General features: G+C 40.5%; 1 protein-coding gene across 1 annotated transcript; it reads left to right on the top strand.

Moving 5' to 3' along the window:
* The first annotated feature begins 15,186 nt into the window (after positions 1–15,186).
* Positions 15,187–55,067, top strand: mtnr1ba (melatonin receptor type 1Ba). The gene is given in 3 exon segments (NM_001303849.1): positions 15,187–15,415; positions 54,097–54,215; positions 54,312–55,067. Coding segments are annotated over 3 exon segments (1,104 nt in total).
* The last annotated feature ends 12,615 nt before the right edge of the window (positions 55,068–67,682 follow it).

The following is a 67,682-nucleotide window of genomic DNA, read 5'->3' as shown; positions in this document are numbered from 1 at the left end:
ACTGACACCAGAGTAACAGTGTTAAAATGAATGTACAATGTGTAACTCTTAACCCCACTTACTACTATTACAGATTAGTGTTTTAAGTTTAAAATGGTCTGATTTTGATTGTCCTTCATCCAAGTACCTATTAACATTTTCTAAACAAAAACAATTACAGGGGTGCCAATTACAGGGGTATCACACTTCTCAGCCTCCCTGGGAAAGTCTACTCAAAGGTACTGGAAAGGAGGGTTCGGCAGATAGTCGAACCTCAGATTGAAGAGGAACAATGCGGATTCCATCCTGGTCACGGAACAACCGATCTGGAGAAGGCGTATGACCGGGTCCCCCGGGAGATACTGTGGGAGGTGCTGCGGGAGTATGGGGTGAGGAGGTCCCTTTTGAGGGCTATCCAATCCCTGTACGTCCAAAGTGAGAGCTGTGTTTGGGTTCTCGGTAGTAAGTCGGACTCGTTCCAGGTGGGGGTTGGCCTCCGCCAGGGCTGCGCTTTGTTACTTCTCCGTAAAGAGTGTGTGGACTTTTGACTTGACCACCTTCACCGACTTAAAGTTGAAGGGGATCTTATTTTGCTTCCTCGGTTTGATACAGGCAAGTGGCATTAATAATGAATGAGGTAGCCTACCCTATAGGTCTTGTTTTTTGCTAAAATCAGCAGTCCATCCCAATATCAGAAATATTTTCGGTGACATGTTATACAAGATAAACTTTGCATTTTGTAGAATTGAAAATATTGGTGTGCAAATGCATGCCAAAACTATTACCCTGATTGGCCAGGTGATGATGCTACAATTAAAGGCCAAACATTTAACATTTACAAAAGTATCACTCCCAAAATACAGGTGCTGGTCATAAAATTTGAGTATCATCAAAAAGTTGATTTATTTCAGTAATTCCATTCAAAAAGTGAAACTTGTATATTATATTCATTCATTCCACACAGACTGATGTATTTCAAATGTTTATTTATTTTAATTGTGATGATTATAACTGACAACTAATGAAAATCCCAAATTCAGGTGTTATGAGAGCCCAGGTTGCTCTGATAGTGGCCTTCAGTTCTGCATTGTTGGGTCTGGCGTATCGCCAGAACAGGGATACCATGGTCCTTAAACCAGGTACTAGTAGCTTTGGCACTGTGTGCAGGTGCCAAGTCCTGTTGGAAAATGAAATCTGCATCTCCATAAAGTTGGTCAGCAGCAGGAAGCATGAAATGCTCTACAACTTCCTGGTAGACGGCTGCGTTGACCTTGGACCTCAGAAAACACAGTGGACCAACACCAGCAGATTACATGGCACCCCAAACCATCACTGACTGTGGAAACGTTACACTGGACTTCAAGCAACTTGGATTCTGTGCCTCTCCTCTCTTCCTCCAGACTCTGGGACCTTGATTTCCAAAGGAAATGCAAAATTTACTTTCATCAGAGAACATAACTCAACAGCAGTCCAGTAGTTTTTGTCTTTAGCCCAGGCGAGACGCTCCTGACACTGTGTCTTGTTCAGGAGTGGCTTGACACAAGGAATGCAACAGCTGAAACCCATGTCTTGCATATGTCTGTGTGTGGTGGTTCTTGAAGCACTGACTCCAGCTGCAATCCACACAGTCTTCAGACACCACAATGACTGATGTAGATCATCACACACACATACACACTGAGCAAATCATATGCTGATAAAAGCTACAGGGTCTAACAATCCTCAATTTAGTGAGATCAACACGAGTAGGGTGGACAGGGTAGAGTTTAAGTAGATTTTCAAATGCAGCGACATATTTGTACTTAATAAATACATTTAGTTGGCACTTTTATATCTCTTGTTGTTCTTTGAGTTGTCTTTTCATGCCTTCAGATTGTTCTGTCACAACTACCAGACCAAGCGACTTCCCTTTCTGAGAGTATCAGTAACCTGCTTTTAAGTCTTTCTTGGTGCTCCCACGGACAAAATACTGGTTGTAAAAATGTGTCAATTATTTAACATTTTTATTAGTCTGTATTTAGATTGCACAGATTAGTCCAAATACATTGGACTTCACTGCATAGACGCAGAATTTCATAATTATTTTGCATCTGCATTTAGAGGTATTCTGTTTGTTAATTCATTACTTTATATCCTCCAGGATATGATTATAATTACTCTGTGTATTGATAAGACTATGGTGCTGTCCATGGTTCTGAAATAGCAGCCATGTTAGTAATTGCACCTTTTTTTTTATTAGTCCAACCATGCTGTTAGCCTGGAAATCCAGAGTTCTCGCGAGAGCACAATTTGAATTTGCTCAGCGAGTTACTCTGGCATCGGGTAATGCTGCTCATTAATTATGTCATTGTAGCCGTGCTGCACCAATCAGATTGGTGTCTGATATAGGCAGGCCAGAGGCAAGCTAAACAGATGACGACAGTTTAATCTACCAGTTAGCTCCGCTGGTAGATAAGCGTATGGGAATCTGGATACGTCACCCCATGTGTTTTTGTGATTGGTCGTAGTGTTATCCAATTGCGTGCAGTGAGATTTTCAAATGCACTCTTGGTGCAGCCCCTCGAGATGGGCGAATTTCATTACTCGATGCCAGACCTTTAATCCTTTCGGATTTGGGTCTGGATATTCCAGGCCACCCTGCTGTCAGCTACATCGTGTATATATATTTTCTAAACTATATACTATAAACTCCATTCTATACTGTACTGTAGCCTACAAAGTTTATAGAGTAGTGTCACCTTTATTATCAGAGTGGCAAGTAGTTACATTATGTGGCAGAAGAGCAACTTGATAATAGAGTCACACTGCAGCCTGTAGTATTCTGGTAAACTTGTATGGAAAGGATATATGAATTAGGATATCACACATTTTTGAATGACTACATGCATTAAAAAGAAAGGGTTAATTTAATACTTCATGAACTATCAAGAATCAACAATTCAGCATCTCATGCATGACTTAATGCAATAACAATTTGTTGATTAAGGCAAAAAGTGGGTATTCAATCATCATAATGAGTTAATTCTGATATTCATGTCTTCAAGTCTGCAGTTAAAGGAACACCCCCTAAAACCTACCAGTCACAGCATGTTTTCGGTTTAATACCAGGTGTTGTAATCATAATTAACAAAACATTACTTCATGGGTTTGCCTCTTCAAATAAAGTGGTGAGCTGGTCCGTATTTAACACTTATAAATAATGTTATGGTTTACTTATTTCTTGACAAGCAATTTAAGATTAACAAACACTTATGCATTAGTAAAAAAGTAGATTTTATAAACATCCTCCTTTTGGGTATTCATCTTAGGCATTACTAATGATTACTTGCTTTATGAAATAACAAATCTGTTTTTTCACCCTGGAATCCCCTAGAATGAGAAACTCATATACACACTCAGATCTGTGTTGTTTAATAGTTCAAAAAATGAACAGGAAACAGCCTTTACAAAAATACAATATATATATATATATTTATATATGAAAAGGGACATTTTCATTGTTCTTCTCTGGTAACATTCCCTGTCGTGTCAGAAAAAGGAAAACGATTCATATATATATATATATATATATATATATATATATATATATATATATATATATATATATATATATATAATATATAAAATGATGTACTTTCATCACCATAACCTATTGAATTGGCATGTAATACATCCTTTCAAAATACAGTTCTGTATTGTAAAATTGTAAAAACTGTATTTGAACACAATACATTTACTGATAAAACACTTATGTTTATAAAAAAGTGGAACAAATATAAAACATTTAGATATTTATATTAACATGGGCAAAATGTATTTAACATACACACATATATAAATACATATACGTATATATATTCTCTCTCTCTTGAAGTATTGTAGGGCCTCTAGGTTAACATCTCTCTCTTCTTGAATAAATATTTAAACTTTATATTTTTTTTATGAATTAACACATGGCTATCACTGTCCTCTTCCATTTTCAATGCTACAAATAGTAATTTTTGTTATAATCTGTAAAATGTTACATTTAATTACGAAAACACTGGAGACAAGTAGCCTAGAGGCCATATCTTATAGCAATAATTATAGTTTTTTTTCAGTCTTTGAGGGATTATAACTAGGTAGCTATTAATAAGGTTGTTCTCATTCTCTCCATGGTAATTTGTTTTTGTCCCAAACGATTTTACATCCATCTGATGTTCGAAGACAATTTACAAAGGTGGATAAGAAATGTTCATGACCTGATGCTGTCAGACATTTTTAACTTTGCCAGCATGTTCCTTAGAACTCTCCTGTTAGTTACATGCAGTTTTACAATGTTATGTCAAATATTTTGGGATTTATGATCATTTCAAACTATAAGTTGTAGGTAGAGGCCCTATTAATTTTATTAAAACACTTCATCTGTTGTGGGAATTGATTAACTTATTATAGGAAATGAATAGATACAATCCATATACATTACAAACAACTGTAGATTTGTTTATATTATGAAAAATATAATGAAAATAACTAGGAAAAATAACTATTTAGGAAAATAGGGCATCTTGGAGAACCATAACCCTAACGCTGTTTTACAAAATTAACTAAAACTATGTCAAAACTGTTTTCTCTAAATTAGGTTTGATGTTTGGTGTAGAATTTATTATGCACAATGTAAAGTGTGAATTAAAGTTACCTTTTTAGTTTTTTTGTCTGATAATCATCCATTTACATCCCAATAGGGCCTCTTTGAGACCTCTCTAAATTCTAACTCTATTTCACAAAATGTTCTAAAACTATATCTTAACTCTATTTTTCCAGCTGTATATTGACAGATGATTTAGAACGTGCTATGACATAGCATGAGAAGTGTAAATTGAAACAACATCATGTAGACGTGTGCCGCCCCCCCCACCCCCCCCCCCCCCCCGATGTGATATTCGGGGTGCGTCATCGCCGGCCTTCTAGTCACGCCGCTCCTCCTCCCACGGCACTGTCATGTCTTGTTATTGCACACACCTGGTGTCCATTCCCTCATTAGGTTGCCTATATTACTTCCCTTGTTTCTGGACGTCTTTGTGTGGTACTGTTCTATGTTCAATGTTCTGTATTTTCCGTGCACGGTTGTTTTTGCGCTTGTGCATTATTTGAGTATTATGTGCCTTGTTTGTCAGAAGAACGAAATACATTGACTTTGACTGCCTCCCTGCATTTGATTCCTTTTTTTGTAACACACGCCACGAAGACACACTGTTACAGAATACCACACCAGAAGAATGGAGCCAGCAGGGAGAGACCTGCTGCATCAACACGGCAGCATGATCACGTCCCTGGGGGAGGCCATGACCGAGATGGTCCAAGCAATGCGGCGGTTGGAGGCGAGGTTGCCACCCGAGCAGCCACCACCAACACTCAACCCGGCGGGAGTGCCCCTGCCGGAATTTTATGGACAGCGGTTACGCACAGAGACTGCGCATTCCACTGGTATCGTTTTCTAGACCTAGGTCCATTACGGGCTTAGACAGCAAACCACTGGGTATGGGTCTAGTTGAGAAAGTCACAGTACCTCTCACTATGACTATACAGCACGCCCATACAGAACAGATTGAATTTCATGTTATTCAGTCTACTGCTTTCCCTGTGGTGCTGGGTCTTCCATGGTTGTCGGGACACAACCCAACTATTTCATGGTCGCAGAGAGTGTTGACAGGGTGGTCTCAGGGGTGTCAGGAGAGGTGTCTAGGTGTTTCCGTTGGTGCGACCTCGGTGGAAAGTCCAGGCAATGTCTCCGCAGTGCGCATTCCCCCGGAATATGCAGATTTGGCGCTGGTCTTTTCTAAGGCCATGGCTAGTCGTTTGCCACCACATCGGCCAGGGGATTGTGTTATAAACCTAAAGGGAGATGCTGTGCCGCCTTATTGTCATGTGTATCCCCTGTCGCAGGCAGAAACAGCAGCGATGGAGACCTACGTGGCCGAGTCCCTGCGGCAGGGGCAGATCCGCCGTTCCACCTCGCCCGCCTCCTCGAGTTTCTTTTTCGTGAGGAAGAAGGATGGGGGTTTGCGTCCATGCATTGACTACAAGGCATTAAATAAACTGGCGGTCCGGTATTCATATCCCATCCCCCTGATTTCCCAATACATCGAGTCAATGCATGGGGCGCGCTTCTTCACGAAACTGGACCTCAGGAGCGCGTACAATTTGGTGAGAATCCAAGAGGGAGACGAGTGGAAAACTCGTGGTGCTGGAGTGGCTGTTGGAGCATGGCCTGTACGCTAAAGCAGAGAAGTGCACGTTCTTCCAGCGAGCCGTCTCTTTCCTCAGGTTTCGGATTTCCGCCGATGGGGTGGAAATGGAGGTCGATCGCATGTCAGCCGTGTGTAATTGGCCTGTTCCTACCACGGTAAAGGCGGTGCAGCAGTTTATTGGGTTTGCCAATTTCTACTGTAGGTTAATACGGGGCTTCGGCAAGGTAGCAGCTCCTATTACTTCCTTATTGAAGGGTGGGCCGAGCCGGATCACCTGGATGGCCGAGGCAGACGTGACGTTTCGCAGCCTTAATAGAATGTTCACCTCTGCCCCGGTTCTGGCTCACCCCGATCCGTCACTGCCGTTCATAGTGGAGGTGGATGCCTTGGAGGTAGGGATTGGTGCTGTGCTATCCCAACTGTCAGGTACCCCTCCTAAGCGTCACCCCTGCGCTTTTTGCTTGCGGAAGCTCAGTGAGGCAGAGCGCAACTATGGCGTCGGTGATAGGGAGCTGTTGGCTGTGATTAGCGCCTTGACTGTTTGGAAACATTGGCTCGAGGGAGCGAGACACCCGTTTGTAGTCTGGGCCGACCAAATTGTAAGTTGGGTAGATGAGACACCGATGTGCATTCTGACCGGGGCCCTCATTTTACGTCTCGGGTTTGGAAGGCCTTTATGGGCCGGTTGGGGGTCTCGGTCAGCCTCACCGTGAACCAAGACCTGGGGAGGTTCCTGCGGTCTTATTGCCATGACCGGCCAGGGGAGTGGTCGGAGTTCCTGCCCTGGGCGGAGTATGCCCAGAATTTGCTCCGCCACTCCTCCACTTCCTTGACCCCCTTCCAGTGTGTCCTGGGATACCAGCCGGTCTTGGCACCATGGCAGAGCCAGCCCGAGACCGGGGCTCCGGCGGTGGACGACTGGTTCCGGCGCGCCGAGGACACCTGGTTTGTGGCCCATCGACACATCCGGTGTGCCGGGGAATTTCAGAAGTCTGCTGCTGACCGTCGGCGTAGCGACACCCCGGTCTACACTATGGGCGACCGGGTCTGGCTCTCGACCCGGAACCTCCCTTTCCGCCTGTTCTGTAGGAAGCTGGGGCCGTGTGTTGTGGGGCCGTGCAAAGTCCTGGGGAGAGTAAACGAGGTAACTTATAAATTACAACTTCCCCCTGATTACAGGATTAACACCTCATTTTGTAGGTTGGAACCAGATCAGACAATTCTACTGTGAATTCTTTAGTTATTGATCTTTAAAATTAAGCCGCAAAGCATTCAATTCATCCTTATGGAAGTCCACGTCTTCTGAAGAATATTCATCTAGGGGTTTAGCCCTTCTCTCCCAACCTGTTCTCCAGCCCCCTGCAAAAGGCAAAAAACTGACAGCAGCAGAGGCTCTGGATGCTGTCCAAAAGCAATCAAGAAAAAGGTTTAAGACAAAATGCCCTGTTGAAAATTGCGGAACCAGAGTGGTTAACTTTCTCCGTCACTTTCTCTCGGAGGCTCGCCTTTCTTAAAAAAAATTAATCAGGCTTTCTGTAGCCTTAGACATGGTTGTGGTGGTTCCTTCCAGTGCAGCCACTTCTGTTCTGCAGTACTGCCGAATAGCTATCCGGTCTCCAGTCTTGGGGACATATTTCATCAATTGGTCATCTGTCATCCCTTGGACAGCATAGCAGTCATTCTAAAAATGATGAAAATGGTAATGGTACAGATGGGTATGCTGATTTGTCTAAACACATTGTAACATGACTTAAAACTAAGACCTTCCACAACTTTCTCTGTTGCAACAGCGTGTGGAATGATTTCTACTTAAAGGATTTGAGACCTTTTTTTGTGGAAATGTGAGACTTTGAGTAAGGATGAGACGTCCATGCACTCTCCCTAGTACCTTTCCTTTCTTCAGCTCCCCAACAGCAGCCTTTCGCAAACTATAGACTGTGGACCAGCACACCCGCAAATAAATAACTAACTGTTTATTATAGGGTTGGGTACTGAAACATGGTGTTAATATAACACCAGATTGGTGCCTAATCAACTGGTATTTATCTATAGGGCCAAATAGCAACTGGAATTTCTGTGCTTAAAATGTCTGCACTGCTCTCTGGTGCTCTGAAACGGACATAAGAGGCTAAAGAAGCATCGCTGCATGTGAGACTAGTTAACACCACACGGCTACTGTTAGCTAGAACCGTTAGCTGGCTTAAACATGGTTTAAATGCTGACAGCCTTGTGGTGCATACAAAGTTATTATAAAATACCATTTTGACATTTAGTGGTTCTTGTTGTTGTTAAAAAGCCATATAATTGTTATTGTTATACATTTATTTTAATTTGACCATATGGCCTTAACAATAAAAAACCAACGGCTGCTTTATGCTCTTCTTCTGGAAATATCATGTTGGCAAGGGAGTTTATGATATGACATAAGATGGCACGGACAGAATTCTATAAATGTAACTGTATATAATTAATGAAATGTTCTGTACAATAAACAAATAGTCTTTCTTACTAGTTTGAGAAAGGCTGGGCCTACAGTTTCAAGTGTGAAAAACTAGCTAACATTAGCTTATAAATGGAGTCCACTAACGTCAACAAAAGTCCGGCACCCACCACAACACAGATACCAACACAAAGTTAATTTTAAGCAGAACATTCTCAAGTAAAGTCTGTGAACCCCTGCTTTATTGTGCAACTTAAAATAAGCCTATCTGAAAAATGTACATGCATCCATGTTGTTCTGTCAAGATGTCCCAAGATTTTTCCCATTTGCTGGCTGCTGCCTAATTTATATAGTGTAAACACTGACACGCTGCAGTCCTATACCATCTATCTTAATGGATAATAGTAAAATGTCTGACTGCATCGAGTTATAAGTTATGTTATTTGGAAAGCTCTAGTTATGTTTACTGGGGCATTACTTACCTTCTTGTTGATATAGGTGGTGACCACTGTCTCATTTAACCTCCGCTGTTCTCGAAGGAACTTGTGGAAACTCTGGTCCATTCTATCAAAGGGGAATAATGATTTAATGCCAGGCAGACATAATCAAATTATTATGAACGAATACATTTTAAGTTCAATATGAACCATGTCACTAATGATATGCGGCCTAATGGTTAAAACTGAATCGAAACTCTCCGACTTGTGAGAATCAAGTTAAATTTATTAAAGTTATATGTGTTTCAGTTCCATTATTTAGTTTCCTTTAATTACCTTTGCCCTGTCCTCACATCAGGTAATAAAAAATGCAATGGCTGCTACATCAGTAAGACAAAGCCAAGCCTCATGAATGTTATTAGGACATCGTTAGAGACTATGGCAGTCTACTGTAGGTTTCATTCTATCATATTTAGCGCAAGGTCTTTTTTAGCACCTATAGGCTATCTGAGATTCGAATAGACCTACCTGTCCTGACATACATTTTCCCATATAGAAAGTCTGAGGTCTAGTCTAGAATTCATAAATGTCAGTGCTACTGCTTCCCTTATTTAAAGGCTTAAATTAGTATATTGCATTATTTTGTGTGTGGGCAGAATTCAAGTAATTCAAAAACAACGCCATTATGACCCCAAACCTTTGAACGGTAGTGTAACTCATCGTCGGCAACGTCCCATTGCTCCTAACTGTGCCACAGTGTTGCACACAGCTGAACCCCATCAACACTGCTTGCCAATTATTAGTGTTTCTGCAGGTCACTTGTGAAACACTATTGTCTTTGTTATCATTTTAGGGTTTCTGCGTTTCACTGGTTAAACACTTGTTAATGTAACAGGTCATTAGGGTTTCAGCAAGCAAATGAGCTGAAGCCTTATAGTGTTTCTTGGCATTAATTATTAAAAGGGCTTCATCAAGCAAAGGCGCTGAAGCCCTTTTGTGTTACTTAAAACAAAGGCACGATGGGTCCAAAATGTACATTGTAGTAAAAGCCCAAGGGCCATAACCTTTGATAAAAATATCAAGAGTTCTACATGATGTGTTCCATGAGTTGTGATATTTGGCAAGTAAGGACAGGGATGGGCAGTTTTTATGTATTTACATGTATTTAAAATGCGTATTTCAAATAAAAAATAGGATTTTGTTATTTGTATTTGATAGGCTTGATGAAAATGTCTTCATATTTTGTATGAAAATACTTTAGCATAGTTTATATATCTTTTAAATACTAAAATACAGTACTTTTTTATACTTGATGTGGCTGTTGTATTTTATAGTTTATTTTGATACACTTAAAATTAAGATATTTGGTATCTTATTTTAAAATACATTTAGCTGTATCTTTGCCCATCTCTGGGTAAGGTGTACAAAAGTAGCTCATCGTGGGCAATGTGTCCAATCTTTCCTGACTGTGGCACAGTGTTGCACATAACTGAAGACTGTCAACGCTGCTCGCAGTTTTAATTTTAATTTATTTTTGTGCATATGTGGACGTTATCATGGATCAGTCTGAAATAAAAGGTACATTTTCATTTTTTTCCTCACTTTGACTGGGTAATGTCTCTCTGTCCTTGGGAGGTCTCTTGTGTCCCTTTTCTATCAAATGTCTAATGGGTAGGGATGTTAGATCCCTACTCAGTGTTGTCTGTCCCAAGTTTTGTCTGGTTAAGGGCCTCAGACCTATGCTCAGAGCTGTCTGTCAATCCTTTTTCTTTTGTCTGTTTTAGTTCCCTTCTGTTCCTCCTGAACTGCTGTCAATCGAATTCCACATTACATGACAGAACATAGAGCTCAGACCTATAACCTTGTCTGGTGTCCATTGAGAATCTTCCATCAGTTGAACACGTTCTCCAGGTTTGAGTAAGGGAAAGTGTCTTGACCATTGGCCGTAGTAGGGATTTTTCTCTTTCCTGATTCTTAGAAAACCTCATTTGTTCCCCACACCAATATGTCATCCACAATCATCTCCACACCTTCCATGTCCTCAAATGTTTGTGTCATAATCCTTTGGAACATCTCCCTGACACAATTGAATCCAAATAGCACTCTTTTCGGCAAATCTACCAAAAGGGCATTTGAAAGCTTTGAGCTTTCTTTTTCTAGTTTAACTAGAAAAACATTGTGTGTCCAGCGTGCTGAATAATGCTGCTTCTGGCATTCTTTTTGCCAGTCTTTCAATAGTTCTAATCCAGTAGCGTTATCTTTAAATGGATGCGTTAGATCCTTGGGGGTCTATGAATATTCTTATCTGGCTCCCATACTGTGACCACGCTGTTCACCCACTGTCTGGGCTCCTCTACTTTTTCAATCACTTCTCGTTTTTCCATTTTAATTAGCTTGTTTTTGACTTTGTTTAAGAGCCACAAGATGAGAATCTGGCTTGATTTAAATTTCTCCTTTAATACACCCTATACCTTCAAACACGTCAATGTACTGGTCCAGTATGTTCTTGCTTTGACATGTTATCACTCCACCAACACGTTTAATGAGTCCATAAGTGGTCAGTTTTAATTTTAACTTTTGCATTGTGTTGCAACAGCTTTCAAGCACTGACTTTGGTATGACATTCCACTGTGCTCCAGTGTCTAGCTTGAATTTAAATTTCCTCCCATTTATACCAGTTGTCTTCATCCTTTGATTGGATCATGTCCACATGAAGCTCAGCTTTTGTCATCTGACTGTTCCTTCATTCACTTAACTGATGTCTGAGCTCTTGACATGCGTATGGTGGCAAAATTATACATTTTCCCACAGTTCTTTTCTCTATATGCAGGTGATTTTCCCTTGGTATGGTTTCTCCCCCTACATTTACAGTCTTGGCGTGTTCCACTGCTTTTGAACTAATGAACAGTGAGCTCTGATTGCAAGCCTTGTACTTGAACAATTGGTGCGCTGTACACCTCTGCTGTGTGAAAGATTTAACCCGCTGTAGTGGGTCTAAATCTTTTTCTCTTAGCAATCTGGCCCTGACTTGTTCGTTATGAATGCCAACAACAATTCCATCCTTGATTCAGCTGTTATGTAGTGGTTCATACTCACCTGTCTCGGTCAAATCTGTAGTGTATTGATTTACCCACATAACATTGTGTTACAGCGGTTTTGCCACTGATCAAATAAAAGAAAATCCATAAGTTCCTTTTGGAATTGTTGAGATGGTAAGCCTTTAACTTCTATTGGCTCTACACTCCAAAGGTTTGTAAGGTCCAGATTAAGCTGGAATGTTTAGCATTTGATTATTTGTATCTTTTCCATACAATAATTGTCTGATGTCTGCAATCCACTGACCTCACCAGATGCTAGATATCCTCTTTGGTGTTGGTCTTCATGGCCTGCACTTCAGTTGTTATTTGTCTTAGTGTGTTATGTGAAGTCTCATCTTCTACAAACAAAAGGTTTGTTCTGTTAGATTTAAAATTTGTTGACTTGTTTTTTTTTCATAGCTGCTATTGCAAGTCTTGTTGTATGATGAAGCACCAATTACTTTGGAGGAATTTAATTTTGTTTCTGTACACGGGTACTGCTGCTATCAGGTACATAGTGAAAGAGGACAAGGGAGGCAATTCTAACAGCCAATCATTTGTCCATGCCATAAAACCTTGTAAAACATGCTTTACAGATTAAGCGGTATACTGTGGATTTTGGGTAGTTCCTTTTCTTCACAATTAATATTTCCAAGCTGGTTCCTGTTCTGTCCACAACACCTTTTATTACTAATCTGTGCATGTTTTTTTTTAGATATAACCAACCTGGCCATCCTGTTTTGAGGCTTCATGTGTAGCCTCAGTAGTTCTGCTGTGGAAGTCTTCTGCAGATGGTAGTGGCTGACATCCATGGCTACATCCTTGCTAGTGTTCCTGGTCTGTTTTGACATTTTTGCATTGACAGTCCTTGTTTGCCTGCAAATATAATGTGACGGGACACACCTGACTAACCAAAAATATGTGTCAAGCAAAATGTTTGTGTCCTTTTGTTGTCCTGAAATAGGGAGACTGTATAAAATACTTATTTTTAGTATTTTCTAAGTAGTGATGCCCATAAACTAAGTACACAATTTCCATAAAATAAACGCTGTGAATCTATATTTTACCCTCAAAGTAATACTTTTTTTTCAAATCCAAACTTCTGGAGAGAACACAGAAATAAGAAAAAAAATATTATCACAATCAGTACGGAAGGCAATGCAGTTTTATTTGGAACGGAAAATCCCATTTAAATGTAAAGGCAAATAAGCAATCACTTTTGCATGTGGTCACAGAATCCTTCGAAATACTCCATGTATTCCATTAAACTATTAAGCCATGGTTTTGGAGCGGGGCACTTGGCTTACACACCGGTGGTAATCCGGTTCCAATACAAATACAATTATTATTATTATAAGATCCATTGTACATTAGTCCAAATCGGGAAACTGTAAGAAGTTAATTGACACCTGAATATAACCCTTAAATTATTAATACAGCGGATGGAAAGGACAATTTTTCCGAGTTGTTATAATATGATGATACGACGGCTTACATCTTAATTTAACAACTTTTGAAACAATTGACTATCAATTATTTTAAAAAATGTAATGTTAATAACTGAACACATTAATTTGGTTATTTACAATTATTTCATTACTATTGGCTATACTAATATTATTTAAGTATATTTTAAAATAATCATGTACCTGAGTTGAGGATCCAGGAAACACAAAATAATTCAAGAGACGTTTTGATTTTCAAACCCATAACACTGCAGTCTAAATCACTTTTGATTACTGTCATAGCACTTTTTACGAAAAAAATGTATTAAAAAAATCTTTACATGTTGGGTTCACAAACAATATGATACATGAATATTCGTTCTCCGGCCCAAAACATAAAACCCTCAATTACGAAATCCGTTCTACAACGGTATTTTGTCCACTAGAGGCCTCTATCATTCTATGAGTGCGTTGTGCTATATTGCCAACGCGCATCGAATAGGTATAGCCCACACCCGTTTTAATAAAGTTATGAAACTGAATTTCTTCTATATAATGCATATACATGTACTGATTATACAATTACAGGTGTCCATTTTAGTCGATTATTTTCTTGGATAGACACTTTTTTTTCGTGAATGGGATTCGTGTTACATTTACAGAGATATAGGATAAATCTGATACCCATAAATAAACGAAATGTCTATTTGATCATTTGTACTCATTTAGTGCCACATCGAAGTGGAAAGAGAATGTGCTGCACCGAACGAGGACAACTGTCATTCCAGGGCTTGATCAATTCGCTCTCCGTGGTGCTAGCCATTCTCGCATACAAGCAAACTTTACACGTTTTGTTGTGGCGATGGTGAACATCCACGGCAGGCATCTGTAGTCCAATGGCATGTGACACATTATTACTTACAGTCGGTGCACCGCAAAGATACACACGTTTCTTTATAATAATCAAATCACGAATTCCTTGTCATCACGCCTGAGCGTGAAACCACAGCCCGACCGCTTCCATGGATTGGTTTTCAAGCACCAGTAGATTAATCCGCCTTCCCAACAGCCTCTTTCTAAATACGAGCCAACCACCAGGCTCTCATTCGCAAATCTGATTGAGATTCAGAATTCCGAGCAACTCTTGCTAAACAAATAATCCAGACCACAGTCTGACTTTGCCAGAGGCAATACACACAACGCACAGCACAGCAGGGAAGGTTCGGTCCAACCAGCACAGAAGAGAAAGAGAGGAGGGAGAGGGGAGAGGCCCGTTCACCCCGGGAAAACAGCTGGACACGATATGCAAATGAGCTGCGAGGAATGTGGTCACAGAGCACCCACGCGACTTCTCAAGGGAATATTAGGGCCAGCTGGTGAGAGACAGGCAGAGCGGTCACCGATATAAACATCCAGATGACGGCGCCTCTCACTCGAAGCAAGTTGAGAATTGTGCATGACAGACTGTCGAAACGAAGCGTCCAACGTTTAACATATTCAGCTGTCAACTAGGCTACCAGTGTAGGCTACTTTCGCAACAACATGTCAGTGTTTTGTCAGAAGAACTCCAATGTTTGAATGACTAGGACGGGGAGGAAAGAAGTTAGCAGCCCCAAGGTTTTCGACATGCCAGAGAATGTTTCGTTCTTCAGGAACCACACAGAAGTGGACGTGCGGCCGGGGGCGCGTCCCGCATGGGCTATCACGGTGCTGGCCAGCGTGCTGATCTTTACCACGGTGGTGGATGTTTTAGGCAACTTGCTGGTTATCATTTCAGTGCTTAGGAACCGGAAACTTAGAAATGTGGGTAAGTGGATGAGGATAATTTCTCTTTCTGTGTCTCTGAGTGTGTTTTTGCATTGCGTGTGTTTGCTTGTTTGTTTGTTTGTTTGTGCGCGTGTGTGTGTCTGTGAAGGATAGAGAGAGAGAGAGAGAAACGGGGGGATGTTACTCATGGCTATATCTTAATATGCTATTTTTATGTTTTGGCATGTTGACATGCTTCCATTGCGCTTTTAGCCTTTATTATTGCTACACATCCTTATGGTTCGAATAATGCATTAGCTTTTATATATGCTCATGATATTTTGAAAAAAAATATTTGGTTCTCCTGTATCATAACTGAATCACTGAGCTGTTTCATTCACAACACTAAAAGCTTCCATTCACGTGCAGCCAAGACATGAATGAGACTGCTGAATGAATGAATGAATGAATGAATGAATACATTTCTCGGGGTTATATGGGGAAGGTGTGCGCTCCAAATGCTCTGTAGCCTTAATACGCCACGCGCATAGCACCACGGTGATTTCATCGAATTTTGACAACAGAGTTTTATTCACGTTTTGTTATGGTTAAACTCATGAGTTTCTATTGCCCTAAAAGGTGTTTAGAAATGTTTTCATTTTCATTCGTAAATCACTTGTGAAGGTTCTACTGGGACTTTTCATCACACCCGATTTCCATATTCAACTATTTAAAATGTCTCATTGATTAAGCATACATTTGGATTAATTAATGTATTGTTTGATTCCAGATTTACCATATCTGTTTTTTAATATTAATACATATCGAATATATACATATTATTGGTGTTTTATTTAAATATTTTTAACAAGACCTGTATATTTTAATAAGGCTACTGTTTAATGTTTTTTTCTGACTTGTGGTAGCCTACAGAAGAAAACATGGTGAGTAATAAATTATTATGGTTTCCCGCCAGGGGTATCCAAACAGAGCTAGAAAAGGCGCGAGAACACCAATTATAGCCTACTCAACCGCTGAGTAATGGTCGCCTGCACATTATCTACCCATTCCGGTGACAATAAAAAAATAAATTATCAGTGAGCTAGAGTCATTTTGTGTTCTCATATTTTAATATATAGGCCTATCTTTGAAAACACAGAAACTATTCCACTGTACTATATGGTTTGGTGTTGTAATGTGGTCTATTCCTGTCAGTTGTTCAACACTGAGTAGGGCTTCTTAATTCCTGGCTTCTTTGCCAGATGCAGTCCAGATGTTTGGTGTTGGTGGTTGGAGCCAATATAGGCTATGGTCTACAGTCCCAAACCCCACTCCCCTCTCCCTCTCAATGTAGACTAATAAGCCTATTAGCAGCAGTCGTTAAAGTGTCTTCATTTATCGCGATCAGTTCAGTTGCCTTCATGCTTTCTAGGAGGCTACAGAAAGGTGAAAACTCGCAATGCACAAGGATAACAGAATTGCTCCTAGAAGGTTCTTCTCATGTTGATTGTTATTTAAAGAGAATGGATAAGTCAATGACATTCTGGTTTTGGAAAGAACACGTGCAGCAGTATTTTGAAGTAATTGCAGTTTGCCAATACTTTTTTGGTTACGGCCAGACAGTAGAGAGTTGCAATAGTCGAGTCCGGTGATAAATGAAATGGGCTGACGTTTACTATGTTCCTTAAATGGTAAAAAGCTGTTTTCATCACTTGTCTGATATGGGCCTCAAAGTACAGGTTGTAGTTTAAAACCACACCAAGATTTTTGCTTGATGGGTTGAGTGTAAATCAAGAGATATTAAATGAAATGGTCATTTCCTCTCTTTGGACCTTGGTACCAGTAATCAAAACTTCAGTTTAATAGCAAAAAGAAATTGTGCCATCCATAAGATAATGTCTGTGGTGCATTAAATCAATGTGTCATTTGGGCTAAAGTCCTCAGGGGACAGAGATGTAAAGTTGCGTGTATATTTTGAACTGGATCCCTTGATTTCTACTTGACAACTTGGTATTGTTTGTACACTGACTTCATCCTTATTTGATATTGTTCTCTCATTTTAAATCCTCTCTCAAGCAATCAACTGTACTCATCTATCCAGACTAGTGAGTGAAGGCCATCTGGTGTATGCCTCTCTCTCTCTCGTTTCTGTGTGTGTGTGTGTGTGTGTGTGTGTGTGTCTGTGTGTTTGCCCATGTGTATGTAATGACCTATAAGAGAACCCCCAGACTGTTTGGCTGAGGAGCTCTCCAAGTGTCCACTCTCATTAATTAATATCTACCTAGCTTGTTAACATGTCCCAGAGCTCTTCTTACCCGGCTGCTAATGAATAGGAGCCAATTAAAAGAGGGCACAGAGGTACTCTTCCTGAGTGTTCTGGAAGGTGCCCCTCCAGAGCCGGACCTAGTCCCAGGCACAGGCCTTAGGGCTATCTACAGCATGCCGCCAGACATGGCCTTGAAGCCAACATGGCGCTCTACTGTAACTCACTCTGGCTTCTCTCACACTCTCACTTGCCTCTTTCACCATATCATCTCTCGCTCTCAAATTCCTCTTTCGGTTCCAGTCAATCCCCTATCTGCTGTCTGCTCTCTCTGTTCCCTCACCCTCTATCTCCTTTATAGAGCGTTGTGGAATTGGTAATGTGTGTGTAGGGTGAATCTATTTGTGTGCTTAACCCCTGCAACATCTCTTAGTCAACTTTCATGTTTTGCATGTTCTATGCATTCTATATGTTGTGTTTGTTCTGTGTTTTGTTTTCTGTGTGCAGGGTTCTTACAGCCTTCGTCTTTTAGAGTTTCCCAAATCTATCTCTCTGAAATCTATCTTTTGCACGCTCTCTCTCTTGCGCTCTCTCTTTCTCGCTCTCTTGCTCTCTTTCAGAGACACAAAAGAGAGGTTAGAGGCTAAGATGAAGGATAAATGTGTAACCATGCAAACATGCCAACAACTTTACTAGCATGGTACCCACCCAGCTACCCCTACCCCCTGAAACCTTTCCTCTAAAAGTCAACACCACTCTCTACCCCAAAACAACAAACAGATGGAAAAATCTGAAAATACCTTTGCTGTTGTCTGAATAATGTTTTGGTAGAGCTATTACAGCTATTTTATTTCAGAATATGTTCAGCAAGAATAATTTCAATTTGTTTTAAGTTTATTGCAAATGTTAAATGATCAATTAGGGTTACAAATGTAATGCATCAGATTAGTATTACTTTGCCCTGATCTATGATCACCATGTGTTGTCGTTCAACCTTCTCAATTCAACTTCTTCCTCAGTTCAACCCCTCCCTTTTCCCGACTCTCTCTGTTCAACTGCCCCCCTGTTCATCTCCCACCTCCCTGTTCAACTCCTCCCTCTCTCTTTGTTCAACTCCTCCCTCTCTCTTTGTTCAACTCCTCCTCCTCAGTTCCACACCTTTCTCCCCTATCCCTGTATCTCTATGTTTTCCCTATACCTCTGTCTCCCTCCATTCCCCTCTGTCTTTCTGTTTATCTAGAGGGAGTGATTAGCTTCCCCTTCAGAGTAAATCGGTCTCTCTCTTGTCCTCTGGTTTGTCTTCTCTGCTGTGTTCAGCCTTAGTAGAGTTGACCATACACAGAGCCCATTGGGTTTAAGTTACCGTAGGTTAGTGTTTTGCCAGTTGGTTGGACTGTGAGCCAGCCAGGAGAGGGAGGAAGCAGAGGGAGGAAGTTAGAGATAGACAAAGGAGGAAAGACTCCAGATGCATGCGTTAAATATTGTTCCATATTTATCCATGCAAGTGCAAAAGGGTGTACACACGTGTGTGTGTGTGTGTGTGTGTGTGTATGCGTGTGTTTGTGTCTGTGTCTTTGCGTATTACTGTGTGTGGTGTGAGTGTAGCCAGTGGTGTTAAGCTGGTTGATGATTCTCAAAATGCCATGCGGGGCAGGCTCCTCTTTTTCTCTTCAAAGAACAAGCTGGTTTTCCGACTGGTTTTCTGAGTGCATTACTCCTCTTTTATTATGCAGAACACTGCTTCTCTCTGTGCACTAGATCAGAGCAAAGCTGGTTTCATTCGTTTTTTTGGCTGTTTCATGGCCATGGAGTAAAAGATTCACAGCTAGTCACACGCAGTAGCCTGCATTCCACAAACCTCCACAGACCGCTTCCTACACAAACCCAACCTCAGACAAAAATAACTGTAGAAATGTCTCTTGACATCTCGATTGCTGGTTTAATTTCAGGCAATAGGTCATCTTTTATAAATTGATTGTGTATGTCTCTACATGTGTGGGAGTGTGTGAGTGAGTGAGTGAGAGACTCAGAAAAATATTGTCTCTCTAGTTAATAGACATAAACACTGAGAAGAATGAAAAAATGGGCTTTAGTGAAGGAGAGCATCAGAAAGATTCAGACGGGAAGTTCAAGGCCTGTATCACCAGAAAGTCCATCAAATCAAGGTGTATATAGTGGCATCTTTAGAGATTTTTTGAGTCTGTGTGTTCTCCAATAATGATCATTTTACTGATCTTGCATTTGTATCTAAGAGAATGTATCACTCAATTTTGATGTGCTGTACCCACTGTGTTGATTGCCTGTTGTGTGTGTGTGTGCATGTGTGTTTGTATGTGAGTTTGACTCTGTGAGTACAGGGAGCAAAGAAGTGAGGATGGGATGAAAACAGAAACCGAGCCAGCAGTAGTGTACCCCCCCCCCCCCCCCCCCCCCCTCTGCTGCGCTCTTCACTAATGTAACGTGATTTGGTGGATTCCCATGACATTTACTTATCTAAAAGAGTGCAGGCTCACTTCACAGGCATGCCAGCTCTGCTCCACCAAAAGCCTCCTGGTCCTCCTCTCCTCATCCACCAAAGCAGAAACCGTGTGGCTTCTAGCTGCTTCACTCCACAGACCCCATTTACATGATTATAATCATGATCTTCACCCGTTGGAACCTCTCTGGACTTCACGACAAAGACTCAGAGATAGTTAGGCATGACGTGGCAGTGGAAATGACTGCAAAATTCCCTCATCCTCCATGTCCTAAAACAATGTGGAAAAGAGAAAACCGACAATGACAGACTATTACATTGTCACTATAGAGAGGGACGGTGTTATGTGACTCAGTTTGAAGAATGAATACGAATATGAGAATCAATGTGTCATTTTCCATAAGGGAAAGACTTGGGTTTCTTTGTCATTTGAAGACTCTGCTCTCAGCAGATTAATGTAAATATTACACATTTGAACACATGGGTAAAACATTTATATACGACTTGAAAACCACCAACCAGGAGCAATGGTGAGTACACTGGTTCCAACCAGGAGCAATGGTGAGTACACTGGTTCCGACCAGGAGCAATGGTGAGTACACTGGTTCCAACCAGGAGCAATGGTGAGTACACTGGTTCCGACCAGAAGCAATGGTGAGTACATTGGTTCCAACCAGGAACAATGGTGAGTACTGTGGAATCTGAGCATTAACAATTACAATATGAATGTACGTTTCATTGGAAGTGGATGTGACTAGATAATAAGAATAACATAAACCTCTCTGTTTAGATTATCTCTCTGTAGGTTGTGCTCTAATAACCACAGGAATGTTTACATTGACCATTTGGCATGGGGGTTACTGTCTTGGAAACCTGATCTTTGCTAGGTAGAAATGCCCTTAATGTATAGGCTAGCTTGTAACCAACATTACAGTGAGAAGACAATGGTACGTTCACTGAATGACATCTGTGCTGCAATTTTCCAATAAACTTGAGTGAACTTCTCCCTCAATTTAATACAGGTTCTACATTATTTGACCACTATACGTAACCGCTAATTTCTAACAGTACACTGGTTTCATTTAATTACACTGGTTAAGCTGCTGACTTGGACTACAAAGGTTGTGAGTTTTAATCCATGCAGAGACAATTTCTATTTAGTTTGAAGCCTTTTCCAAACCTTACCCTTACCATTTAGATTGAAGGTCTAACCCTAACCTTAATAATTCACCTTAACCATAATCGTATTACCAAGTTATCCTTGTGCAGATGCCGTACTCACCTTCCCAGTATCATTTACTCCTTCACATTTGATTTCACTTTGCATATAGATGTTCATCTCTTTGCCTTCGCAAACTGATGTTGACTCTCACAAACATTTATCTCCCCTGGACAAACGTCAACTGCCAATGTGAGACTCTTATTCTCCTTCCATCACCTTCCATGAATTCCATGACTCTTCCATGTCATCTGTTTCTAGGTGGCTTGTGTATGTATGTACAGCAGACTCAGCAATTTCCTTTACATTTCTGTGGGACAGTTTGTGTATGTGTGTATGTGTTAGGAGTTGAGCCAATGGGAGGTCACCTTGTGTCTTACTGTCATTCCAACTATCAGTGTAATTGCAGGTCTCTAAGGAATGGAGACACTTTTCTTGTGACTGCTACTACAACTGATGAGTGTGGAAGGGAATCGAGAGGGTTTATTGTCGGTGGCCTTCATGCTATGTGCCAAAAACACAGTCTTCCCTTAGAACAGGTCATGGGTGTGAATCATCCACTCTCTGTCACCTCTGCTAGCGTTTTCCATGCTGTCAGCAAACCTCAGCACCCCTACCCCACAAACACTCTCACTCACACACACACACACACACACAAGACTGTGGCCATGGGACACAGTCGCTAAGCCTGCAAGATATGCAATGTGACTTTGAAATGTCAGTTTCGTTCGCTCGACATGATGAATACAGAGAGCTGACTCTGGTTTCAGACAATGTGAAGCGTTAGTGTAACCCAACGCGAAGGCCCTCATCACTCGACCCCCTCAGCATAATTGGTCTGGTCTGACAGAGCTGTACGTGGCCGGCCCAGCGAGGCCCAAAGGAAGAACCCATTGGTTATAACGTTAGTGGAGCGGAGTTGGGATGTTCAACAGGGAGTCGTTGGCTATCTGGACGGCTCTCCTTTCGGTGGGTGGAGCAACAAGTTGGAACCAGAGCCTCAATTCTTGTTTACCTGAGAGTCCTCTCAGCTAAGAACTTGTCATGTATGAAAATGATAATGGTGTATTTTCTTAGAAGCGGTGCTGCCTGTCGTGACCTACCTACAACCCACTGTAACAATGATACTGTTGTCCGGTGGTCATTTCAGCCCAGTGGTGGCCATTGCATGAGAACAGAACAGGGCTTATGTTACAGTCTCCCAAAAGGCACATGCCCAGGGGAGGGGTGTGTGTGTGTGTGTGTATGTGGTGGGGGGGGTGTTAGGGAGGGTAGTTGGAAATGGTACAGGCTTTGATTTGGAACCAAGGTTTCTACAAGCCTTTGAAAACAGCGGCAATGTCACTCGGGCACTGTACACCAGCTACCATATGCAAACACAGTATACATACACACAGCATGTTAGAAATCTTTATCGTTGTGGCAACAAAACAAGTATTCAGAATCCCATTTTCCCTAAACCCTAACCTTAAAAATCCTAATTCTCACCATAACACCAATTCTAACTTTTACCCTAGACCTAACCTTCAGTAGGGAATAGCCTTCCCTTGTGGAGACAGCTGAAAGGTTTCTGTAAGTCACCTTTTTTACTGCTATCCTGCTAAGGATTTTTAACCCTCACAAGTATAGTTAAACAAGGACAGATACGCGAACACACACACGCAAACGAAGAAACAGCCAGCTTTGTCGCCGGCAAACGTCCCTGATGGCATGGGATACAACTGAAGAAGTGGCTCTCCCAGACAATTGGCTCCCATTTCAAAGAGATGATCCCTCTGTACCCATGCACTCCAGATGGAAAGGGGAGGAGGGGGGGTGGTGTAGAAGGAGAGGGGAGAGGGAATGGGGCTAATGATGAATCATAGAGAGGGACAGAGGAGTAATCTGTATATCTGTGCAATTATAATGTCTGTTCTAGCATGGACAACACTTATGCCATCTCTATGTTAAAGTACAAAACTTTCAAATGGAGCAACAGTATGCACATAATTCAAGCTCCTTGATATAAACTCACTGACCCCTATGAAAAGCCAATGCCCATCCAACTCATTTGTTCTGACACCGCACCTGGATCTGCCAGTGAATTTTCAATTCCCACCCATATGACTAGAATAAAATGGTAGATACCTTCAATAGCGATGTTCATGTTAGATCTTATTTTTTCCCAGTGAAATCCCCTAACTCTATGTGATGAATAGAAAATATCAGACCGATTTATGTCAAAAACATGTTGAACTATTATTGTGGAACCTTTATTTTAAAAGGATATCCCATGTTGTTGTTTCATTTGTTGAAATAGTATATTGTTACTTATTGTTACTAATTATCCCAGATTTGCTGGTGTTTGCAATGGTGTTGCGTTACAGAGTGACTGTGGCTATGTATTAAGCATAGTTTGTTTTTTCAGTGGGGGCCTGCATTTGGACTTCCATTGTGGGGACCTGTATTTAGAAAGGCTATTTTAATGACTGCGAAAAGAAAATAGTAGTTAATATCAGAAAGCTAATTACAGTGGGGCAAAAAAATATTTAGTCAGCCACCAATTGTGCAAGTTCTCCCACTTAAAAAGATGAGAGAGGCCTGTAATTTTCATCATAGGTACACTTCAACTATGAGAGACAAAATGAGAAAAAAAAATCCAGAAAATCACATTGTAGGATTTGTAATTAATTTATTGGTAGATTATGGTGGAAAATAAGTATTTGGTCAATAACAAAAATTAATCACAATACTTTGTTATATAACCTTTGCTGGCAATGACAGAGGTCAAAGGTTTTCACATACTGTTGCTGGTATTTTGGCCCATTCCTCCATGCAGACCTCCTCTAGAGCAATGATGTTTTGGGGCTGTCGCTGGGCAACACAGACTTTCAACTCCCTCCAAAGATTTTCTATGGGGTTGAGATCTGGTGACTGTCTAGGCCACTCCAAGACCTTGAAATGCTTCTTACGAAGCCACACCTTTGTTGCCCGGGCGGTGTGTTTGGGATCATTGTCATGCTGAAAGACCCATACACGTTTCATCTTCAATGCCCTTGCTGATGAGAGGACGTTTTTAATCAAAATCTCACGATACATGGCCCCATTCATGCTTTCCTTTACACGGATCAGTTGTCCTGGTCCCTTTGCAGAAAAACAGCCCCAAAGCATGATGTTTCCACACCCATGCTTCACAGTAGGTATGGTGTTCTTTGGATGCAACTCAGCATTCTTTCTCCTCCAAACACGACGAGTTGAGTTTTTACCAATCCTCTTATGGACCATCCAAATGCTCTCTAGCAAACCTCAGAGGGGCCTGGACATGTACTGGCTTAAGCAGGGGGACACGTCTGGCACTGCAGGATTTGAGTCCCAGGCGGCGTAGTGTGTTACTGAGGGTAGCCTTTGTTACTTTGGTCCCAGCTCTCTGCAGGTCATTCACTAGGTTCCCCCGTGTGGTTCTGGGTGAGATCTTGCGTGGAGCCCCGGATCGAGGGAGATTATCAGGGGTCTTGTATGTCTTCCATTTTCTTATAATTGCTCCCACAGTTGATTTCTTCACACCAAGCTGCTTACCTATTGCAGATTCAGTCTTCCCAGCCTGGTGCAGGTCTACAATTTTGTTTCTGGTGTCCTTTGACAGCTCTTTGGTCTTGGCCAAAATGGAGTTTGGAGTGTGACTGTTTGAGGTTGTGGACAGGTCTTTTATACTGATAACAAGTTCAAACAGGTGCCATTAATACAGGTAATGAGAGGAGGACAGAGGAGCCTCTTAAAGAAGAAGTTACAGGTCAGTGAAAGCCACAAATCTTGCTTGTTTGTAGGTGACCAAATACTTATTTTACCGAGGAATTTACCAATGAATTTATAAAAAATTCGATTTTCTGGATTTTTTTTTCTCATTTGGTCTCTCAGAGTTGAAGTATACTTATGATGAAAATTACAGGCCTCTCTCTTCTTTTTAAGTGAGGGAACTTGCACAATTGGTGGCTGACTAAATACTTTTTGCCCCACTGTAAATATTTTTTATTTTTGTATGATAATTGGAAACTTAGTGAAGATTCTTGATTGCAATTGTGATTTAAACAAAAGAACATAATTATTGACAGGGAATTCAATGTTTAGCTCTCAAATATTATTATGGGAAGGAAAGTATCTGGTGAAAAATAATAAGTTCTCGTTGTGATGATTATGAATCAAAAGCTAAGAAATCTCTTGCCCATTGCAGTCATTGTATCATGTTTTAGAGCTCTATATTAGTAATTGCAGCTACTTTGTCAGCTTTTATTTTAGGCTCCATTTGTTAACTTTTGTGGACAAACAAAATAACTTTTGATTGATGGAACCAATGTTTACTCATTTAGGACAACCCTAAAGAATAACTGTGATTGGTCATCGCCCAGCGATCATCAGCATTATTAAAAAAGTGTTAAACAAGAGAAGCTGGAAACATGTTGGTCAATGAATGTAGGCACGTATGATCCCGCCAGCAGATAGTCAACCAAAAAAATGCTGTGGCAGTATTTTTTCCCTCAAATCATATCTCACAAAAATGCTAAGAATTTAAAAAGTACCTAACATACATTTTTTATCAGAGACTGTGTTGTACCAGACGCTTGGAGTGAAGACAGAGGGCACCAAAGAACAGTGGAGAGAAGGGGGAGTGAAGGGGGAGGGAAAGAGGAGGGCACAAGGCCAAAGTAAGGCAAGGGATGTATTTCAATAGCGATTTGACTTTTAACCAAACCCCTCTAAATTGGACAGGTGCAGGGAAGTGCCACGATTACCAATTGGGGTTAATTGCCATGCAAAGGGACAGAATGACAGTTTAATTTGTTTTACATTGCCAGCTTAGGGATTCAGTCTACAAACCTTTTGGTTACTGGTCAGATCCGCTAATCGCTTGTTTACCTGCCAACCACTGCCAAGGTGACAAGAGGAGAATAAAAGAGGGTAAAAGGAATAGACAAAAGGAAAGAGAACGAGAGTAGAGAAAAGCGCATGGAGGGTATGACATTGATTTTCTGGGGCATAGCAACCCAATTACATGTGTATATAGTACTATGCAAGTGTTAGACAGGTGTGAGAAAATGCTGTGAAGTAAGAATTCTTTCAAAAATAGACATGCTAACAGGTTATATTTATAAATTAACAAAATGCAAAGTAAGTGAACAGAAGAACAATCTAAATTAAATCAATATTTGGTGTGACCATGCGTTGCCTTCAAAACAGCTTAAATTCTTCTCGGTACACTTTCACAAAGTTTTTGAATGAACTCGGCAGGTAGGTTGGCCCAAACATCTTCGATCACTAATCACAGATCTTCTGTGGATTAATGCAGCCTCAGTTGTTTCGCATTCTTCATGTAATCCCAGACAAACCCAATGATGTTGAGGGCTCTGTGGGGGCCATACCATCACTTCACTGCAGCCCTTCGACGAACAAACTGCCTTCTGCTACAGCCAACTATTGAATTTTTCTGCACCCCAGTTCCTCTATTTTTGTGCATAGTCGCTTGGCCTTGATTCAATATCGGAGGTATGGCTTTTTGGCCACTTCTGACCAGACCTCTCTGGACAGTACTGTAGATTGGTTTACCAGGGTCCCACTGTTTTCTGCTAATTCTGAGCTGATGGCACTGCTGGACATTTTCCGATTGCAAAGGGAAGTAAGCATGATGTCTTTCATCTGCTGCAGTAAATTACTTTGGCCGACCATTGCATCTTCAGCCTCAACGTGCCTGTTTCTTTGTGCTTTTTCAAAAGAGCTTGGACAGCACATCTGGAAACCCCTGTCAGCCTTGAAATGCCTGGAAAATACCTTGCTGATGCAGTATAACCACCTTGTGTCTTGTTGCTTTACTCAGTCTTGCCATGGTGTATGACTTTTGACTGTCTTCAGCAACCTCACCTTGTTAGCTGAGTTTGACTGTTCCTCACCAAGTTGTATACCTCCCACACAGATGTTTCTGATTGTATTTCAACCCAAATATTGAATTAATGTTCATTCGATGACTATATGCCTACACGATTCCTGACTTTGTGCAGTAGTTTTGAAGGCAAAGTGTGGTCACACCAAATATTGTTTTGATTCAGACTTTTTGTCTGTTCATTCACTTTGTATTTTGTTAATTGATAAATGTAATCTATTAACAAGTCTACATGTGCTAAAATGATGTTTGCCTTCAATGATGTATGATTTATCTTGATCGCTTTTGCACCGTCACTCTCTGAACAATTAGTTGTTCAAAATGTATATTTCACAGTTTTTTTCCCTCCCTAAATAGTGAGAGATGTATACGGCAACAGCTTAATATTGTGCTCTTTAAATCATTGCACCATCATTTCCCCAGTTTATTGGCAGTAGTGATTGTGGAATCTGTGTTTTGGTTAAGTCACCACAGTGAGAAGCGGTTACATGCAGAGGTAGCTGCTCAAAAATCAATATTGATTAATTCCATTGAATCTTGAAATTTGATTTATGTTTTGGCGTGTAGAAAAGACATCTGCAGGCACGTCCTGTACAGCATCTGTTTTCCCATAGCTTGTCCATGGTCTACAGTGCCCTAGGAGAGGAGCTTAATTGTATACTGCAATTACAGGCTTTGTAAGAAGTTACCTCTGTCTTTTTCACTCACAGCAGTGTCTCTGACTTTTAAAAGAAGTGGTGTATTCTGTTGATATTTTATACCGCAATACGTGTACTGTTTTTCTCTGTCAGAGACCTGCCTCTTATCCTTGACACTTCATATCATAGAGAGCCTGAATCAGTTTTGTCGATGTAATTATCAGAATTATCCAGGTGACTGGTGAGCTTGTTAACGCACAGCAGTGATACTACCATTACCACTGTGACGATGTCAACCCTGAAGAGTTCCATAAATTATATGTTATGTAATGTCTATGAAAATATTATAACTGCCTCAAGCTGGTATACTCACAGGCGCAGAAAGACCTTTATATATTTGTATCACTGATATGTATCATATCAAACACCCACTCATGAAAAATACTACATTTTACTATAGAATAGTAGCACTTATTATATAATTCTGTAGTAAACTGTGATGTATTGCAAAATACTATACAACATGTAGTACAACGTAACTGTGTTGGGCATACTTTAGAATTTTATCGAGATTAAATACTAGACACTATTAAATGTATTGCATTATAGTCATTCCCTTCCCCCATATTGGACTTTGTGCCAAAGATGACGGAAAAACCTGTATGTAAGGTATACACCATATTTTATAGAATATAGAAAAATGCTGATCTTAACTGTTCATACCACAGTCTTACCAACATACAGGTTATGCACAAATTACTCCAGTTTGTCCAGTAGGCTTCCTCAAGGAACTACATGTAAAAAGAAAATGAATTAAGAACATCATTTTTTACATAGTAATGTGCCTGAATAAAATAGTTAAGCACTACAATACAAACCAGGTGGTTTGAACCCTGAATGTTGTTTGGCTGACAATTTCTGCAAAAAATTCAACAAAAACACTGTGTAGTAGTAATTGTTTTTTACAGCAAAAGTACACATAGTATTTTTTTTCTTTCATAAAGGGCATGGGAGAGTCGGGAGAATCTTTTAATATTCAACATAAATACTCACAATTTCAGACTGAGTGGAGTCACTGCAGACTTCAGCTTCCTCTGGCAAAGGCTAGTAGACTAGCACACATTAGCAGGCGATAAGCAGGCTAGCTAGAGAGGAACCATGTTGTATTATTAAATGCAGGCCTTGCTGGGAGCTTGTTGTCAGTTAGTTACAGCACAGTGAAGCAGAGAGTCTTACTGGAGTCCACTGAAAAAGTTAAGCTCTTATATCACAAAATAATTGACCTACGTGACTAGAAGACAGTGTGTTGTTGTGAAGGAGAGTCCGGCATATTGCATAATTAAGTTATAGCCTCTGGTGGAAGATGGTAAGTACTAGAGTAGTTGGAGTCCACTCGGCTGGACTAATTGGCTATGATACTTAGTCCATGGCTGAAGATCCCCAGAACACCACCAACTTCAAGTGACTGTTGATTTTCTTACCATTCACAGTAATATTCTGGATTCTCACAAAAATGTACCTTCCTTCTAATATTTGAAACAATCGAACCAGTTGACATCAGAGTGCAAGGGGGCATTATCGGATTCTTGTCCTTTATAACGGAAAAATCCAGTTCCTTCAAATGTTGACTATCATCATTACATTGAGAGACAATGAGGTCTACTGTCCTGTTTTTGTTGGGTCATGGCTACAGTCTAATCACCACAATCTGAGGGCCACGGACACGTGCTCTTTTCATGGGGATGTGACTAATTCCTGCCCTCTGCTTTTCCATTCGTCTCTCTAACGTTAGTTGTGACCTTTACTGCCCTGTTCTCTGACAGGGAGATGGTTCCCTTAGCTGTTCTCGTAACAGCACTGGCTCTCCTGCCTTCCTCTCTCCCACTCGTCTCTGACATTACCTTGCTGCATTACGACCCTGCTCTCTGACGTTCTCATGACACTGCTGGCCTCTGCCCCTGTATGGCTGTGTGGCCACGTGTTATGCAGAGCTTCTTGTCCGCCTGTTCGTAATACTAACGCAGACCATTCAGGCTCTAGCCCAGGCATCTTTCAGAGTGCACATTTCTTAGTCGTCAGTTCCCAGGTCAGTCTATAAAACTGTGTTTATTTTGTTATTATTTTTACAAGAGAGACATTTCACATTTCCTCAGTATAAATCTATATTGCAGTCTTGGGTCCTTTAAGACACAATATCTCATTGTCGCGGTTAGAGACAAGCAAAAAAGTTCCAGAAAAATATGACAGCCTTTCAAGTTCTTTCCCTGCCGGGAAGAAAAAGTCAAAATTAAAGTCTTCACTTTCCACAACACAAAATCAGCATAATCACAAACTTCTAAAGAGAGAAACCTCCTACGGTGATGAGAAAAGCCGAAATCCATTACAGCTCTTAAGCCCTCATAGTGGGAATCTCTGGCCTGAGGTAGGAGCCCCTGAAGGGGAGAAATAATACATAACATCACAGGCGGTGGGCGAGCAGTTTCTACGATCTGTTCAAACAGAAACTCTCCTCTGGCCTCCCTTCAGCCCACCTGAAGCGACCCAAGCCGACCCTAAGCCTCTTTCTTCCCTGCTTGATTATGTAAGCCTGTTTTTATCTTTAAGCTATATGTATTTCCAGCAAAAAAGGTCTCCAACATTCTCCCCTTTTCCAGCTCCTGTCTAGTACTGTTTGATTAAAACAGCTGTGCTGTAACTTTAGTTTACATTAAAACACGATTATGGACTAATATGTATGTAACAATCTGATGAATGAAGCTCATTCCATGGAAGGAGTTTAGTCCGGGGTATCAGCATTGGCCAGAATGATGAGAAGAGACACATGCGGAGCCAAGGTCAAAAGTCAAATACCAGGAACTAGACCTTAGAACTAAAGGGAAGCTAGGGGGAGCAATTGTGTCCCTTAGCTGGTGGCTGTGACAGGGACGCTGCTCAGTGTCAGATCTCACTTTGTGTCTGTCAGTATGTGTGTTTGTGTGTGCGTTTCAATGTGTGTATGTCTTCCTGTCTGGAGCCTTCTCAGTGTTTGCCAATGCTCCTTTTTTGTGGCTGACTCTTGTGGCTCCTATTTCACTGACTATCCATTATCCATACATTCCACGCAGCAAACACGCACAGATCTGTTTCTATCGAGCCAGGCTGGCTGTAAAGCCCTTGCCTTGACCTGTGACCTTGGTAGACCTTCTTTTTTAAAGACAGTTTTAATGTCCTTATGAGGGTTGTTGTGTTTTTAAAACGCATGCAGTTTATGGGACATTATTTTGATTAAAATGTCAATAATCCTGAGGGTGAATGCCACCTTGCCATGCAGTGTAGTCCGCGTATACACTTGGGTAATGTAATTAGGTTTAAGGGGGGATAGGGTCAGGTTACAAAGTTATGGGGCTTTATTAATCACTGGGTGTGTCTGTAACCCCAGAATTCTTCTTTCCATCTCACGCTCCATTCTCTATTGGCATGGGAAACATTTGTATTACATCCGTCTTGCCCTCTCACTCACTCTCACAAACTCTCTCACAATCTCACTATAATGTGTTAGCACATAACTTGACATTTGTGTGTGTGTGTGTGTGTGTGTGTAGCCAGAGAGTGGAAGCTGCTCCAAATGCCAACATTAGGCCAGATGTTGATGCTAACCTAATTTCATGCAGAACGACTTATGTCCCTGCATTTGCTGAGGCTAAGAACAGGCAGACACAGAGACACAAAAACACAAACACACATATGCAAACACATACACAGGCTAAGCTTAGTGTATCTTTACAGAGAGGGTTGAGTTTGCCATCTGAGAGATTATCCTGTTATTTAAAGCAAAGACAACTTGGATTGGAGGCGTCTCTAATCTAACCCCACATATATAATACACGGCACAGACAGACAGTACAGACACATACACGTGTACAGAGAGAACCAGATGTGTGAGTGCACGCTTTTCTTCCCTTAGGCCACCATGACTGATTGGGAAGCTCTGTAAGAGCCCATGGAGGTATTCCATTAATTGCATAGTAACAATTTGCATCAATTGCAAATTGTTTGTTTATTTGTTGCCTTAAGAAGGACAGGAGTGGCACGTCCATTTATCCCTCTCACTGAGATCCAGACAGGTGTCTACGCATGTCTCTGAGTGTTTTTGGAGTGATGTGCCTTTGAACACTGCCCTCCAGAAAAGCAGCCCTAATACAATGTCAACTTGAGTCAAGTGCAAACTCAGTTCTAATAAACAACCTTTATTAGTATATAACGTTTAACATTAAATCCTTTCCAGGAACTGGCTATACATTCGCCATGTCATTGCTCCTTTATATCAAACATTTCAGTGATAGCCGCTGTATTTGGCCTTGAAGGAAAAAACGGTATTCCTTTTCCTGACACCCTTTAAAATGTAAAACAACCATTACACATCACAATTCATTTATTTTGCCCTGTGCATTTCTACACAGGTAATGTCTTGTTGGTTTGGTTAGACGGACAGAAAGCAAATCGGATTCTTGCCCTTTGTGACTCACTGCTATTGGATCAGAGAGAAGGGGGCTTTAAAACTTTATCTCTGTTGCCAAGAAACAGTTTGTGTGATTTTTCATCTGGCCAAACCTTGCTCCTTTATCTTCCAACTCTATAATTGGGGGGTTTGGACTAGGGCTCTCATGTCTTCCTAATTCTATTGCTCCACTCTTACTATTTCTCTCACTTTTGTAATCATTTTGTATTTACTTTTTACACACACACGCGCAAACATGGATGTAGCACAAAATTCTGGGCCCTGTACACAGGCGGTCTCTGAGGGCCCCTCCCCACTTTATTCAAGATTCAAACATTTTTGAGGGCCCCTCTACACATTAGGGCCCTATATACTTAGTACCCCTTTTCCCCCCAGTCCAACGCCCCTGCGTGCAAACACACACACATCCACCCATCCCTCTGTTTTTTCTCTCTCTGGCAGCAGCTTTTTTAAATTTTATTTCCTGTCCCTTCAGGATTCCAACCAGAATACTGTGATCACAAAGATTTTTCTTTTTAGAAAAATACACAATTCCCTGCTTGTTATACACAGGCTTGCATATTTCACCAATTACAGCAATAGCTTTGAATAAAACTGTCACATAATTGCATTATTATTATTGCATAAAATTGACCAATTGCTGGAGTGCAAAGTCATTGCATAATCTCATGCATTAAATTAAAGTATTTTAGCTGGCAGATATTGTCTCTTAAACACCAGAAAATTGGTTGAAATGACATCAGGTTGATGTTGTTAGCCAGCTACATGGTCAATAGACTGTGTCAGGGCTAATCAGTTTTACTGTGTGAATGCACAAACAGAATTCCGTGGGCATTTTAACAAGGTCCTTGTAAGTGACAGTTCTTTTTGGTATATAACATACTAATTGTCCTTGCTTTCTATAGCGACAGAACAGAAGGTGGAAGAAGGTAAAACGAAGAGAAGGTGGAGGAAATAAGGGAGGAGGAAAGCTTACGAGGGAGGGAGCGATGGATGATGGGAACATTTTGAGTTTATCAGAGAGCTCTTTGTGGAAGTGCCAATCACGCAGAAATCATCGGTCTTTATCGGAAACAGCCAGAGGCAGACACAGTTTCATGGTACAGAGAGAAAGAAAAAGAGGAGGACAGGAGGATTGGTGATAGAGGTAAGCAGAGACAGTAAGGTACAAAGACAGAGGAATGAGGTAATCTGTCCTCATCTTCCACCTTAATGACTCCTGTCTCTTTCTTTCCTTTATTGCTGTACATTTTCCTGTGCCAGTTAATTATTCTATACTTTACCAAATCTCTAGCGCACCTCCCTTGAGCTACACCTCCCCTGAGCTACCTCCAACTGTGTGATCTTCTCAGCCACCCTCTGTAACCAACCCTGATTGGGTAGTTCACAAAATGTCCTACAATATTTCATGTTTTTCCAAGACTGCAGCATGGTGGTAGTAGTCTAGCGGTTAAGAGGTCACAGGAAATGAAAGGTTTTTTAAGCGAATCCCATAGCCAACAAGGGGAAGTTGGTCAAGGAGATAAAATCTGTCTCGGTTTGACATCAATAACAGCCCATCTCTGGGCAATGACCCTACACTCAGAGGGTGTCTTAGGAACAATGGTTTGTTGTGTTAGACATTATATGTTCATTTACTGTATTAGTAAATGAAAAGCACCTGGACTGAGCCTGTGATCCTCTGTCTTTTGAGTACATCGCAATTGCAATAAATGCTTAGCTCTGCCTTCAGGAAAACATTTACTATTCATACCCACAGTGTCTTCAGTCCCAGGTCAGGCACATTGCATTAAACATCACTTTACAGACACAGAGCATTTCAACCATGACTGTAAATGTTCAGCTCTTCATTCAAAGATGTATCCTCAGGTTGGGCCATTTCCTAGTGATGCAGCACTGTTCAGGAGGTTCTGCCAACCTATGGCTCTCCTTGCCAAAACTGAGGCAGCAGAATGACTACACGGGTTGATGTTTTAATCTCGCCATGTGGTCGAGTATCTATCATTTTGCCATGTCTTGTTGTTTTAATTATGCAATGCGGTGCCCAAATTTAGCTGCAGTCAAACTCTGAAAAACTAGAATCATGGGTTGAAGGTTTGGGTTCGGAAAAGGCATAGAACAGAAGAACAAAGGAACTTTACTTTCAGAGCTAGCTTCCAGCATCCATGTTGCATATCCATCCGCAATCCTAATAAAATGCCCACCTACCTGAAAATAATAGGCACTCACATTAACCCTTGTAGATGTTATAGCTTGTACATTTGTCCAGGTCAAAACGAAGTCGGGTAACATGCAAAAATGGATTAGGGTTACAAATTCTGTAAGAAAACAGGATCTCTCTCTCTCTCTCTCAGACCCATTTTTGAGGTGTCCAATTGATATTTGTAGCCTTCCTTGTTGTCTTCATACTGAATCACATGCCGCCAAGCTATTGTGCGTCTTATCACACTGCTCACTCAACCAGGAAGTAGGCCGGAACCAATTTGATTGGAGGAAAGCACTCATCCAGCTAACAAACACAATTAAGCTGGCTTGTTCCTTACACGAAAAATGTAGTCAGCATAGCTCTATGGTAGCTAGGTAACACTGTCCAACCAATCCTCCTGAGACCCAGTTCTAACCAATAGTCTCTGTCTTACCCAATCGTTCACGCAGGGTTTTAGGTCCCAATTATCCAGTGATACACAGATTTTTTTATAAAACAGCATCCTGTTCACCCTGATCTAATTCCAGTCAGAAGTGGCTTACTGTACATTCAAGTTTAGATACCTTTATACTTTTAAGGGTGGTATCTTATTTAGTGTTTCCCCAATAACTGGCATTAAGAAATGGCATTAACATTACCAGAGATTAGATTATACTGTAGTAAATCATCTTCCAATGTTTTCTCAATACAGTGCAATGCAGTGCCTACAGTGCTTTTACCAAGACGCAAAGTGTGTCCTTAATGGCACCATGTTCGCTGTACAGTGCTCATGTTTTGACCATAGGGCATGTGTCCAACGTAGTGCACAAGGGAATGAGGTGCTATTTGAGATATTTCATGAACATGTTCTCCATAGAAAACCAAATAAAATATGTAAAATTTAGAATACGTGAGATGAAACAAATGATCCAAAAGATACTCTCTTAAACACATTTCAAAACATATTTCACACATTAGAATACATTTTGTCCACTAGATTCTGTCCACTTTGAATCCATTAACAAAATCATTAGACCGGAAAGTCAGGGGAGAACGTTCTTTAATAGTATGAGTAGCGAGGTGTTGATCTTCTTTAGGTCTTACATGTTTTCCAAATAATCAAAAGATAACACAGTCTTTTATGCCAAAACGCATAGGAGGCAGTCAGTGATCATATAGCCAACCAATACACAGCCTATTAGTAATGGTCATCACATGTCCAGCATAATGCCCTTTGTTAAGTTGTCAGTCAGTTCTATGATGTGTCATGTCAAGCTTCATTTAATTACATTTCATGCCCATAACCTCACAATTTATAAAAAAATGTCTTCAAAAAAATATATTTTAAATGTAGTTTTTATTCTCGTATGGGCTCCCTCTGTTTGTGTAGAAGTCCATAATCGTGTCCACCAACACCATTATCAAACAGTGTCAGAGCTGCAAGGATGTTCAAGGGTGTAATTGGCTCATCAGCTAATTGGAAATGTGTGAATGTAGGCAATTGGTCAAATTGCTAAACGAGCACTAATGACATCCCCTGCCTCAGCTTTCAGTTTATTTCCCCTGGCATTATCCTCAGTGACATATTATGTAATTTTCTTCGATAAAGGGCAAAACGGTGAGATCTTAAGGTCATCTATTTATTTACCTAGGTTTCCACAGTTAGGCAGCACATTGGTTTTATCTCTGCACAGTTCAGAGAAAGATCTCCTTCCTGTTTGAACTGAGCCAGCCACAGTACAAAGCTTTAATTTTCCTTAGTATTATAGTCTGGATATCTAATTGCATTAGTGTCTGTTTGTCCAAGCTGTAACAGTGAATGAACCTGGTGTAGCTATTTCTATAGCTGCCCTTTGGCGTCAAGAGCCGAACCAGGTTCACTTACCCTCTTTCTGGTGCCTTGGTTACCCTGATTAACCCAGCCTGGAACTGACCTCAACATCCTCCCAAACACCTGACCCACCCATGCTGCTCTACACATTCTGTCCTCTTTCCCTCTCCAACTGGATGGACCCCAGCCCCCTCATCCCATCACCCAGTAAGCTGGGATGAGTAGAAGCGGGCCTACGGGTCAGGGTTGTGTAACAGGGTCACAGTTACTCACAGGAAGTTAAGAGACACAACTAGGAACAGCTGTTCATTAATGAGGAATGAAGGGATACAAGCAGAATGTGATTCAGAATTTGAAATTCAATCTAGTTTAGTTGTTTTTATGGTCATATGCGTACTGTACAGCAGATTGCAAAAGATTATATTGTATCAGGACGAGTTCTCTACATGCAAGGCACATGGGTTAGTAGGGTGTCGGTAGGTAGGGATGGTCAGTGTAAAATATATTAAAAGGTTACAGTCCTTTGTATCTACACTACAGTATTGATTATAAATAATAAGTAACAATATATTGTTGTTGACATGGGCTGAAGGATGAACTCTTTCAGAAGGAGGAATTGACTATAGCCAAACATTTTCTGGGAAATCAAGTATACTATGAATTGTTTAACACAGCATACATCTTTTAATTCTGAGTTATAACCCATGACTGTGTTTGTTAATGACATGATTACTGAACTCATTTATTTATTATATGTGAGTAGCTAGACAAACGTTAAATACCACTGCAAATTGAATGCTTCTGTTCCTCACTCAAAAATGTCCTTTTCAAATTAAGAGACCACAAAAAGGTGCAGTGGTCTCTTAATTTCTTCCGGAGCTGAATATTCAATTAGGCCTTATTTTGAGGTCTTACTGTTTTGTTGTTCTATGTGGCTATCATAGTCAGATGTTTGGCTTTGAGATTATGCTATGCCAGGATTGGCTGCACATGCGTACATTTGTGCTCAAACGTTTGCATAACCTTGGAGAATTGGTAATACATGTACCATTTGTAAAGAAAACATGAGTGAGCAGGCAAAACACGTCTTTTATTTCTTATGGGATTCACATTCAACTGTCGGTGATAACAGAATGGTACAATCATAAAACAAAACATGGCAACAAAGAAAAAAGTTAACTGAACCTTGTTCAGAAGTCTGCTTACCCTTAGATCTTAACACTGTGTATTGCCCCCTTTAGCATCAATGACAGCGTACAGTCTTTTGTAATAGTTGTCAATAAGGCCCCGAATTCTTGCAGGTGGTATAGCTTGCCCATTCGTGTTGGCAAAATGCCTCCAGGTCATGCAAAGTCTTTGGTCATCTTGCATGAACCGAATGTTTGAGATCTCCCCAGAGTGGCTGGATAATATTAAGGTCAAGAGTCTGTGATGGCCACTCCAGAACCTTCACCTTTTTTTGCTGTAACCACTCCAAATTACAGTGTGCCAGAAGCTGTGAGGCATGTCAAGGTGTTGTCAGACATATTGTAACCAGGCTTTTTTGTGGCATTAGCGCAGTAAAGGCTTCTTTCTGGCAACTCGACCATGCAGCTCATTTTTGTTCAAGTATTGTCGTATTGTGCTCTTGAAACAAACACACTGTGTTTTTCCAGAGCAGCCTGTATTTCTCCTGAGGTTACCTGTGGGTTTTTCTTTGTATTCCGAACAATTCTGGCAGTTTTGGCTGAAATCTACCTGACCTTGGCTTGGTATCAAGACACACCCGAATTTTCCACTTTTTAATAAATGACTGATCAGTACTGACTGGCATTTGCAAGGATTTTGGAATCATTTTATATCCTTTTCCATCTTTATAAAGTTAAATAACCTTGTTACGCAGGTCTTTTAACTTGACAGTTCTTTTCTGCTCCCCATGGCTCAGTATCTAGCCTGCTCAGTGCATCCACGTGAGAGCTTACAAACCCCTTGACTATTTTATACACAGACACTAATTGCAATTTAAAAAGCCACAGGTGTGGGAAATTCAACTTTAATTGCCATTTTCACCTGTGTTTTTCACCTTCTGTGTCTGTAATAAGGCCAAACATTCAAGGGTATGTAAACTTTTGATCAGGGCCCTTTGGATGATTTCTGTTATCATTATGATTTAAAAAGGAGCCAAACAACTATGTGATAATAAATGTCTTCCTATGTCTTACTATCCTTAAATAAAATAATTTATTTAGCATTACCAGTCATATTTTCAAAATCAATGCCAAAATTTCACAATTTCTGCCAAGGTGTGCAAATTTATGAGCACAACTGTATATACCACATCGGGGGCTTTGTGTAAAGGCAGCAGCCTGGCCCGGCATCACCACGCAACGCCAGTGGTCCCCTCAATGCTGGAGTAATGAACCCAGCCTTTAGTATTGGATGTGGTCGAAGTTGATGGGCCCTTTCCATAACTACGGAACATAGAATAAACCAAGTAACAGTAGCAATAGTAGCTTATGCTTTAGGTTTGGTCAAACAACCCAAAATGCATGTTTGATTTTCTTCATCTTTTGCAGAGAACACCAGGTTGTAACTGTTGGATATCAGCCTTTATGAATTGTCACTTTTGTTAAGAACATCCCGTCGAGCCAAGGGAGAGAGAATTTGATTGTTTATTGAAATGATGGCAGTAAGTGTTGCTTCTTTGGTGTTCCACTCAATCTCAGTTTGGAAATGGCAATACACTCTCATTTATACAGGGACGTGGCTACCCAGAATTCAACAGAGTACCATAAGCCCATTGGCTAATTACAGATGCAAGCTTTGACAGAACACAATGTGACTTCCTGTTAATGAATACAAACGGATGTTCTATTGTATATCAAAGCGTACATTCATGCAATAATTCCACAAAAAAAAAAATAATCCAGCAAGAAATGGGAGCAAATAGCGTCTGCTCGGACACATAACTAAGTTAGCTAACATTAGCTCTTGGTCTTGACCTTGACTTTGGAGAAACACAAAACACATCTGTGCTCATACAAATATAATAAACTAGAACATCAAATTATTTTATATGTCAAATAATCGTTTCTGCATCATCATCAATCTAGTAACTTACACACAGCTTTCCTTGACTATCTAGCCAACTAGCTAAATGTAAAAATAGAAAGGTAGCCAACACTGCATCACCGTTCATACAATATTCCGGACCTTCAAGGAAGTACATGCCTAAATTATGAACATTCCGATCATCTATGTTTTACTTGCAACCATGGCAGTGCAGATAGTGTCACTCCTGAAACTTTGCCAGAGACTATTTTTTAACATTAACTGATGATATTGTGGAAGATGGAAAAATGTTTGCAATTTTTTATGAAAAGAGACTCAACAGTTGTTTGTACAACAGTTGATTATTTCAGTTTAATTACGTGGATCCACAGGAACAATCATTTCCACAAAACAGAGTTTAAGTATAGAGACCAACAGAGCAGTGTCATAACAATTATTCTGATCATACATTACTGCTTTCACCTCTTTATACCCCTCCTTGTCAGCTTCCAAAAATATGACCTCTTATGCTATAAGATACATACAAAAACAAGTTGTCATACTAATAGGGAAACAAGAAAGGCAACCATAGTTCTTGGTCATAGTTAACAGACCTCCTGATCTGAGCTACCCCTGTTCTCTGTCCTTCCCAAATGAAAGGATACAGAGGAGACACAGGCAACTTCACCTTGGAGCCATCTGTACATGGCCATAGATAACATAGGTTTGAGGCCTTGCGCTTTCGGTAGTGGCCATAATCACTTCTAGGAACAGGGCATGCTGACCTAGGTCTTCTATACGTGGCATACGTGAACAGTCAAATTCAGGCCTAGTCTAAAACAGTCCATTCATTGAAGTTAATTTGCAGAATAATGGATAAATATGGTCATATATTAATCCTTTACAATTCCTCCCTTTTGTCCCATAAGGGACAATATAAACAAATAATTAATTTATTAAAATAATACATTCATGACATATTAGTAACATCCTGGATCTTAAGGACACTACTTTAAATAAGCTACTTAAAAACTTAGAATCTGAATCAAACATTGATGATCAAGACAGTTGTTATGGTTATATAAATTACTTCTGCTACTGGGAGGGTCCATCATCTTAGTCGTCCTGTGGTTCACCACACCGGGCCAAGGCCCCCTCTGGGTTTGAAGTATACCACCATGGCAACTCCAGGTTAACTATGTGAATATTTTACCTAAGCGTGGACTTGTGGTGTAGTCAGTATTTATGGGCATCCGTAAATGAGTCCGTAGGTTTCAGATCTGGGAGAATCAGTCATGTTAAACATTGGGATGTCTCAAACTAAGACATGTCTCTGTTCTATGCTAAACTGATCCTTTTTGCAAAACAGGAGACTCAGAGCCAGTAGGCAGCTGATGCGCATGAGAAATACTAAAAGGGCTATAACTACTATGATTAAAATGACTATACCAACCCATTCAAAGCCCACCCAGCAATACTAACCCCATAATTCAGCTATCCTTGAGATGGTTCTTGAATGTCATAACTGTGGGGCTGATGGGAAACTTGTGTAATTTCATTAATTAGGTCAGAGACAGTGGAGTTCTAGGATGGTATAGATGTAAAACATTCTTGTCCTATCAAAGCACAGGTTCCTCCCTTGGAGGTGCATTACACCGTACATGGGCAGTAGTACCCATCCCAATTTTAACTTTACTCCCATTGGATTTTAATTTAGCTAGTATATTCTAGTTACATGTTTTGACTTCCCACTCCATTTGACCTGATATAGCAAAACCTCTATCCCAAATTCCCAATACATGTCGAAGTCTAAATTGAACTGTGAAGTTACTCCCCAGTCCTCTCCCTTTACCTGGCACAAGTCCTGTTGTTGTCCTTTGGGCCTCTTTGCCTCAGCCTTGAGGCTGTACACAGTTTCATCTTCTTCTGTAGTAAGCAATGCTGTGCCTCAGATCTGTTGCTGTTGGGCACAAAGCTCAAGGTTCAATTTCATGTTGTGTGGTTCTGTCTCACCAATGGACTGGAAATGTGTTCCAGACATAACAAGGAGGTCAGGCCTTCCCCCTTTCCTGAACCAAATGTCCGTTATGCCTGTTTCTGGAATTTAAAAGGTGCCAAAGGGAAAGGTTGCAGGAGGTTTCACTTCACATGATTGTTCCCAATTCATCTCCATGCATTGAGCTAGAGGTCTGCAACAACGTCCTTACAGGAGAAAGGACAAGACAAAACACTGCAGCACTTTAATTATTCTCCTGGGCCCCAGCAAACAGTCTACAGCAATACTAAGAATTACACTGAACTATTAAAGAGATGGTGGGACCATTACATAAATGTCATAAACAAAATCGTTTCAGTTTTGTGAAAAGATCACAAGTCACACCAACTTAAAAACAACGATGAATTATGATTTGAAATAAGAATATGAATTAAAAATATATAATTTAGTGTAGTACATTTGGCAGTTTGTCTAATTAAATTCTTTAAATCTGTTCTAAAGATTGTGTTCACTGGCCAGTAGGTTCTAAATAGAAAGGTAAGTAAAGACTGATCTTTTGGTGATATAGGGGTAGTGCTTTTCAAAGTGCTATTTCACAGACATCTCAAATTTGCTGAAATGTACCCCAAAATGTCCTTCAAGTATAATAACAATGAACAAAAACAGATAGGGCTTTGCTGGTAAATTTGCTAAGGCAAATGGCTCCTGACAGGTGTAGTCATGGATGTTGACGCCACGTTGTGTTGCGTGGTCCTCTCCATTCCTCCAACCTTCCTAGTTGTTACATGTGAAAAACTACAAGGGTTTAAAAACTGATACTGCTGTTTGGTGCCTTGTGATTTGATGTTGTCAGCTATTCTGGGGTCCCACATTTAATGCGTGTAGCCACTGCTGTCTGTACTGTACCTCCCTGTGACCCCAAAGTCCCAAAGTCAAGTGTCCCTCTTCCCATGAGTCAGTCCAGATGGTTACCATTCCTTCATAGAGCTCAGCTCCTCTGACTGTGATGGTTGCCAGTAACGGTCCAGCCTTGACTGTCTGTTGTACATGGCAGTTTGTCCCCAACCTCTCCTTGGTTTTGGTGAAGCGGGAACCGTCAGTTTCATGGCTGGCTCACCGCTCTTACTGAGCCCAAGTCAGTCTCATAGGTCTGGGCTTGGTTTGGCCTGGGAATGATCTGGGCCACAGGTGTCTTTGGACAAGGTGTATCAGGTCTATCAGTGATTCAGGATTCAGGACTCCTACTTTGTGGGAAACAACACAAAGTTAGAATCCTAACTAGAGAGGTGTGTATTTAGTTAACTCTATTAAAACCCAATATTAAACCCCAATCTTGTATCTGTCCTTTCTTAATTGCATATGTCTACCTCCCACCACAACAACTAGGAATAAAAAATGCTAAATAGGCTGATTAAACACTGATTAAAATTCAGACTCGTGTATTTTTCCCTTAATAATAATAATAGGAAGAATCTATTCATATTAGCAATCTCTAAGGCAACATTTCCTCCAACAATGTACTAAGACAGAAACAAAATGTACTTCATGAAGACAACTGTAACTCTGCATTCAACTCCACTTTTCAACTAACAAAGTCCTTCTCCCCCTTTTCTTACCCTATTCAACTCATGTCCTTGGATCTCTCGACACTAAGGGGAGACAGAAATTGTTACTCTACATAGATCCCATCTGGGGATCTAATTAGTGTTTAGGGAACTTCACCATCTCATTAGTGCCTCCAACATTGGATTGATAAGGACCTCACCACAGACATAACCACATATTGCTTCTTAAGACTATGTGTTCCTTCTAATAAGGCGATCCTCTTGTTCTAACAGTACTTTGTCACTTTTGGTGGCCAGGAAACCAGCTAACCCCCCACCTATTCTTATAATCAGTCCGGCGCGTTGGCGCCATGTGCCATGGTGAAAAGGAGAAACTAGTCAACTCCTTCCCCGGTTCCTTCACCAGTCCAGCGCGTTGGCGCCATGTGCCATGGTGAAAAGGAGAAACTAGTCAACTCCTTCCCCGGTTCCTTCACCAGTCCAGCACGTTGGCGCCATGTGCCATGGTGAAAAGGAGAAACTAGTCAACTCCTTCCCCGGTTCCTTCACCAGTCCGGCGCGTTGGCGCCATGTGCCATGGTGAAAAGGAGAAACTAGTGAACTCCTTCCCCGGTTCCTTCACCAGTCCAGCGCGTTGGCGCCATGTGCCCTGGTGAAAACAAGTTTGGACAAACTTGTCAAACATAGGGTCTTCTATTAAAACTCAGTCTTGGATGTTATTAGTCTCTTTTGTACGTGGTATGTCAGTGCAGGTGTGGGTGTATTTCAGGAGGTCTGTGCGGATACTACAGATGGTGTTTATTCATTTGGGATTTAATAACATACAATTGTATGGGCTGTTTATAAAAATGGTGATAGAAAAGTAGCACATATGAGAGGATTTTTTAACAAAGGGCGAATCATTTTATCTGTATACTTTTTAATTTGTTTAAAACTTTAATTGTAGAAGCATTAAAATAAAGCAGATCAACAAATCAATGGTGAGAAGGATCTAGTATACTGCCACCACCTCCCAACATGGAAAGAAAATACACCTTCATTTTTTATTTTTTATTTAACATATTTGGGAAACACTTCAAATAACAAAAGATTGCCTATTAATGTATTTAAGAATTAATACATCTTGAACTAATGATTAACATTTTGAAAGTTTTCTATGTATATTCACTGTGTGAGGACAAGTGGGCTGCATTTGTTTAGAAAATTTGAAAAAAAAACATTCCTGGGTTATACCTAAGGAACCCCACAGTCCTTGCCAGGACCAATCCACTAAAACCTGAGGCCTCTAAGGATAATATGAAATAACTTTATTTGAATGAAGTTAAAGGTATGTATACATTTTTAAAGCATGTGGAATATACATCTCAGAAAAGGTCGCCATTCATACCTGAAAGATGCATTTTGAATAAAGTTTAATTAATTTGCCGTATATTTATCACATTCCACATGCATTCTGCATCATATTTAATACAGTGGGGAGAACAAGTATTTGATACACTGCCAATTTTGCAGGTTTTCCCACTTACAAAGTATGTAAAAGTTATTACATTTAAAGATATTACATTTAAACGTACAGTATATTTTCATTTACTTCATTTATTTTCTTGTTTTATTATTTATTTTCATGTTTGGGTCTTAGCAAATTTACCAGCAAAGCCCTATTATACATTTTTGTTCATTGTTATTATACTTCAAGGACATTTTGGGGGTTTATTTCAGCTATGTCTGTGAAATAGCACATTGTAAACCACTAACCCTATAGCACCAAAAGATCAGTCTTTACTTACCTTTCTATTTAAAACCTACTGGCCAGTGAACAATATCTTTAAAACAGATTTAAACAACTTAATTAGACAAACCACCAAATTAACTACACTTTCAATTTTTTCCATATTCTTATTTAAAATCATAATTCATAGTTGTTTTTAAGTTGGTGTGACATGATCTTTTCACAAGACTGAAACAGTTTTGTTTCTGACATTTAAGTAATATTCCCATAATCTCTTTAATAATTCAGTGTAATTTTTAGTATTGTTGTAGACTGTTTGCTGGGGCCCAGGAAAATAATTAAAGTGATGCAGTGTTTTGTCTTGTCCTTTCTCCTATAAGGACGGTGTGGCAGACCTCTAGCTCAATGCAGACGAACTGGGAACAATCATGTGAAGTGAAACCTCCTGCAGCCCTTCCCTTTGGCACCTTTTGGGTTCCAGAAACAAATCTGTGGCATAACGGACATTTAGTTTGGGGAAAGTTGGAAGGCCTGACCTCCTTTTATGTCTGGAACACATCTCCAATGCAATTGTGAGACAGAACCACACAACATGAAATTGAACCTTGAGCTTTGTGCCCAACAGCAACAGATCTGAGCCACAGAGTCACTTACTACAGAAGAAGATGAGACTGTGTGTACAGCATCAAGACTGAGACAAAGAGGCCTTTTGGGTCAATATCAATGGACAAGGACAAAAACAGGACTATGTGCCAGGTAAAGGGAGAGGAATGGGGAGTAACTTCACAATTAAATTTAGACTTTAACATGTATTGGGATAGAGGTTGTGCTATATCAGGTCAAATGGAGTAGGAAGTCAAAACTTGTAACTAGAACATTCTAGCTAAATTAAAATCCAATGGGAATAAAGTTAAAATCTGGATGGGTAAAGACACATTGAATGGCTGAAACGAAAATTCTACCAGAAGAAAATGGAAAGACTCTGTGGGAAAGCCCAAACAATTCCCGTCAACCAGCAAAACAGTGGTAAAGATAACTCATCTTCCTTTTGCAAAGGAAGCAACAACTGATTGTTAACCACTGCCGACCAGACCACGACCCTCCAGCACAGGAGGACATACATCAGGAGTCCAGCCTGGACTCAAAGAAAGACAACACTGGCAGACAACCAGGTGACCTCCTCCTCTGCTGCCTCGGTATGATAGCTGCAACCCTGATCAGCCTACTGGTGATTTCTGTGGAGTCTAGAATCCACAGGGACTGCCAAGGACTGACCTGGAAAATTGACTCTGACAGCTGAACCCGAACAATCAAAGAAACCAGATGTCACCACACGTAAATGCACTTACACTGCAGCCTTACACTGCACCTCAACACTTCCACCACTCACCCACACACTCCAACAACACATTTTGGGGAAAGCAAATCCAAAGGGGGATGAATAGACCTAGCAGGAACCTTAGTAGGAGCCCATATCAAGAAATACACCTGAATTGCAATAAGATCCCAGGCAAGAAGGCAGAATATCTAGCCCTGGGCATCCAAGGGTTCCCAAAAGGGGCAAACTGCATAGCAGGAGGACTAAATTTAACTACTAACAAAGAATGGCAACCAAAGGGGTTCAAAACAGGTCTTTGTCAAAACACCCTATACTCATATAGTGGGGAGAACAAGTATTTGATACACTGCCGATTTTCCCACTTACAAAGCATGTAGAATCATAGGTACTCTTCAACTGTGAGTGACGAAATCTAAAACAAAAATCCAGAAAATCTCATTTTAATTACAAGTAATTAATTTGCATTTTATTGCATGACATAAGTATTTGATACATCAGAAAAGCAGAACTTAATATTTGGTACAGAAACCTTTGTTTGCAATTACAGAGATCATACGTTTCCTTTAGTTCTTGACCAGGTTTGCACACACTGTAGCAGGGATTTTGCCCCACTCCTCCATACAGACCTTCTCCAGATCCTTCAGGTTTCGGGGCTGTCGCTGGGCAATACAGACTTTCAGCCCCCTCCAAAGATTTTCTATTGGGTTCATGTCTGGAGACTGGCTAGGCCACTCCAGGACCTTGAGATGCTTCTTACGGAGCCACTCCTTAGTTGCCCTGGCTGTGTGTTTCGGGTCATTGTCATGTTGGAAGACCCAACCATGACCCATCTTCAATGCTCTTACTGAGGGAAGGAGCTTGTTGGCCAAGATCTTGCGATACATGGCCCCATCCATCCTCCCCTCAATACGGTGCAGTCTTCCTGTCCCCTTTGCAGAAAAGCATCACCAATGAATGATGTTTCCACCTTCATGCATCACGGTTGGGATGGTGTTCCTGGGGTTGTACTCATCCTTCTTCTTCCTCCAAACACGGCGAGTGGAGTTTAGACCAAAAAGCTCTATTTTTGTCTCATCAGACCACATTACTTTCTCCCATTCCTCCTCTGGATCATCCAGATGGTCATTGGCAAACTTCAGACGGGCCTGGACATGGGCTGGCTTGAGCAGGGGGACCTTGCGTGCGCTGCAGGATTTTAATCCATGACGGCGTAGTATGTTACTAATGGTTTTCTTTGAGACTGTGGTCCCAGCTCTCTTCAGGTCATTGACCAGGTCCTGCCGTGTAGTTCTGGGCTGATCCCTCACCTTCCTCATGATCATTGATGCCCCACGAGGTGAAATCTTGCATGGAGCCTCAGACAGAGGAAGATTGACCGTCATCTTGAACTTCATCCGTTATCTAATAATTGCGCCAACAGTTGTTGCCTTCTCACCAAGCTGCTTGCCTATTGTCCTGTAGCCCATCCCAGCCTTGTGCATGTCTACAATTTTATCCCTGATGTCCTCACACAGCTCTCTGGTCTTGGCCATTGTGGAGCGGTTGGAGTCTGTTTGATTGAGTGTGTGGACAGGTCTTTTATACAGGTGAGTTCAAACAGGTGCAGTTAATACAGGTAATGAGTGGAGAACAGGAGAGCTTCTTAAAGAAATACTAACAGGTCTGTGAGAGACGGAATTCTTACTGGTTGATAGATGATCAAATACTTATGTCATGCAATAAAATTCAAATAAATTATAAAAAAATCATACAATGTGATTTTCTAGATTTTTGTTTTAGATTCCATCTCTAACAGTTGAAGTGTACCTATGATAAAAAATTACAGACAACTAAGTATGAAAACCTGCAAAATCGGGAGTGTATCAAATACTTGTTCTCCCCACTGTATATATTCTCCGCACCAATTATTAGGGAAAATGGGGGCTCTCTCTCTTATCCATTACAATTAGATAAAAGGCTAAATATCCCTTACAAGTTTTACACTGTATGTATCCAGGTGCAATGGCTGGCCTGTAGGAGAAAAGTGAGAACCAACACTCGTCCCACTCATTCCCAAATTTACAACTCAATTTAAACCAGAGGTAAAAAGAGGACAAGCTACCTCTCCTCCATTAGTAAACAACATTGTTTGCAAGGGAGATAGGATAGCCCATATAGAATGTCTGTTGACCCCAGGGTCCCATAAGACAACAGCACGTCTTCTTTCTGCCTCACCAAAATGTTCTGCCCTAATGTGTAAAACAGCCTCATGGGACCAGGATAAAGCAGTCGTACTAGGTAACAACTGCCCAGGAAAAGTAACAAATACCAATGTGCTAGTGATATACAAAGTTAAAATTGTATTCTCTATAATTAACCCCTTCCACATTAATCAATGGAACTGTGTTCTACTGTACTCTTTCTACTCCTAAAGGTGCTAAAAATTGGGAGTGTCAAGCGATACGCCAAGGCCATCAGGTGGTAGTCTGTTCCAATCTCTAACTGTGCTTTATTGTAGCCAGCGGTAAACACGTGACCTATCCTGGCTGACCCATGAGTAGACCTGGGGCACTCGATCAATGTGTGATGCAGTCCTTGGATCAGGTGCGTGATTTAGCTTTGGCGATAGAACATTTTGCTAATGCGACCGCTAGGGCCAGAAGCTACCCGCTTGCTTTCTCTACTGAACAAGGCAGCCTTAGACTATCTGTTGGCCTTTAAGGGAGGCCAAGAATGAGAGGGCAAGAATGTTGTACATCTATACCATACTAGAATTCCACTGACTCTGACCTAATTAATGAAGTTTCCCACCAGGCCCACAGTGATGACATCAAATAACCATTCTCCAGGATAGCTGAATTATGGGGTTAGTATTGCTGGGTGGGCTTTGAATAGGTTGGCATCGTCATTTTAATCATAGTAGTTATAGCCCTTTTAGTATTTCTCGTGCGTGTCTCCTGTTAAAGGATCAGTTTTGCATAGAACAGAGACATGCATTAGTTTGAGACATCCCAATGTTTAACATGACTGATTCTCCCAGATCTGAAACCTACGGACTCATTTACCTACTGATTTACTGATGCCCATATATACTGACATTTCAAATGGAAAATGTGGCATAAGGCACCTTTTAATGGGGTCAATAAAATATGATGCACTTATGACAGTAGTACATTTTAAGAAATCTAACATCTCATGACGTAAATCTAACATTTACGTCATGAGGGTATGTCAGATGTGTGCTTTTTTCACTAACAGAATTATTGTCCAATAGATCTTGATAGCTCATGCTTAGCTTTGCCTACATCCTTTGCTCTGCCTACTTGGCTTCCCTCCCAAATAACGTGACTTACAGGAGTGTATATTCCTCATTAACTCCTATTCCGCAGGACGATATGGATGTTCATCCTTTTTAATTAAGGTACAGGAAATTGTTACAGGAAAATTACTTAAAAAGAGACACCAGTATAATCTCAAATTTTGTTTGCCTTTAAAAATGAAACTTCCATGGACATAATCACACACTACATTCGCAACCATTTTTGCCATAAATAGCTACTGTTTACTTGGTCTTGATATTTCCAGCGCTTCCATTTCAGTGCAATGGAGCTAATTTGACAGATTCATTATCAGTCCTCGCACAACGCTTTTAATGACAGAGCAGTGAATCAGCAAACCACAAGCGGACTACAGACTGGCCCACTACTTATGTTGTGTTGTCTTTTTGAAAGAAAATAAGGAAAGTGCTGTGTGAGCTGGCAATCTTGAAAAGGGGTGTGTCTTCATCCTACAACAATCCTGAGGAACCCTTTTGAAGATTACATGAGCTGCCAGGGTGTATAAACTGCCGTTCCACCCTTGAGCTGGGCAGTTAACCCCAAATTACTTTAGGGTCACAGCCAGTAATAGCTAATTCCCTGGTCACTCATTGAGTGCCAAAGGGAGAGTAGGAAAACACATTTCTGATTTAAACATGCTCGTAATACACCTTGTACATGCATGAAGTAGGATAAATACAAGCATAAAAGGGCAAGCGCATGAAGCCCAGACAATATGAAAAAAGATAAGCATATTGGAGTTAGAATTAATCAAGAGTCTCCGAAATGCCAAGGATCAGCAAAAGCCGGCCTGGATTAAAGGGAAACTTTAGCATGTCCAAGATTCCAACAATTCCAGACCAGTAGTCATGAACATTAGAACATCCATAAACAGTCAGGAAAGAAACGTTGCGGGCCTTAGCTGTGAGCATCCTTTACATTTTAAGAATAGCATACATTATCTCTGATGAAGCGTACTTAAAAGTATTTTCTTAAGGTCATTCATTCTCTGGCTTTGTGAAGCAAATGTATTGGTGATGGCATTTATTTAAGTGTCTTCCCTTACAATTACCATCTAATATTATTCTTTAAGCGCAGCATGCTGTTTCTGAAGGATAGAAGATAGTCGCTGTCAAGTACTCTGCAAGCATCACATTTTTGGCAACTTTATGGCTTATGCCTGAACATCTTCACACAAAATGATTTGTTATGAATTCAGAATAAATATTTTTTCTGTATCTTTTATTTAACTGCATATTACTGTAACTATGTGTGGTGCAACCTTGTATCATCCATCTGTTTTGTCTTCATCTAATACACACTAGTGTTCAATGCAGCAGGTCATGGATGACTATAAGGATGATAGAGTGGTGATGGCCCCTCTACTGGCACTAGGAACCAACTGCCTGACTACAGACATATGGACACTAGATGACAACTCCATCTGGGTAGATACCCAGATCAGGTACAGTTATGGCCACCAATGGAGCACACCCCTGGGATCAGTATAGCGGCTGTCCAGTCCTGCATGAGGCATTGCCATTGTCTATCTTCACATTATGGAGAGATTGATGAATGGAATTAGGATGGGAATGGGCAACATTATGCCCATCTTTTCACATTAAAAACCACTACGCCCAGGGGACAGCCAGGAGAGTGGGGAATTACTAGGGAAACAGGTAAGATTGTCCTTGGGCTTGTCTTATCATAAGAATGATGTATTAGGAAAGTTAGTGGATGAGTAGACTATACTATGGCCATTATAATTTCCAGTGATGCTTTGCCAGAAGAATTGGAAACCATAAGAAAATGTTAGATGGCAGTTTAATCTCCTCTGGGCTTCAATAAAGACAAAAAAGGTGTAATAAATGATAAAATCAGCACCAGTATATGGATAAAGGAATATATATTGCCATTTTCACAAATTCATAAATGAGTTCCAAGGCAAATATACTGAAGACTGCTTTTGAAGCATTAGCAGTGCAGTTGAGATGGGTAGCTTGTGGGTACTTGAGAGCTGTACTTAGATTGCTTTAACGCATATGTTTTAGGCTGCAAAGTGCAAGAAGGACCACAGTGCCATCATGGTAGGGGAATGCCAATGGCAGTGATATAGAATTAAATTGTATTGGCAGAGATGGTGAATTAAATAATGTTAAAATCAATAACAAAGCACACAAACTTCCTCTTAGCTACCCTACTTAAACAGAATGTTATTCTTGAATTAACATTGCATTCTAAACAGCCACTGCCATCTAAGACAACAAGTGAAATTGTGTATGTGTGCCTAGCAAATGGGATGGGTTTATATGCTGTTTGATGGAATATTCAACACTCGTGTGTGCGCCTCTCTCCAAGAGAGTGTTTGGATTGCATACAGTAGCCTTGGCCCCATTTGTGTTTTTTTGGATATGGACATGAAAGAAGGCTATTGCATTCCCCTTCTTTCACTTTCCAGCCCATGTTTTCTGCCCTACCACGCCCCTGTCTCTTTTTCTCTCTCTCCCTAGACATCAGTATGTAACTAGATCGCAATGCTAAAGAAAGCAGATTTTTTCATATTTTTCCCCTCCTTTTACGTTTACATTCTATCGATTTGCTCATTGTGCTACTGTGAAGCCAAGAGTCTGAAAGTTTGCTCTCCAAAGTAAATGTTGGTGTGCTATATTCACTACATTCCGTTGGTATTCTACAACTAACAAAATCCAGTGTACTGCATAAGTTCTGAAACAACCCGGTTTTGGTTGTACTCTGCTATTCTGTGTAAGTATATTTAAGTCTCTGCTGGGCAGCTTGAGAGGATTTAAGGAGCTCCAAAATGAATTATACCAGGTTACAGATGTTTCCCCAGGTATGTTTGTGTAGTACAATCATATCTGAACAAAGTGGGGGAGAAGGTTTTGAACAAAGCAGACAGAGAAGATGTTTAGAAAGCTTTGTGGGAGAGAAATGTGGTAAGTTGTTTAGCACATCTTTATAACTGCATCAGGAGGATGCCCTACAAAATGAACTCCAACGGGCTACTGATGTGCATGTTTCTGACCAAACTCAGAAACCAACTCCATGAGGGTGGCATGGGGTCATCCTCTAGTGGGACCTGTGCTCACAGCCCAGCACCATGCAGCTCGATTGGCATTCGCCAGAGAACACCAAAATTGTCAGGTCCGTCATTGGTGACCCATTCTCTTCACAGATGACTGCAGGTTCACACTGAGCACATGTGAAACTGTCTGGAGTTGCCGTGGTGAGCGTTATGCTGCCTGCAACATCATCCAGCATGACCGGTTTGACAATGGGTCAGTGATGGTCTGGGGAGGCATATCCTTGGAGGGTCGCACAGACCTCCACGTGCTAGCCAACGGTACCCTGACTGCTGTTAGGTACTGGGATGAAATCCTCAGACCCATCGTCAGACCTTAGGCTGGTGCAGTGGGCCCTGGTTTCCTTCTGGTGCAGGACAATGCCCGGCCTCATGCGGCCAGATTGTGTAGGCAGTTCCTGGCTGAAGTAGCATCACAGACTGTCCAGGAGCTCACTGATGCCCTGATCCAGGTCTGGGAAAAAATCCCCAAGGACACCATCCACCGTCTCATCAGGAGCATGCCCAGACGTTGTCAGGAGTGCATACAGGCACGTGGGGGCCATACACACTACTGAGTCACATTATGAGTTGCCATGATGAAATTCACGTAAGTCGGAGCAGCCTGTGATTTCAACTGTTTACTTAGATTTTCGGTTTGAGTTTGAATCCAGCACTTAATCGGTTGGTGATTTTGGATTCCACTTACCGTTGTTAAATAATTTTTTTCTACTTTTTTGCAATACGGATAGGCCTCTTATGTTGTTCTATGCAGTATATGTAGTATATATTGGACTGGAGCAGCAAAACATTTTTAGTGGTTTATTAAAGATTTAATTCACTACCAGTAAAAGTACCAGGAGATACACTAGTGACAGAATGACGGTGCCATGTGCAGAAATTCATTTGTCTAAATGAGAGCTTTGAACTTGTGTCCTGCAATCTAAATGCAAATTCTATGTAAGTGGTCTAATGATACATGAGACATCTGTCGTGGTAATGCATTTTACAATATAACCTGATCGAATCGATCAGCTCACCTTCTTTTCAGCTTCACCATTTGTAACTGAGTCACCAATCTTCCTTCTAGTACTAACTAGAGGCTTAATTCAATCAAATTAATGTTGCTGTGTTTACACAGTAGTTGTTTTTCCCTTGACCAATTACCTCACATACTAGTCATGGATATTGAATGAAAACCTACAACTATTACCAGGATGGCCTTTCCACAGTTATGCTTTCACATGTTTGTCCATATTTGGCACAATCTCCAACAACTTCTTCAGTTCAGGTCTTCCATCAGCTCCAGTGTCCACAAGAGCTCTATATCCTGTTTTCCTACATTGAGTCTATACCTGGAGTTTCCATTTTTTATCTCACCAAAGCACAGTTCTATGTGCGATTTTAATGTTCTGATCTATTAGCTTTTTACTCATTTTTTGTGCTCACTGGCAGAAGCATGCCCTCTCATGGATGACATTTTTGCACTCAGCATGATTACAAAATGCGCCCACTGTAATTTCACAATGGGAAAGGATGAGGAGAGGTGCCTGAATCAAGTGTTAAGCTTAGCTGACCTATTTATTTTCATACGCTGGCTTAAATACAACCCCAGCCTGAAGCCTAACCCTTTCCCTCTGTTTGCTGAAATTCCAATAAATGAATGTGTTGTTCTATCTGCCCTCTGTAGGGAACGTGTTCGTGGTGAGTCTGGCTTTTGCTGACCTGGTGGTGGCATTCTACCCCTACCCCCTGGTGCTGTATGCCATCTTCCATGATGGCTGGTCGTTGGGAGAGACTCAGTGCATGGTGATTAATCTGTTTGTCTGTGTGCCTGTCCATCTTTATTCTTCCTCACACGTATCTATACTTACCACATATCTCTTCTTTTTAATGCCTCACTAGGTGAGTGGTTTCCTGATGGGTCTCAGCGTCATCGGCTCTATCTTCAACATCACTGGCATCGCCATCAACCGCTACTGCTACATCTGCCACAGCTTTTCCTATGACAAATTCTACAGCTACCGCAATACGCTTCTGCTGGTGGCCTTAATATGGCTGCTTACTATCCTGGCCATCATACCAAACTTCTTTGTAGGGTCGCTACAGTACGACCCCAGGGTGTATTCCTGCACCTTTGCCCAGGCTGTCAGTACATCGTACACCATCACCGTGGTGGTGATCCACTTCATCGTGCCCATCGCCGTGGTTACCTTCTGCTACCTGAGGATTTGGATCCTGGTCATCCAGGTTCGAAGGAAGGTGAAGTCGGAGGTGAGGCCCCGCCTCAAGCCCAGTGACATGCGTAACTTCGTCACCATGTTCGTGGTCTTTGTGCTCTTCGCCATTTGCTGGGGGCCGCTGAACTTCATCGGGCTCGCCGTAGCTATTGACCCGGAGAGGGTGGCACCGCGGATCCCTGAGTGGCTGTTTGTGGTCAGCTACTTCATGGCATACTTCAACAGTTGCCTTAACGCCATCATCTACGGCCTGCTCAACCAGAACTTCCGTAAGGAGTACAAACGGATCATCATGTCCATGTGGATGCCTGGTCTGTTCTTTCAGGACACCTCGCGGGGAGGCACAGAGGCCTTGAAGAGCAGGCCCTCTCCTGGACCGGGACTCAATAACAACGATCACGTTGAGGGTGAGACATTGTGACACTGACGTTCTCCCCTCCTCTCTTCTGTGATGTTGGATTTTTTTTTCTCTCTTTTTTTCCCAGTCATCGAGTGCCATTTCTGTATTCTATCTAACTGACTGCACAGTTGTCCTTTAACAGAAGCCTCATTGAATTATCGAAACAGTGTGGATTAAAGAGAGAGAGAGAGATCTGCACAAAGAGAAGAGGTTGACTGATGATAACTGACTGTGATATTCACGATTCAAAGAGTGCCATTCATGAAACATATGTATTCTAACTTGTTATGTATAATTTCCTTATGTACACCTCAGGGTGCCTGCCTCCTCTCAGCTGCTGTAGCAATATGCATTTCATGTGGAAGCACCAATAGGTACTATTCTATTTATTTTTTCCAACATTACACCCATGGCATTCTTGCACAAGACAATGTATTTTAATCAACATTGGTTATCATTACGGTTTTTGTCACACATGACTTGGTTTCCAATGACTTGGTTGGTTTCCAATGACTTTTAACAATGGTTATTAACACGCTTTTATTGAAACCAAAAATAGTTTATTATTTATTTTCCATTTTGTTATATACACTCACCTAAAGGATTATTAGGAACACCTGTTCAATTTCTCATTAATGCAATTATCTAATCAACCAATCACATGGCAGTTGCTTCAATGCATTTAGGGGTGTGGTCCTTGTCAAGACAATCTCCTGAACTCCAAACTGAATGTCAGAATGGGAAAGAAAGGTGATTTAAGCAATTTTGAGCGTGGCATGGTTGTTGGTGCCAGATGGGCCGGTCTGAGTATTTCACAATCTGCTCAGTTACTGGGATTTTCACGCACAACCATTTCTAGGGTTTACAAAGAATGGTGTGAAAAGGGAAAAACATCCAGTATGCGGCAGTCCTGTGGGCGAAAATGCCTTGTTGATGCTAGAGGTCAGAGGAGAATGGGCCGACTGATTCAAGCTGATAGAAGAGCAGCTTTGACTGAAATAACCACACGTTACAACCGAGGTATGCAGCAAAGCATTTGTGAAGCCACAACACGCACAACCTTGAGGCGGATGGGCTACAACAGCAGAAGACCCCACCGGGTACCAATCTCCACTACAAATAAGAAAAAGAGGCTACAATTTGCACAAGCTCACCAAAATTGGACAGTTGAAGACTGGAAGAATGTTGCCTGGTCTGATGAGTCTCGATTTCTGTTGAGACATTCAGATGGTAGAGTCAGAATTTGGCGTAAACAGAATGAGAACATGGATCCATCATGCCTTGTTAGCACTGTGCAGGCTAGTGGTGGTGGTGTAATGGTGTGAGGGATGTTTCCTTGTCACACTTTAGGCCCCTTAGTGCCAATTGGGCATCGTTTAAATGCCACGGCCTACCTGAGCATTGTTTCTGACCATGTCCATCCCATTATGACCACCATGTACCCATCCTCTGATGGCTACTTCCAGCAGGATAATGCACCATGTCACAAAGCTCAAATCATGAAATGGCCCCCGCAGTCACCAGATCTCAACCCAATAGAGCATCTTTGGGATGTGGTGGAACGGGAGCTTCGTGCCCTGGATGTGCATCCCACAAATCTCCATCAACTGCAAGATGCTATCCTATCAATATGGGCCAACATTTCTAAAGAATGCTTTCAGCACCTTGTTGAATCAGTGCCACGTAGAATTAAGGCAGTTCTGAAGGCGAAAGGGGGTCAAACACAGTATTAGTATGGTGTTCCTAATAATCCTTTAGGTGAGTGTATACACATTATATTATTATTATTATTATCATTAGCATACATATGCGGGGATCACAATTTGTAAAAACCCTATTAGTAAGCTATAGAATATGTCAGTAGTAGGAGCTAACAAGTTCCAGTACTATTATCTAGGCATTTGGATTGTCAAAAGGTGCCTGGTTTTATTGTCATGGTCTCAAACAGGAGATTAGACACAAAAACATAATGATGTCACCCAGTTAGTATGGGTTAAATCTTTAGCTATAAAAGGATGAAAGACTGAGTAGACCACTACATTAGATTAGGTATATCACCAAACTCTGTCATTTCAGTTGACACAGGAATTGGGTGAAACACTGCCCTTTTGAAGTGTTTTAGCACTCTTCCGAAGCCGGGTGCTATTATAACCCCACAGGGTGTCCTGAAACACCTTTGCTGGTACATTATAAGCACAATAAAGCTGTTTAAACACGGGTGACAGTGTGCTGATGCAGCTTACAGATTTCAACTGTACTCTTAGTAATGTGTGAAAACATGACTTTCTCTATGCATTTCATATAATTACCTAAAAATGTTACCGCAAAACTAGCAGCATACAAAAAAGTCTACATGAGAAATGAAAATACTGTTTTTAATGAAGTAGTTTATCTTAGTACAAGAGTGAATTATTTCAGGTGGTCATAATGACATTGAATCCCAATCTTGTGATACTGTATTCTATGATGAAGAATGTGCATGATACACTTGTACTGCTTTGCTTATTTCTTAATTTGTTTGTTTTTTACTGTACCTCGGTTTCTAATGACCTTGTGAAAACTGCTGCTGAAGATGACAATGATTTTAACAAATATTTATATGATGTGGACTGGGGTGGTCTAGCAGTCAAGGTATCTGCCTCCAGAACACAAGCTAATGAATCCAACCCTTTGCAGTTTTAGCACAGGGGTTCCCAACTTTTGTTTTCAATGAAGACCGGAGAGAACACAGAAATACTTGTGAGTGGATACCAAAAAATAATGCTTTTACTAGTATATCTTCAAATGCATAGAACCTAGAATTACTTTGTCACTTCTTTAATCAGCCCTATAAAGCTAATTCTTAAGCAGGCAAAAATCCTAAATCCATTTTACCCACCATTCTTTGATTCCTGATACTACTATAGGTCGCTAAAAAAAATAGGGGCTTATGTTGTTTGCAAAGTTATTTGACCATAACCACCCCACTTCAGTTAACCCTTGTCATGCAAATGTTGGTTATTGAATGTGCTGAAATGGCTATTAATATTGCATATCAATCACATCCATGTAAGCTTGCTATTTTGGAGCTATACTCTCTCACTGTTTAAAAAAAAAGTTTGGGCAGTTTCCTTGACATCTCCGTGCACAATAGCCAGGGAAGTAAGGACGAGGTTAGAATGTCAGAGACATGATGGTTCTTCAGCCTGTCCAATCAACATCTGTTATGGGTTTTACTGAACGTGTCAGATATTCCCAACTTGCTCACATACTAGACAATGATAATTCAATTGATTACCCATCTTGTGGCCTAGTGGGTGTATGACAAAGCCTGGGGGCTTGGTAGCAAGCACTCCACAGACTGGTTCACGTCTGGGGCACAGTGGTAGGGAAACCCTGTTCTAGCACACTCTCTACTCTTACTCTCCTTACTGCCCTATCTATTACAATGTCTAAAAACAACAAAAAGACAAAGGAGTTGGACTGGTCCTGACAAGAAAAATATTTTATGATGGTGTTGGTAAGTGAAAGATGCTACATTAATGGCATGTGTGGATGTACAGGGAGGAGTTTGATATCAGGCTTCATGATTTGTCCTTTTTAAATTGCTGTGATATAGATATAAAATCTATGAAGAGTATGATTTCAAAGGTTGTTGATGTAAAAGTTTAGATGTTAATAAAAACCATAATTGCAAAAAATACTGCATTTCTCAGTTACTAATATTTTTCTGACAAATTAATGATACTGTATAAAAACATTTAATTTAGAAGATGCAGATGCACTTTTAGAAAATTGTTGGTTTTGTAAAATATAAGTTATGTGCACTGAGGAGAAAACGACAGCTGCTGGTGAGAATCTTTCTTTCGGACTCACCCTTTCTCTCTCTATAGGCTGATATACGTTAGAAGAGAGAGAAGAAAATGCTGAATAGATTGATCTAAGTTTGCATAATCATATCCATAGTTTGAAATTACAGTGCATGCCAAAGTGACAGTGGCTTTGTCTATATCAGAAGACAGCTGCCTCAGCATACGTCAGACAACAGTGACACGAAGCGCGTGAAACAAATGTTAGTTAACATTTAAAATGTTCACTTCAGCCATTAACGTTAGTAAAAAAAAAAAATCGAAGGAGTATGAAGTTAATGTAAGGAAGAGGGGTTTCCTATGTCATGGAAAACACAGTACAACTGGGTGGAGAAAAGCGACGATGGAGATGCCATGTATTGCTTAGTTTGCCGGCAATTCCCTGCCAAGGCCGACCGAAGGGGTTCATTTTTTAAGGGGACGCAGAACTATAGAAAGTAGGCTTTAGATGAACACGACAAAAGCCGCCAACATTTGCAATGTGTGCTGGCAAAGCGGGTCGCGGACAACCCATCAGCTGGGCCACTTCATGACTGGACACAACGGGCAAAAAACGACACAATCGAGCGGATGGTGAAGTTAATCAACACTGCTTACCACATCGTGAGCAGTGAGCTCCCCTTCACCGCTTACGAGAGAACGGTCGCACTTCTGAAGAAGAGTGGAGAAGACGTTGGTTCTCAGTACCTCTCTGATGTAGCATGTCGAAGGTAAGTTACTCAGCTAGCTAGCTATTATGTTACTGTAACTTTGCTCACAAAGGATGGTAGACACAAAACGTGACTGCTTGAGTGTCGTGAGTGAGATTGAGTCAACACCGATTGCCACATTGTGAAGAGTGAGCTCCCCTTCCAAGCCACATTAGCTACCTATGTTCTAGGCCATTTTGCTATCCATATCTTTTCCACTTTTTAATGTTACAAATCTTATTTTTTGGAATTTGAACAACAACTTAAGATAGCCTACTGATATTCACACCTGAAAATTATATTAAGCCCTACTCACGTGTTACATAGGAAAAACGCCAATTTTAACATTTTGCAAGCAATTTAAATGTCAATAGCTAAGTGCATTGCCAAATGCCGGCTACATCTATTCAGCCATTCTCCACATCTGCAGCAGCAGCGGCTAAAAACAGGTCAAATTCTATCCAGTATTTTGTCCAGTATTCCTTAATCCTACAACACATGACAAAAGAAGCCATTATAGTTCGTTAAAACATGATACTGGGATTAGCAACTTTGTGATAATGAAATCTAGGAAAAACCTATGAACTGTAAGCCTATCATGCTGTGTCTTGAGCTGATTATGAAGCAAAGAAGAATGTATTTAAAGAACTATGCTGAAATGCCCTAAGATAACTAAAGGCAGTTCAAATGACATAATAACCTAATAATTACCCAGTGTTTCCCATTCATCATTCATCTTAGTTGGTCAGGCAAATAGTTTTTTCCTTTGGCTCAGCTAGTTCTCAGAAATAAAAAATAAAAGCATTAGTTATTAATATTATGTTTTAATAATAATATAACATATTATTTAATTACTATGTTAAAACATTCAGCTATATTACATTAAGTCCATTTTCATTACAAAATCTGTGAATAACCAGTGTTAACTAAGCCAGTATGTCTACAATTTCTTTGTTATCATAAGCAGAATTTAGGTCCAGAAAAATAATATTAGCTACAGTAGCTAACCAAGCTCTCAGACTCATGTACACACGTCTTCATGCTCAAATGATACTGACAACAAACAAATCCCATATTTACAGTAGTAAGCAGTTGATTTCAATCAGAATGCCATCAGGTTACACTCTTCTGTAGATGAGCTGTGAGGCATTGTGCATACTGCAACAATCGCTGCATCACAAGTGCTTCACAAGTTGCCTGGTTAAAAATAATCTCAGCTAGAGTTTACCAGAAGGCATGTGGGAGACTCTTAGACCAGGTGGAAGAAGATTATATGGTCTGATTAGACCGTATAAAATCTAGCATTTTTAACGTTAAGTGCTTTGTTTGATGCAAGCCTAAAATCGTTCTTCATCGTGAGGAAAGCTGCTAACGTCTGCAAGATACTGACTTGGGAGAACATTAATCTTCCAGCAACACCAGGATCCCAAACATATAGGATACATTCTGGGGTGGCTTAGAAACAAAATAAAATGTAAATGTTCTTGATAGTCCCAGGCAGTACCGGCCCTAGTCTTTTGTGGGCTCTTAGCACATTTTTATTTGGGGGCCCCCTCTCCCCTCAAGTCACTCATGCCTAGGGCTGGCCCTAGTCCCAGGCAAAGCCAGAATATTGCTTTTCAGAAAAGGTTCCCATCCAACTTAATGGAGCTTGACCATTTTTATAAATAAGAATGGGAAAGAGTTGCAATTATTCTAGAAAAAACAATGTATTCTAGAAAGCTTTATACAAAGCCTTGGTAAAAGTATTAATTATATATTTTTATAAACATAATGAATTACTTATGTGGCGAGGGATCTTTCCTACAGCATACTTGAGCAGTGGATTGTATCCCAACTGCCCCCCAAAGAGAAGCCAATTTGGAACTGTCTTCACACCAATCAAATCACATCAAAATCAAAATGTCATTGACAGAAAAAATAAAAATAAACTCTTAATCTATATTCTTCTCATTCTGTTGCTAGCTACCTAAAAGCAAGCCAAAAGCAAATGTTCACTTTCCTTATTAGCAATGGATAGCTTAAGACTTGTGGTTTTAGCAAATTATCTGTGATTTAATTATTTCATATTGTGCTCCAGGCCTGAGAAGATGGGAATTAAAGTTCAACCCTGCTAAATTAACAAACTGGCTTGTCGTTAGCCTAAATTGTAATCAACTGACTATAGAATGGTTTTGTTATATCTACTAAGACTAATAAAACAAAACACATTTAGTGTCTGTTGTTTGAGGTCAAGCCCTTTTAGCAGGTTTGCACCTTGAACAGGAGAAAGGCATGGACCTTCAGGAGGGTCCAAAAAATGTGTCTCTAACTGTGCACTACACACACACAGAAACAAATTGGCGAATAGTGCCTACCACATAACTTTGCATAGTTACTAATGGTTCGTCGATTGGACCAATTCAAAAAAAAAATGTCAAAGCTGTAGGTTTTAAGTAGGGTTCAAATGTGGGGGGGTCGGAGACCCTCCATAAGTCTATAGGGACCCGACTTAATATAATAATTATTGTGATAATTATAGGTCTTCAAGCACGCTTTAAGTTTGCAGCAATAGTGAGTCTGGCCTGAGTCTGCGGTTGGGTTAGCCTGTATAAGTGAGTTTGGTCACCCAACAATTCCAGCTCAGCATCACAGGTTGTTGTCGTGCTGCTTGTGCACACTTAGAGCTGAAGGTGGCAAACCGCACATACACAGGTAACTCTTTAAAGTTGCTAAATTGGCTTCTTGCTCAGATACTCGCTTTTGGAGAGCTGTCTGTTCTAGACAGATTTTCTCAGATGTGCTATATTCTTTCCATTTATTAATCATGGACTTTACTGGGGTATATTCAGTGTATTGATAATGTTTCTGTGTCCTACCCCTGATTTTGAAGAACCTTATTCAGGATTTGCTTTGAATGTTCCTTGATCTTCATGGTGACGTTGTTTTTCGGATTGGAATCACCAACAGTGGCAACTCCATTGATTGCACACAGGTGAACTCCATTCAACAAATTACATGACTTCTAGAGACGGTTGCACCACAGCTCATTCAAACCAGTCATAGCAAAGGGGGTGAATACATATGCAATCATTTTCAGTTTTTTATTTCTAATTCATTAAGAAGAATGTGCAGATTTTTGACTTTTTTGTGTTGATCATGGCAAATACTCTTAATTTAATGCATTTTGTTTTCAGGTTGTAACACAATAACATGGAAAAGTTTTAGCCTTTTAGCAACCCAGTTGCTAAAGAGCTAGTTTTTAGAGCCACTGAGCTTCCCAGTGAAGGGCAGGCAGGACACAAGGCACAGAGTGAGAGAACGTTGTCATTCCTTTTAATGTTCCTCCTTCCAGAAAACAACAAAAGGAGCGGTACACCGCAAACTATAGCACAAACAATGATCCACAAACTGAAAGATCCAAAACGGCCACTTAAATAGGGTCCCCAATTAGAGGCAACTTGAGGCCTAGAGGCACCTCTGCTGTGGCCCCCAGGTGTGTGCAAGTGGACAAATGCATTGATGCCTAGAGGCTCTCAGCCAGGACCTGACACTGAGTTACCTAAGGGCAAACAGTGACTTGATGTGTAATGGATTTACCAATGCAGAAAATGGCTTGTTTGTGTGTGTATATTTGTCTGTGTGTATGTGTTACACTTTTTGGTCTTCAGAGATTACTCTGGCATGGTTTATAACATAGTGTTCTGATTAACACACAAAATAGAACAGCTAGTTTTGGATATTATATGAAATGTGTGCAAAAGCCATTTTTTCCAAGTTATCTTTAGAAAGCAGCTGCCAATGATTCCCATGCTGGATTGGCATTGAAACAGACTGCCATTGAACTTGATCCTAGCCATCAACTAATGGCTGAAATGGCTTTGTCAAGTGCACCAAATCCCCTGCACAGAAGATATTCAGATCTCTTTCAGAGAATAGGACGTTTAAAAAGATGCCCTCTTGTTCAGATTACTTTCTTGAATGGTTATGACTGGAGAATATATGAATGCATTTGATTTCAGGTCATTAATGTTGAACTGCAGTCGATTCTACAATAGTCCCCAACCCCCCCCCCCCGATCCACACATATATTGCCAGTGGTGTTACTGTGTTCTACTTTTCCTTTAATGTTCTATATTGTTGTACAGATTTTGGTACGCTTTGGTGGTTGTACACAGTTCAGCAATTATTGAATCATCCCCAACTGTAAATAACTCGTCCACAAATGTCGGACTCCATGTGATGAAGTGAATATCAAATCCACAAAAATAGAAAATGAGCTTTAATAGCCTAGATCTTCAATAGTTGAACCCAAAGGTGTATTTGATAATGGAAATAAATAATATGACTCTGGTTAAAGGAATTGCTCTGTGCTCTACCCTTGGATACAGCAAAGGAATTCTCTATTGACAGGCAGTCTACCTGATGCTGTGTTTGCACAATCAAAATTAACTTTTAAGTGTTATATTATCTTCAAATGAACTGTCACTCATGCTTAACTCACAGCATGAAGACAGACATTTTCAGCAATGTAATAGACAGAAAAAAACATATACGCCCTCAGAAAAGTCTACATAAAATAGCTAGAAAATAATATCTTGGTACAATTCACAAAGGAGGTTTGGGTTGGTGACGAGATGATTGAATGCTGAAAGAAGCAGGGCCAAGTGGGTGTGTCTGTCTGGGCCTGGGGCACAGAGAGAGGAGGTTGATTTGGTAACAAGGAGGGTCGAAGAATCTACGTCTTCAATAGACTAAGAAAGATGTGGTTATTTCAGGGAAAATGTTGTGATACTATATTTAATCTGACTACATTTTCTATAATGAATGTATTTGGGTCAGAAGCATGTTTTAACAGAATCTAGCCAAACTGAGTGACCCTTAAACATGTTAAATAAACCTTTCACTATTAAACACGTTAAATAAACTTTCCCATGATATATTTATAAATGATATCTGCTGGGAAAAGTGTTTGGAGGAGTACATCAGAAAACACAGTCTTTGATGTTACATATTTTTTCCCCTTTGAGTAAAACTTCTTCTGTGAACTCAAGAGGAAGGTAGAGGAAGGTATAGGGCACACAGGGAGATAGACGAGGGTTGAGCAAAGAGGATGGGACGTGTTGAAGCAGAAGGTATGGCTGAAGTCAGAGCAACATGAATTAGGAGATCATATTGACATCATATTTTTGGCGATTAAGTAGCAGTTCCCTGAATGGATTAATGACAATTGTATGAGTATATTTCTACCATTTCGGTATATTTAATACATTCCAACCATTAAATATTCAATTTTTACTGGATATCTACATAGGCTTACAGAGGGCCCATTATCTGCAACCCATTATCAGCAATTATCAGTCCTGTGTTCCAGTGGCACGTTGTGTTTGCTAATCCAAGTTTATCATTTTAAAAGGCTAATTGATAATTACAAAACCCGTTTGCAATTATGTTAGCACAGCTGAAAACTGTTGTGCTGATTAAAGAAACAATAAAACTTGTCTACTTTAGACTACTTGAGTATTTGGAGCAACAGCAATTGTGGGTTTGACTAGAGGCTCAAAAATGCCAGAAACAAAGTACTTTCTTCTGAAACGTGTCAGTCTATTCTTGTTCTAAAAATTATGAAGGCTATTCCATATGAGAAATTGTCAAGGAACGTATGGTCTCGTACAACACTGTGTACTACCCCCATCAGAGAAGAGTGCAAACTGGTTCTAACTAGAATAGAAAGATGGGTGGGAGGCCCTGGTGCACAACTGAGCAAGTGGACAAATACATTAGTGTGTCTAGTTTGAGAAACAGATGACTTACTGAAAGGGTTGGGTAGGTTACTTTTAAATGTAATGTGTTACAATATAGTTACAAGTTACCTGTCCATATTTGTAATCAGTAACGTAACTTTTTGATTACTCAAACTCAGTAATGTAATCTGATTACTCTGAATTACCTTTGGATTACTTTCATATTAAGAGGCATTGGAAAACAAATAGGAATAGCCTGTAACCAACTGAACACCTTTTGTGGGAACAATCAATGTTAGACTTTACGTAGCTGGACAGAAACGGAATTCACATTTTACCTTATGGGTTGTGTAGGTTACAGTGCCTTTGGAAATGGGTTTCTAAACCATTGCTTTTTACTTCAATGTGATTGGGCTCCATCTCTACATTACACGCTAAAGGTCTGTCAGATATTCAGTCATTCCAATTAATCCAATAAACCTTGATCTTCCAGAATCTGACATTTTATTGTGAACATAACCCAAAATGTAATGATGCTTAAGCCTGTTCTGTTATTTGTTTTATTCATGTTTTTAATTGCTTAAAAAAAAATAGAAAAATGCCAATTACTCAAACGGTACTGACATTGTTGTATATAAAAATAAGATATCCGTAGTTTTCCGCGCATGAACTAAATCTGTAGCTGTCTGATGATTTGCTCCACAACCAATATTGTCAAAATGTTGCAGAAATGCCAGCTAATGCGTATTTGCAATCGTGAACACCCGGATAGAAATAAGATTTACCCGCGCGAATGTAACCTGCGATTATTATGGCCACCAGATTTTCAAAACGCAAATGAAAGAAATAAACTGTGATTATAAAGCTGCACTCTTTGCTTAAAGCACATGACGTCAGCAGCCAATGATAACCAATGAACACAATTTTCAGAGACGCAAAGCAAGCAGAATCACATGGCCTACCTGTATGGACGGAGTTGATTTGGCCGCATCAAATGCAAATAATCATCTTTTGGCAGAGTGCTTCCCAACACACCTTTTCTCCTCAAATGTGGTAAATTCCATGTTTTATCTTGAAGGATGCGCCATGTTACATCTATCTAACAAATAGTTGCCTAATCTATTAAACTATTCCTGTTATTTGGTGCAACTCGTCCTGGCTGTGTGGTGCATTTGAAAAATAAACCTTGAAACTTGAAAAATAAATAACACTAGGTAGGCCTATTGCCTATCATTGTTCTGAGATTTATGCGTTGAGTAGATAACTAAATAAAGTTTTATATTCTCGGTTTTTACCAGCCATCCAACCAACCAAAACAGGAGAAATTTAAACTAGCGCTTCCTCCGTCACTAAACTGGTTGTGCGCGTCCACCTTTGCGCACATGATGATCACACACACAACAGAGGCATGCAATTCATATTTTGATTCAAATAACAATGTTTTTATAACATTAAATAATAAACTCAAACATACAACTTATCATAATTATTTTGCGCACCTATTCATTTTCAATTGAAGTAATCCAAAAGTATAATTTTTTTCCCCCAAAAGTATCTGCTATCCAATTACAATATTTTTGTTGGTAATGTAACAGATTACAGTTACTGTTTTACTTGTAGTCCGTTACTCCCCAACTCTGCTTACAGGTCCTCAACTGACAGCTTCATTAAATAGGGGTGAGCGGGTTATGATGTCACAACTTTCACACTGTGTAACATGTACAGGGCACAATACATCACAATGCTATACATGTTATTCCAAATGAAAGAAGAAAGTCTTGGGCAAATTTTTTATTCATTACCTCATATCTTATTTCAGTATGGCGTTGTAGACTTTTAACCCTTTGACGTGTACGATCACAACAGTGACGTAACAATGGCTGGTCATACCGCACTTTTATTTACTCACATATAGCTCAAACGTTGTATTTCTTTGAAGAACACATTATGACATTAACCAGGTAGTAAGCATTCAAATCGGGACATGAAGTGTTACTTATGTACCGACAGGCAGCCAACACTAGCAGTTATACGTTTCTACAATAAATATAATACACAAAAATGAATTATATTAGCGACTACTTTAGAGCATCTTACCATTTCCTGGAAGAGCTGACAACTGGACAAAATCATTGAGTAAAAACTTTGTAGAAGTTAGGTTACCCGTTTGTGGGCACCACTATGCTTTTTTATCAACCAAAGATAAGATCTTTTGGACAGATTTGTCATCCTGGGAAAACTATTATTTGTCCCTCCCCAATATATCACTGTAAAAATAACTAGGTCATTTCAATCATATTTATAACACGCATTTAAAGCACTTGTGCTGGATATAGAGACTTAATAGCGCATTTTTAAGTTTAAAATGATTGCGAC

Source organism: Esox lucius, chromosome 1, assembly GCF_011004845.1.
Source record: "Esox lucius isolate fEsoLuc1 chromosome 1, fEsoLuc1.pri, whole genome shotgun sequence".
NCBI lineage: Eukaryota > Metazoa > Chordata > Actinopteri > Esociformes > Esocidae > Esox > Esox lucius.
The sequence above is the reverse complement of the archived record's forward strand: the minus strand, read 5'-3'. Positions and strand labels throughout refer to the sequence as shown.